Below are 72,089 nucleotides of genomic sequence, written 5' to 3'. Positions count from 1 at the left end.
TTTAATCTATAGATTGCTTTGGGTAATATGGACATTTTAATGATGCTAATTCTTCCAATTCATGGTATATATTTCCACTTGTTTGTATCTCTCTCTATTTCTTTTTTCAATGTCCTACAGTTTTCAAAATACAGCTCTTTTACTTCCTTGGTTAAGTTTATTTCAAGGTATTTTGTTGTTGTTGCATTGGTAAATGGGATTTTTTTTAGTTTCTCTTTCTGAAAGTTCATTATTGGTATATAAATATGCCATTGATTTTGGGGTGTTAATTTAATATCCTTCTACTTCACCAAATTTAAATAAATCCAGCAGTTTTTTTGGTGAAGTCTTTAGGGTTTTCTATGTACAGTATCATGTCATCTGCAAATAATGACAGTTTTACTCCCTCCATTCCAATTTATAGATATTTATTTCTTCTTCATGTTTTATTGCTTTGGTTTTCCATACTATGTTGAATAAGAATGGTGAAAGCAGACATCCCTGTTCTGTTCCTGATCTTAAGTGAAATGCTTTCAGTTTTTGCCTGTTGAGTATAAAGTTGGCTATATGTTTGTTATATATGGCTTTTATTATGTTGAGGTCTGATCCCTCTATTCCCACTTTGCTGAGAGTTTTATCATAAATCAGTGGCCAAATTTGTCAAATACTTATTCTACATCTATTGATATGACCATATAATTTTTATCCTAAATTTTGTTTATGTGGTGTATCCCTTTTACTGATTTTCAAATATTAAACCATCCTTGCATCCTTGGAATAAATCTTAATTTGTCATGGTGTGTGATCTTTTTAATATATTGCTTGATTGGATTTGTTATGATTTGTTGAGGATTTTAGCATTTATGTTCATCGGTGATATTGGCCTATAATTTTCTTTCTTTGTATTGTCTTTATCTGTTTTTATTTTTATTTATTTATTTATTTTTTATTCTCACCTGAGGACATTTTTGCATTTATCTTCAGATAGAGCAACAAGAAGAGAGGGGGTAAGAGAGAGAAAGAGAAACATCAATGTAAGAGAGACACATCAACTGGCTGCCACCCACATGACCCCAATCAGGGCCAGAGACAAACTGCAACCGAGGTACATGCCCTTAGTGGGAACCAAACCCAGGATTCTCTGGTGTGTGGGCTGATGCTCTAATTGCTAAGCCAAACTGGCCAGGGCTCTTGATCTGTTTTTAAAATAAAGATAATGATAGCCTCATAAAAAAAGAGCTTGGTAGTCTTCCCTCATCATGAATATTTTGGAATAGTTTGAAAAGAATTTGTATTAATTCTTCTTTGGGTGTTTGGTAAAACTCACCAGTGAAGCCCTTCAGTCCAGGGATTTGGTTTACTGTTAGCTTGTTTTTATTATTGCTTCCATTTATTAGTGATTATTGGCCATTCAGGTTTCCTGATTCTTCCTGATTGATTTTGGCAGATTGTATGTTTCTAAGAATTTGTCCATTTTGACCTGTTTATTCAGTTTGTTGGCATATTCAAGTTCAAAGTACTTTTTAAAAACTTTTTGTATTTCTATGATGTCATATCTTACTTTGGCTCTTTTATTTCTGCTTTCATTTATTTGAGCTCTCTCTCTCTCTTGGTTTCTTAATAAGTCTGGCTAGAGATTCATCAATCTTGTTTATATTTTCAGAGAGCCAACTCTTGGTTTCATTGATCTTTTGTATTGTTCTTTTCAGTCTCTATGTCATTTATTTCTGCTCTGATCTTCATTTTTCTTTCCTTCTATTTACTCTAGGTTTTTCTTGTTGTTCTATTTCTAATTCTTTTTGTTGTAAGGTTAGATCATTTATTTGAGTTTTTTCTTGTTTCTTGAGGTAGGCCTGTAATGTTATAACCTTCTCTCTCAGGACTGCTTTAGCTGTGTCCCATAGATTTGGGGTTATTGTGTGTTCATTTTTATTATTTTTTCAGGAGTTGTTTTATATCTGCCTTGATCTCAGTGGTAATACATTTACTTTTTAATAACAAACTATTTAGTATCCATATATTTGATGCTTTTGAGTTTTTATTGTAGTTGATTTCTAGTTTTATGCCACTGTGATCTTAGAAGATGCTTGATATGATTTTCAGTCTTTGTGAATTGATTGGTTTATTTTGTGTCCTGACATGAAGTCTATCTTTAAGAATTAGCAATGTGCACTTGAGGAAAATGTGTATTCTGCCACTATGGGATAAATGTTCTCTAAATTTAATTAAATTCATCTGATCTAGGGTGTCATTTAAGGCCTCTGTTTCCTTGTTAATTTTTTGTCTGGAATATCTATCCACTGATGTCAGTGGAGTGTTAGAGTCCCCTAATATGACTATAGCTATAAGTCACTCCTTCAAAGACTTCCAAAAGTTTTCTTTTTTCTTTTTTTTTAAATATATGTAGGTGCTTCAATATTGGGAGCATATATGTTTACCATAGTTATATACTCTTATTGGAACAATCCTATAAGTGTTATGTAGTGTCCTTTTCTGTCTCTTATCATGGCCTTTCTTTTGAAGTCTATTTTCTCTGATATCAGTATTGCCACCCCTACTTTATCAGTTATATTTGCATGGAATATTTTTTCCATCCCTTCACTTTCAGTCTCTGTGAATTTTTTGTTCTAAGGTAGGTCTCTTGTAGACAGAATATATATGGGTCATGTTTTCTGATCCATTCAGCTACCCTATGTCTTTTTATTAAAGAATTTATTCAATTTACATTTAAATTATTATAGAGAAGTACTAATATATTGACATTTTTTTCTTTATACCTATGTTCATCTTCCTCTGCATTTCTTCTTCTTTTTGAATACTCCCCTTAACATTTGTGCAATACTGGCTTGGTGAGCATGTGCTCCTTCCATTTTAAATGATATCATTGCTGGATAGAGTAGTCTTGGCTTCAGGTCCTTGCTTTTCATTGACTTTCATTGAATACTTCATGTCATGACAATCCTTTCTGTCTTGAAGTGTTTCTGTTGAGAAATCAGCTGACATTCTAATAGGAACTCCCTTGTAGGTAACTTTCTGTCTCTCTCTCTCTCTTGCTGCCTTTAATATTCTTTCTTTGAGATAAAAAAAAAAAAAAAAAAAAAAAATGGTGGTGGAGTGAATGGAAACTAAACAGACAGTCTCCCAGGACCAAACTGGAACTACAACGAAAATAAAGACAAATCATCAGGAAAAAACAACTGAAAAGAAAGTGGAGAGAAACCTTATGACCAGGACTGAAAGAGAACTCCAAATCAAGCCTGGTAGAAAGTAAAGAGCCATGAGAGGATGGACTGGGAACCCATGGACAGCAACTGAGGACTGTTTTAGCTGTGAGCAACTAGTTCCCTCTGAGAAGTCGAAGGGGTTAAAACCCCAATCTGACTACACAGCACAAAGTGGCAGGATATGGAAAGGCACCCACATAGCACCTAGGTGAGATACCAGAGCTCAGGCTTTCTCTGGCAAGGAGAGGTGCAGGGAAAAGGGGCTCTAAATGGCCATAACACTAAATCAGCTACAGCCACTCACCTTGGGCTTCCACAGAGGGAGGGCAGACTGGACTGTAACTGTGTGAAGAAAGTCAGGGGTTCACAGCTCAGGAGAGAGAGCTGTGATGGAGAACACAGGGAGTTTTATGCTGAATCACTCCCTCATAAGACAATAGGCATCTTACTCAAAGAGCCCATTTTATAGACCCTGGGAGAAGCAATGGCCCCTCCCTCAGAAATTTCACACCAGGCCAGAGAAATGCAAATTGAGGCTGATTAACGGCTAGAAGCTATCAGCAAGCAATTACCCCACCCATTAATAATCCTCTTACCCTGTATACCTGAGAGATTTTTCATTCAGCTAAGGGCGACAACCCAAGGCTCAAGAAGTAACTGAGACTAATAGTCTGCAGGCAAAAGTGACAGGATAACTGAACCTTTGCTTGGCCTGCAAATCTATCCAGGAAAGTAGGACTTGACAGTGGTGTTTAACGTGGGTCCTCCCATACTCATCCAAACCCACTAGGTGGTTCTCAACCTTCCTAATGCCACAACCCTTTAATACAGTTCCTCATGTTGTGGTGACCCCCAACCATAAAATTATTTTTGTTGCTACTTTATAACTGTAATTTTGCTACTGTTATGTCTTAGGTGAGCCCTGTGAAAGGGTCATTCAACCCCAAAGGGGTCACAACCCACAGGTTGAGAACTGCTGCACTAGAGGGAGGCACAATCAGTGGAACATCAAAACTCATAGGAAAATTTGGCAGGCTCCAAAACCCACTGAGATAGCCAAAATGGTAAAACAAAGAAACAAATCCTAAATGAAAGAAAAAGAGAATTCTACAAAAGAAGAGATAAATGAAATGTAATTAAAGAAGCTATCAAAAACAGAGTTCAGAGTAATGATTATGAGGGAGCTCAACAGGATGACTAAAGATATAAAAACATTGAAAACCAACCAATTGGAAATAAAAACCACCAAGCGGAAATGAAGAATGACATAGCACAATAAAGAACACATTGGAAGGAATAACAAGCAGAGTAGAGGAAGCCAAGGATTGGATCACTGAATTAGAACACAGAATAGAAAAAAAAAATCACTAATCAGGGATTCGAAAAGAAAAAAGAATTATAAAACAGGAGGACAACTTAAGAGAACTGTGGGACAATATGAAATGTAACAACATCCACCTCATAGGAGTTCCAGAAGAAGAAGAAAATGAACAAGAGTTAGAGGATATATTTGAAGAAATAGTGACAAAAAACTTCCTTAACCTGGTGAAAGAAAAAGGCATAAAAGTTCAAGAAGTATAGAGAGCCCCAAGTAAGAAGAAGACAAAGAGGTCGACACCAAGAAACATCATAATTAAAATGCCAAAAGTTGAAGACAAAGAGAGAATCCTAAAGGCAGCAAAAGATAAGCAACAGGTTACCTACAAAGGAACCACCATAAGGCCATCAGCTGACTTCTCAACAGAAACACTACAGGCCAGAAGAGAATGGCATGAAGAAATCAAAGTAATGAAAAACAAGGATCTGAATCCAAAACTACTCTCTCCAACAAGGCTATCATTCAAAATAGAAGATGAAATAAAGAGCTTCCCAGACCAAAAAAAAAAAAAGGCTAAGGGACTATATTAGAACCAAACCAGCACTAAAAGGACTGCTGTAATATGCAGAACAAATAGGAAGAAAACATAACCACAATAAACAAAAATGGCAATAACCCTGACCAGTTTGGCTCAGGGGTTGAGCATCAGCCTGCGGGCCAGAGAGTCCCGGTTTCGGTTCCTGCTAGGGGCACATACAAAAAAAAAAAAAAAAAAAAGGCAATAAATAAGTACATATCAATAATAACCTTAAATGTAAATGGAATAATGCTCTGATCAAAAAACAGAGTAGCTGAATAGATAAGAAAACATGACTCAGAAATGTGTTGTTTACAAGAGACCCACCTCATAACAAAAGACTCACATAGGTTGAAAGTGAAGGGATGGAAAAAACTTTTCCAAGCAAATAGAAAGGGAATAAAAGCTGGGGTAGCAATACTCATGTCTAATAAAATAGACTTCAAAATGAAGGCCATAACTAGAGACAAAGAAAGCCACTACATACTAGTTAGAGGATCTATCCAACAGGAGGATATAACATTGGTAAACATAAATGTACCCAATGTAGGAGCACCAAAATACATTACAAAATGTCTGTAGTACTTCAAAGAAGAAATCAACAATAAAATTGTATCAGGGGACTTCAACACTCCACTGACATCACTGGATAGATCCTATAGACAAAAAATTAATAAAAAAACAGAAACTTAAATGATGCACTAGATCAAGTGGATTTAATAAATAGCTACAGAGAATTACACCCTAAAACTGCAGAATTCACATTCTACTCAAGTGCACATGAGACATTCTCAAAGATAGACAGTATTTTAGGACACGAACTAAGTCTCTACAAGTTGAGGAAGCTTGAAATCATATCATGCATCTTCTCAGAACACAATGGAATGAAACTAGAAATCAATTACAACAAAAACATTTAAACATTTGGAGGCTAAATAGCATGTTATTAAACAATGAATGCGTTACCAAAGACATCAAGTAAAAAATTAAAAACTTCCTGGAAACCAAGGAAAATGAATACACAACTACACAAAATCTATGGGACACAATGAAAGCAGTTCTGAGAGGGAAGTTCATAACACTACAGGCCTACTTCAAGAAACAAGAAAAATTCCTAATTGACTATCTAGCCTCACGATTTAAAGAACTAGAAGTAAACAAAAAGAAAAGACCAGAGCAAGTAGAAGGAAAGACATAGTAAAGGTCATAGCATAAATAAATGACATAGAGACTAAAAGAACAATTCAAAAGATCAATGAATCAAAGAGCTGGTTCTTTGAAAAGATAACCAAGATTGATGGACCCTTAGCCAGACTCACCAAGAAACAAAAAGAGAGGATCTAAATAAAATAAAAAATAACAGAAACAAAAGAGAAGTAACAACTAACAGCCCAGAAATACAAAGGATCATTAAATAATACTATGAATAATTATACACCAACTAATTGGGCAATCTGGGCAAATTGGACAAATTTCTATAACCACACAGTCTCCCAAAACTGAACTGGGAGAGATAGAAAACTTGAACAGACCAATAACAACTAAGGAAATTAAGGATGTAATCTAGAACTCCCAGCAAACAAAAGCCAGACTCAGACGTCTTCGCGGGGGAGTTTACTGAACATTCAAAGAAGAACTAACACCAATTTTCCTCAAACTATCCCAAAAAATTCAAAAAAAGAAAAAAAAGAGAGAAGATTTCCAAACTCATTGCATGAGGCCAGCATACCTCTAATTTCAAAACCAGATAAACATACTACAAAGAAAGAAAATTACCGGTCAATATCCTGATGAATACAGATGCCAAAATCCTTAACAAAATGCTAGCAAATCAGCCCTGGTCGGTTTGGCTCAGCAGTTAGAGCATCGAGGGACCCAGGTTTGGTTCCCGCTAAGGGTGTGTACCTCCGTTGCGGTTTTTCCCTGGACCTGGTTGGTCATGCCGGTGGCAGCCACTCGATGTGTCCCTTTCACATCAATGTTTCTCTCTCTCTCTCTCTCTCTCTCTCTCTCTCTCTCTCTCTCTCTCTCTCTCCGCCCCCCCCCCTCACTCCCTCCCTCCCACTCTATCTGAACACAAAATGGAAAAATGTCCTCGAATGAGGATAAAAAATATATATATTAACAAATCAGATCCAGCAATACATTAAAAAAATTATTCACCATGACCAAGTGGGATTCATCTCAGGGATGCAAGGCTCGGACAATATTCACAAATCAATAAATGTGATACACCACATAAACAAAATGAAAGATAAAAACTATATTATCATATCAATAGATGCTGAAAAAGTATTTGACAAAATCCAGCACCCATTTCTGATAAAAGCACTTAGCAGTGAGAAAATAGAAGGATCATATCTCAACATAATAAAGTTCATATATGAAAAACCTACAGCCAACATCATACTCAATGGGCAAAAACTAAACATTTTTCTTAAGAACAAAAACAAGACAGAGATGCCCACATTTGCCACTCTTATTTAACATAGTACTGGAAGTCTTAGCCACAGCAATCAGACATGAAGGAGAAATGAAAGGGATGCAAATTGGAAAGCAGTAAATGAAAGTGTCATTATTTGCTGATGACATGACATTGTACATAGAAAACCCTAAAGACTCCTTCAAAATTCTACTGGATTTAATAAATTAATTTGAAAAAGTATCAGGATACTAAATTAACATCAAGAAATTGACAGCATTTTTATACACCAATAATAAACTCACAGAAAGAGAAACTAAAAAAAAAAAAAAATCATTTACCAATGCAGCAAAAAAATTAAGATACCTAGAAATAAAAATAACCAAAGAAGTAAAGGACCTGTTTGCAGAAAACTACAGGACATCAATAAAAGGAAATAGATGAAGATATAAAAAAGTGGAAGCATATACCTTGTTCATGGATTGGAATAATTAACATCATTAAAATGTCCATACTACCCAAAGCAATCTATAAATGCAATGCAATCTCCATTAAAATAGAAACAACATATTTCACAGAACTAGAACAAATACTTCCAAAGTTTATATGGAACCAAAAAGCTCACGAATAGCCACAGCAATCTTTAAAATGAAGAACAAAGTAGAAGGAATCATAATACTGGATATCAGGTTATACTTTAAAGCCACTATAATCAAAACAACCTGGTACTTGAATAAGAACAGACACATAGATCAATGGAACAGAACAGAGAACCCAGAAATTGACCCAAGACATTATGCTCAATTAATATTTGACAAAGGTGGCAAGAGCATACAATGAAGTAAAGACAGCCTCTTCAATAAATGGTGCTAGAAAAATTGGACAGCTATATGCAGATAATTGAAGCTAGACCACCAACTTACACCATACACAAGAATAAACTCAAAATGAATAAAAGACTTAAATGTGACCAATGAATTCATAAAAATCCTAGAAGAAAATGCAGACAACAAAATTTCAGACATCACACACAGCAGATTTTCTCTGATACAATGCCTGAGGCAACAGAAACAAAGGAAAAAATGAATGCATGGGACTACATCAAACTAAAAAGCTTCTACACAGCAACAGAAACAACCATCAAAAAAGAAAGGGATCCCACTATATGGGAGATCATAATCGCCAATGATGCATCAGATAAAGGGTTAATTTCCAAAATATACAGAGTGCTCATACAACTCAACAAAAGAAGACAAGGAACCCAATTAAAAAATAGGCAGGGGACCTAAATAGACACCTCTCCAAACAGAATATACAAATGGCCAAGAGACTTATGAAGAAATGCTCAACATCACTAATCCTTAGAGAGATGCAAATTAAAACAACTATGAGGTTATCACCTCACACCTGTCAGAATGGCCGCCATCAACAAATCATCAAACAACAAGTGTTGGCGAGGGTGTGGAGAAAAGGGAACTCTAGTACACTGCTGGTGGGAATACAGACTGGTGTAGCCACTATGGAAAACAATATGGTGTTTCCTCAAAAAATTAAAATTGAACTGCCATTTGACCCAGTGATCTCACTTCTAGGAATATACCCTAAGAAGCCTGAAACACCAATCAGAAAGAATATATGTACCCCTATGTTCATAGAAGCACTATTTACAATAGCTAGGATCTGGAAACAACCCAAGTGTCTATCAGTAGATGAGTGGATTAAAAAGTTGTGGTACATATACACAATGGAGTACTATGCAGCGGTAAGAAAGAAAGATCTCTTATCCTTCGAGATGACATGGAAGGACCTGGAAAGTATTATGCTAAGTGAAACAAGCCAAGCAGAGAAAGACAAATATTACATGATCTGACTTATTTGTGGAATATAATGAACTAAACAGACTGCTGAATAAAATTAACCCAGAGACATAGAGTTGGGGTACAGACTGACAAGCCTCAGAGGAAGGGGCAGTTTGTGGGGAAAGAGATAAACCACAGAACTTATATGCATGTATGCATGACCAAGGGACATAGGCTCCAATGCCATGGGGGGGAGGATCAGGAGGAGGAAGGGTGTCAATGGGGGAAAAAGGACTAACATCTGTAAAACTATTAAGTAGTCAATTAATTAATTCATTAATTAAACATCAAAAATGATTATTTCTTTGTCTTAAATGTTTGCCATTTTCATTATGATGTCTTTTGGAGTAGGTCTCTTTGGGTTCATCTTGATTGGAACAATCTGTGCTTCTTAAATTTGTGTGACTTTTTACCTCCCCAGGTTAGGAAAGTTTTCAGTCATTATTTAAACAGTTTCTCTATTCCTTGCTCACTTTCTTCTTCTCCTTCTGTCCTGACATTCCGTTAAACTATCCTCCTGCTTTTTTATTCTTTTTTCTTTTTGCTGCTCTGTTGGGTGCTGTCTGCTACCTTGTCTTCCAAATTGCTGATTTGAGCCTCTGATTCATCTAATCTACTGTTTGTTCCTTCTAGTGTATTCTTCATTTCAGATATTGTTATGTTTTTTTATCCTCACCAGAGGACATTTTTGCATTTATCTTCAGATAGAGTGGGAGGGAATGAGGGAGGAAGAGAAAGAGAGAAACATCGATGTGAGAAAGACACATCGACTGGCTGCCACCCACACAACCCCAACCAGGGCCGGGGACAAACTGCAACCGAGGTGCGTGCCCTTAGCGGGAACCAAACCTGGGACCCTCTGGTCTGCAGGCCAGCGCTCTAACCGTTGAGCCAAACAGGCCAGGGCTCATTTCAGATATAGTATTATTCACTGTTGGCTGTTTCTTTTTAATGGTTCATATATCCTTTTTTGTGTTTACTATTTTTTTGTTGATGTTCTCATTGAGTTCATCTACTCTTTGCCGAAGTTCCTTGAGCATTCTCATCACCAGTGTTTTAAACTCTGTATCTATTAGATTGCTTGCCTTCATTTTATTCAGTATTTTTCCTGAGGACTTCTTTTCATTCATTTGGGACATGTGTCTGTTTCCCATTTTGACTGCTTCTGTGTGTTTTGATATTTTAGGTAAATCTGCTATGTCTCCGAGCCTTGCAGGCCGCCTTAAGTAGCAGTGATTGGTGGGGCCCAGTGGTGCGGTCTCCCTGACTCCCAAGTGCTCCGTGTGGGCCCCGGTGTGCCCTCTGGTGGTAGATGTGCTTTGATTGCTGCTGGCACGCCCATTGGTGGGATTGCCATCAGGCTGACTGACTGAGAACTGGCTACAACCATAGCATATGAGCTGCTGTGTGGGGGCTGACCCCATGTGGTGGGATTTACCCGAGCAGGCTCTGATACCTACTGAGGCCTCTCTTTGGGTGTGCCACTTGTGGAGTTCATTGTGTGGTGCTCTGTTATGGTCTGAAGCTGACCATCAGGTGTGTCGGTTTGGGGGCCTCTTGGAAAGAACTTCAGTAAAGGCCGATGTCAGAAGCCCAGGGCTGCCTGTTAGGAGCTACGAAGTGGTCTGTGGTTGGTAGCTGCCTCTGCTGGGCCTGGATGCACATAGGAGGGACCACGCTTCAAACTGAGGCTGGCTGCCACTAGTACCATGCCTGGGGCAGGTCAGTAACAGGCTCCAAGCACCCAAAGACTCGACACGGCCTGCTGGCTGACCACAAGGCTCAACCCCTGAAAGAGCCTCGGTCAGTATGTAAGTTGGGTTAGGCAGGGTCTCAGGCAGTCACCAGGGTGGAACTAGAGCGTTTGCCAGGCTAATGCAACAAGGGCCCAGGCTGGTTGCCACCAGAAGAGCCTTGGGCCATGAATGAGTTGGGTATGGCAGGGTCTCAGGAAGCCGTCAGGGTGGAGCTGGTGGAGTTCACCAGGCTAATGCAGAATCGCATTTCGCCGTGTAGTGAGAGGGCTCAACACAGGGACAATGGTGACCCTCCCTTCAGCTCTCACCCTGAAGCCACACAACTCAGTTTCTCCCTGTATGTCTCCAGCACCCCAAGCTTCTGTCCTTTCAATAGAACCCCAGCATGTTTTTTTATTTATTCATGTCAACTTAAATTTCTTTCTACAATGTTTCAGTGTACGTCTTTAACTTCTTGGTTAAGTCTACTCCTTAATATTTATTCTTTCTGATCCTATTATAAATGCAATTGTGTTGGTGTTTCCCTTTCTGGATTGCTCGTTACGAGTGTATAGAAACACAACTGGATTCTGTATGCTGGTTTCTAGCTGCAACTTTGCTGAATGTATTATTTCTCCCAAGGCGATTCAATGTTCTCTCTCATCAATGTTCCAGTCTTCCTCGCCCTCTCCTTTCCTCTCTCTAAAAAAAACCAAAATCAATAAAAAGAAAAAATATTTTTAAAAATAAATAAATAAAGCAACACGGATGTAGAGACTCCAAATATCTGACTTCTTCCTTCCAGGAGACTGCACGGCACAAAGAATCCAAGTACTTGTCTAAACTTACTGTTTATTTCCACATGTACAAATTATGCATTTCTGTAATCTGTGGGATTTAAGGATTTGCTAAAAAGCATTAGGAGCAAATGCATTAATATGCCAACAAGTATTTCTCCCAGAACAATGGATCTCCAGGAGTTACTGCTTTCCTCTTCCGAGCTGTCAGTAGTGTCTGGGCTTTTCACAATGATTCCATTCAACCCTTTTAATCAGAAAAAAATCTTGAAGAGCTTTGAGTATTTTAGATTGAATGTGTACCTAAATTCCTTTCATTAGAATGAAGGACATGATACTAAAATATCCACCACCTGTCATCCTCCTTTTGAGAAATGAAACCCCTGGCCATAAAAATAGCCTTTGCAAGCAGTTAGAAGGAAGAGAGTTTTAAAAGAAAAGGAAAAAGCAGAAGGAAACTGTCAGCAAAGTCTAAACTCAGACAAGCGTCCGAGGGACTGAGAGAGGAGACAGCCAGGCCCGGCTCCCCCAGTTTCCAAATGCTCTGCGGGGTTGGGAGAGGCTGGGGACTTTATGCAAGTTGCTGCTTTGGGGTGGCTGCAGATTAATTTTAGAAGGCCCTGACATTTCAACTGGGTCATCCTGAGGTGGCCTGATTGGAACAAACTGGGCTGTCTTCTCAAGTGTCCAGGCCTCTGGGCCTCTGCCAGCGGCTGGAATTGGGAGGCCTTGTCCCCATAAGCAAGGGCCATCTCACCACCAGGAAGGACCTGGATCACCAGCCAAAAATGTCAGGACCACCTCAAAACACACAGAGTCCGAGCAGCTCTATTTTATGGGTAATTCAAAGACAGCTAGTGTGCTTATACAGAAAACTGACGCCAGCCTTCCTGCTACGCCAGCAACTGTGCAGCACCTGCTGCACACAAACATGCTGTGGACAATGGCTCCCAAACCTGGTCGTCCACATTCACCAGGAAGCCTATTAAAAATGTAGCTGTCCAGGGCCAGCCCCAAGTGTTCAGGTTCAGAACACCTGAGGAGGGGCCCCTAGGTCACTCACCTCTGGGGACCACTGCTATGGGGGGTCCAGAACTGAGTGGCCCATAGGCCCTGCCCTCAAGGCACTCCCAAGAACCTTGAGAGTGACCCCAGGGAATGGACCAGGCTAACTGGTGAGTTTGGGGCATTGTCTCCCTCCTGAGAGGAGTAGGATGGTTCCCCCAAGGAAATCGAGGTGGTGGTTATAGAAAAGAGGGGTGAGTGATAGCAGACAAAAATAGCTAATGTCACCCTCAGACTGCTCTCTCAGGACATTTCATCCCGAGCAGTTTCAGCATCAAAGAATCCAGTGAGCATCATGTCATACACATCATTTGTTTCTCTAGTCAGTGCTGCTTCCATTCCTCTAAAAAACGGTACCTCCTTGCCCGGCCGGTGCGGCTCAGTGGTTGAGCACCGACCCTGCACCAGGAGGTCACTGGTTCAATTCCTGGTCAGGGCACATGCCCAGATTGTGAGCCCAGTCCCCAGTCAGGGGCATGCAGGAGGCAGCCAATCGATGTTCTGTCTCATCAGTGTTTCTATTTCTTCTCTCTCTCTCTCTCGTCAATAAAAAGAAATAAATAAGGTACCTCCTTGCTTGGAAGACTTTACCTTCCTTTCAGCCACACAGCCTGACCCACGTTGAGCACCTGACTCAGGTGCTCTTCAGAGCCCTTCCCAGAAGTTTTCTGAACCAGGCACAGGAGGAAGGCCCGTTCCTCATAGGCAGCAAATACAAGGAGGTCGTCCTGGAAGTTTCTAGGGCCGTGCTCGTCACTGTGAAGAAAGCTGGTTTGCCATGGAAGAGAATAAAGGCAACATCCAAACAAAAGCAGAAATCACAAAAGAGGGGGCACCCTGGCAATGCTGGGTCCCTAGTACCCAGTGCAGCTACTACTCAAGTGTTCGGGTTGGATTTCTGTCACTTGCCACCAAAGAGCTCTAACTAATATTCATGTTATACAGTACATCTGTTTACCCAAAAGGAAGATAAATAGGCAGAAAAGGAAATACTGGGGCTAGAGGCACCCCTCACAGCCCAGCAGACCTACTTCTCAAACAGACTCATCTATTTGTCAGCCTAATTCAGGTTTTGTCATTACAGAAATGCAGCCAGAGACGTTTAGTAAAATCAAGATCCCCCCAGGGAGGGGAGCTGAAGGCTGGGTTTGGGGGAGAAGCCACAGGCATGTCCGAGCAGCACTGCAGGCTGAGGCTCTATTCCAGGAAGGGCCGTCAGACGCGTGACTCCGCGGGAAGGTCTTTGGAGGCTCACATACTGTGCTCTCACTATTCTTAGCAGCACGCCGTGGTCAGGAAGGGCTCAGGCTCCACGGCTACCCGTCCTGGGGGAAAGATGAGCTGTCCCCTCACCTGTGCTGCCCTTCTTAGCTAGTGAGCTTAGCAGTATGAACTTGACTGTCATTGCAGCCAGGGATCAAAGCGAAGGAGCTCCAAGAGGCTCCCTGGAGCGTGCTGAGTTGGAAGTGTGTCCAACTGACAGGTTCCTTAAAACCCAACAGATGGAGCTGATGCGTCCTGAGAATTTGAAAGAACCTTTGTCTCCATGGGCTGGACAACATTAGCAAGTAAGTCTTTTTTTCCTTCAATTTTTTTTATTTATTTATTTATTTATTTATTTATTTATTTATTTATTTATTTTAATCTTTTTTTTATCCTCACCTAAGGACATTTTTGCATTTATCTTCAGATAGAGTGGGAGGAAGAGACAGAGGAAGAGAGAGAGAAACATCAATGTGAGAGAGACACATCAACTGGCCACCACCCACACGACCCCAACCAGGGCCGGGGACAAACTGCAACTGAGGTACATGCCCTTAGCGGGAACCGAACCCCGGACTCTCTAGTCCGCAGGCCGGTGCTGTAACTGCTGAGCCAAACCGTCCAGGGCTAATTTATTTTTGTAACAGATGTTTCTCCTTTTCCCCCCTAGAACCCCTCCTTCCCATCCCTCCCACCCCCCTAGCATTGGTGTCTATGTCCATTGGTTACACATACATGCATATAAGTTCTTTGGTTCAATTCATCCATCCCCCTGAGGTTTGTCAGTCTGAACCGTACTTTATATGTCTCTGGGTCTATTTCATTCATCATCCCACCTTGTTCATTATATTCCACAAATAAATGAGATCATGTGGTATTTGTCTTTCACTGACTGGCTCATTTCACTTAGCATAATACTGTCCAGGTCCCTCCATGTTGACTCAAAGGATAAGCGAACTCTCTTTCTACAGCTGCATAGTACTCCATTGTGTAAATGTACCACAGCTTTTTTATCCACTCATCTACTGATGGGCACTTGGGTTGTTTCCAGATCTTAGCTATTGTAAATAGTGCTGCTATGAACATAGGGGTGCATATATTCTTTCTGATTGGTGTTTCAGGCTTCTTAGGATATATTTCTAGAAGTGGGATCACTGGGTCAAATGGCAATTCAATTTTTAATTTTTTGAGGAAACACCATATTGTTTTCCATAGTGGCTGCACCAGTCTGCATTCCCACCAGCAGTGTATTAGAGTCCCCTTTTCTCCACACCCTCGCCAACACTTGTTGTTTGATGATTTGTTGATGGCGGCCATTCTGACAGGTGGGAGGTGATACCTCATTGTTGTTTTAATTTGCATCTCTCTGATGATTAGTGATGTTGAGCATTTCTTCATATGTTTCTTGGCCATTTGTATGTCCTGTTTGGAGAGGTGTCTTTTTAGCTCCTCTGCAAGTAAGTCTTCATCACAGTAACTTTTCCTGGGAATCCCAGCCTCACCTCTCTTCCAGCATGGGTTAGAAGACCTGCAGATTCTCAAAAGTCTCTTTCAAAGATCCAGGTAATAGATTGACAGGACTCTCCACAGGGGCACGGATTCCCAGAAATCAATACACACCTATATAGTCAAGTAATATTTGACAAAGGAGGCAAGAGCATATATTGGAGGCAAGACCCAAATAAACAGTTTATCTTCAATAAACAGTGTTGGGAAAATTGTACAGATACATGAAAAAAATAAATAAAACTAGACAATCAATTTACATCATACACAGGAATAAACTCAAAAGGAATAAAGGAGTAGTTAAATGTAAGTCACAAAACCATAAAAATTCTTGAAGAAAACAAAGGCAGTAAAATCTCAGACTTCTCTTGTAGCAATATTTTTGTCAATATACCTTCTAGGGCAAGGAAATCAAAAGAAATATAAACAGCCCTGGCCAGTTTGGCTCAGCGGTTAGAGCGTCAGCCTGCGGTCCGGAGAGACCCGGGTTCAGTTCCCGCTAAGGGCACGTACTTCGGTTGCAGTTTGTCCCCGGCCCTGGTTGGTCGTGCGGGTGGCAGCCACTCAATGTGTCCCTTCACATTGATGTTTCTCTCTCTCTCTCCCTTCCTCTCTCTCCCTCCCACTCTATCTGTACAAAAAATGGAAAAATATCCTCGGGTTAGGATAAAAAAAAAAAAAAAGAAATATAAACAAATGTGATTACATCAAACTAAAAACCTTTAGCACAGCAAAAGAAACCATAAACAGCCCTGGCCAGTTTGGCTCAGCAATTAGAGCATTGGCCTGCAGACCAATGAGTCACAAGTTCAATTCCAGTCAAGGGGATGTACCTTGGTTACAGTTTGTCCCCGGTCCTAGTTGGGTCATGTGACATGGAGGCAACCAGGAGAGGTGGCTCTATCACATCAATGTTTCTCTCTGTCTCTCTCTCTCCCTCCCTCCCTCCCTCCCACTCTATCTGATGATAAATAGAAAAATATCCTTGGGTGAGGAATAAAAAAGAAGAAAGAAACCATAAACAAACAAAAAAAAAGGAAACCCACTGTATGGGGGAACATATTTATCAACAATACATATGATCATGGGTTAATTACCAAAATACATAAAGAACTTACATAACTCAACACCAAGAAAATGAACAAGCCAATTTAAAAAATGGGCAAAGGGCCCTAGCCCACTGGGTCAGTTGGTTGGAGAATGTGGGTTTGATTTCTGGTCAAGGCACATACCTAGGTTGTGGGTTCAATCCCCATTTGGGGCACCTGCAGGAGGCAACCAATCAATGTTTCTTTCATATTGATATCTCTATCTATCTATCTATCTATCTATCTATCTATCTATGTGTCTTCCTTCCTCTCTCTCTAAAATCAATGAAAACATATCCTCAGGTGAGGATTACAAAAAAAGAAAAAATGGGCAAAGGACCTGAATAGAAACTTTAGAAAACAGTAATAATAACATACGGATGACCAACAGACATGAAAAAATACTCAAAGTCACTAGTCATTTGAGACATACAAATTAAAATCACAATGTCATATCACCTCACACCTGCCAGAATGACTACCAACAATGAATCAACAAACTACAAGTGCTGGCAAGGGGGTGGAGAATAGGAAACCCTAGTACATTGTATGAATGCAGACTGGTGTAACCACTGTGGAAAACAGTATGGAGTTTTCTCAAAAAAATTAAAATGTAACTTTCTTTTGACCCACCAAATCCACTTCTGGGAATACATCCTGAGAATTTGAAACAAAAATTCCAAGAAATATATGCACCCCAATGTTAATAGCAATATTATTTACAATAGCCAATATCTGGAAACAGCCCAGGTGCCCATCAGTAGATGAGTAGATAAAAAAGTTGTGGTACATTTACACAATGGAATGTTACACAACCATAAAAAGAAAGGAAATCTTACCTTTTGCAGCAGCATGGATGGACCTAGAGATTATTATGCTAAGTAAAATAAGCCAGTCAGAGAAAGAAAAATACTGTATGATCTCACTTATATGTACAATCTAGTTTTAAAAATAAACTGATGAACAAAATAGAAACAGAGAAATGGACACATGGAACAGACTGATGGCTGTCATAGAGGATGGGGGAAGAGGATGATAGAAGGTGAAGAGATTATCCAGGGAACATATATGCATAACTAATAGACATAGACAATAGGCTGGTGATGACCTGAGGGAGAGAGGGTGGAAGTTGGGTGGAGGTGGGCAAAGGGGGAGGGTAAATATGGTGATACTGTATCTGAAATAGTGTCAAAAATAAAAATAAAGTTTAAAAAATATATGCTTACAAGAAGTGGTGAAAAGACACAGCACCTGGAGGCCACAGATAGGTGCACCCAGCCCCACTGCCTCTCCCCCAGCAGCAGAGGGTGACTTGCCCCCCCCAGGACCCACCAGCAGCAGTGGGCCACCACTCCCTTGGGACCTGCCACAGTATAGAGCTGACAGCTTCATTACAGCAGGAAGCTGCCAGCACCTCAGATCCCACCACAGAAGAGAGCCAACATCCCACTGGCCCTACAACAGCAGAGACCTTCCAGGCCCCCACCATGGGCGGCAAAGAGCCACTGGACCTGCTGCCATTGCCACTATCAACAAGAGCCTCCAGACCTGCCACACCAGCCACCAGCCCTGCCGCTGCCACTGCCAAGAGCCTCTAGTGCTCCTGGATTACTAAACAAGATCCAAGATCTGTCTCACATGACCTGATGCCCCTGGATACATCAATCTGCTTCTGTGACCCAGCTCACCTCACCTGGCTCCGAACCACCAGACCAATAAAACGGTGAGACAAAGACACAGCCCCCAAATAAAAGAAAAGGAGGAATCGTCAGAAAAGGAACTAAATGAAATGAAGTCATGCAATTTATTAGATAAATAATTCAAAGTAATGGTTATAATGGTGCTGAAACAACTTAGTGAGAATTACAAGCAACTCAATGATAATTATAAAGAACTAAGAGAGAACTACATCAGCATAAAAAAAGAGGTAGACACTAAGAACAAAATCAAGTGGAAAGGAAGAATGACATAACTGAAATAAAGAAAACCCTGGAATGATCAAATATTAGATTAGAAGCTGAAGACCAAATCAGCGAGTTACAAGACAAGGTAGAAAAAAACACCCAAATAGTGCAGCAAATGGGGGAAAAAATTAAAAAGCAGGAGGAGAGTTTAAGGGAACTTTGGGACAACACAAAACATAACAACATTCACATCACAGGGGTACCAGAAGGAGAAGACCCAAAGGAATAGATAACCTGTTTGAAGAAATAATGACAGAAAACTTTCCAAAATTGGTGAAGGAAAAATTTACACAAGCCCAGGAAACACAGAGAGTCCCAAGCAAGATGAACCTAAAAAGACCCACAGCTAGACACATCATAATTAAAATGGCAAACATTAAAGACAAAGAATCTTAAAGGAAGCAAGAGAGAGACAGAAAGTTACCTACAAGGGAGCTCCCATTAGACTGTCAGCTTATTTCTCAATAGAAACACTGCAGGGCAAAAGGGAGTGGCATGAAGTATACAAAGTAATGAAAAGCAAGATTCTGAATTCAAGACTATTCTATCCAGCAAGGCTATCATTTAAAATTGAAGGAGAAATAAAAAGCTTCACACACATCCCTGGCCTGTTTGGCTCAGCGGTTAGAGCGTCGGCCTGCGGTCCAGAGAGACCCAGGTTCAGTTCCCGCTAAGGGCACGTACCTCAGCTGCAGATTGTCCCCAGCCCTGGTTGGTCATGCGGGTGGCAGCCACTCAATGTGTCCCTTTCACATCGATGTTTCTCTCTCTCTCTCTCTCTCTCTCTCTCTCTCTCTCTCTCTCTCTCTCTCTCCCCCCCCCCCTCCCTCCAACTCTATCTGAATAAAAAATATCCTCAGGTGAGGATAAAAAAAAAAAAAGCTTCACACACAAAAAGAAAGCTAAAGGAATTTACCACCCCAAAAGCAGCACTACAAGAAATGCTGAAGGGACTGTTGGAAGAATAAGAAGAAACAGAGAGAGAGAAAGAAGAAAACAGGCATAAAATAAAAATGGCAACTAATAAGTATCTGTCAATAATAACCTTAAAGGTAAATGGCTTGAATGCTCCAATCAAAAGACATAGGGTAACTAATTGGATAAGAAAACATGACCCATATATATGCTGTCCACAAGAGACCCACCTCACAACAAAAGAGTCACACAAGATGAAAGTGAAGGGATGGAAAAAATTTTCCAAATGAATGGAAACAAACAAACAAAAAAAGCTGGTGTAGCAATACTCATGTCTAATAAGATAGACTTCAAAATGAGGGCCATAATAAGAGACATATAAGCTCACTACATAATATTAAAAGATCAATTCAACAAGAGGATATAACCCTGGTAAACATATACATACCAAATACCAAAGTATATTTGGGAGAGATCAATAGCAATACAAGCATAGTGGGTTACTTTAACACCCCACTGACACCACTGGATAGATCTTCTAGACAAAAAATTAACAAGGACACAGAGGCTTTAAATGACAAACTAGATCAGTTGGACTTAATTGATATTTACAGAACATTTCACCCCAAAGCTGCAGAATATACATTTTTCTCAAGTGCACACAAGACATTCTCAAAGATAGATGCCTTTGTTAGGACACAAAGAAAGTCTCTACAAATTCAAGAATATTGAAATCATATCAAGCATCTTCTCAGATCATGATGGCATGAAACTAGAAATCAATTACAATAAAAACATTCAAACACTTGGAGGCTAAATAGCATGTTATTAAACAATGAATGGGTTACCAAGGAGATCAAGGAAGAAATAACAAAACTCCCTGGAAACCAATGAAAATGAACACACAAAAACACAAAATATATGGGATGTGGTGAAAGCAATCCTGAGAGGGAAATTCATAGCACTACAGGTCTACCTCAAGAAATAAGAAATATTCCTAATTGACTTGCTAGCCCTACAACTTAAAGAACTAGAAAGTAAACAAACAACAACAACAACAACAACAACAAAAACCCAGAGCAAGTAGAAGAAATAGTAAAGGTCAGAACAGAAATAAATGACATAGAGACTAAAAAACTAACTTAAAAGATCAATGAAACAAAGAACTGGTTCTTTGAAAAGATAAACAAGATTGATGGGTCTTCAGCCAGACTTACCAAGAAAGAAAAAGAGAGAACCCAAATTTAAAAAATCAGAAACGAAAGAGAGGTAACAACTGACACCACAGAAATACAAAACATCATCAAATCATACTATGAACAAGTATACGCCAACAAATTGGACAATCAAGGTGAAATGGACAAATTTCTATAAACACACAGTCTTCCAAAACTGAACTGGAAAGAGAAAGAAAACTTGAACAGACCAATAACAACTAAGGAAATTGAAGGTGTAATTAAGAAACTTCCAGCAAACAAAAGCCCAGGCCCAGACGGCTTCACGATGAAGTTTTACTGAACATTCAAAGAAGAGGTGCCCTGGCCGGTTTGGCTCAGCGGTTAGAGCGTCGGCCTGCGGTCCAGAGAAAGAAGAGGTAATACCCATTCTCCTCAAACTATTCCAAAAAATCGAAAATGATGGGAGACTTCCAAACTCATTTTATGAGGCCAGCGTAATCCGAATTCCAAAACTGGATAAAGACACAACAAAGAAAGAAAACTACAGGCGAATATCCCTGATGAACACAGATGACAAAATCCTTAACAAAATATTAGCAAATCAGATCCAGTAATACATCAAAAAAATTATTCATCATGACCAAGTGGGATGCATCCCAGGTATGCAAGACTGGGACAATATTCTCAAATCAGTAAATGTGATACACCACATAAACAAAATGAAAGATAAAAATGATAGGATCATATCAATAGACGCTGAAAAAGCGTTTGACAAAATCCAGCACCCATTTCTGATAAAAACATGCAGCAATGTGGGAATAGAGAGATCATATCTCGACATAATAAAGGCCATATATAAAAACCTACAGGCAATATCATACTCAATGGACAAAAACTAAAAGCATTTCCCTTAAGAACAGGAACAAGACAGGGGTGCCCACTTTTTTTTTTTAATCCTCACCCAAGGACTTTTTTTTTTTTTGCATTTACCTTCAGATAGAGCGAGACGGGGAGAGAGAAAGAAACATCCACATGAGAGAGACACATGGAGTGGTTGCCACTCACACGACCCCAACCAGGGCCAGGGACAAACCAAGATACATGCCCTTAGTGGGAACTGAACCCGGGACTCTCTGGTTCACAGGCCGACACTCCAACTGCTGAGCCAAACTGGCCAGGGCAGGATGCCCACCTTCACCACTCTTATTTAACATTGTACTGGAAGTCTTAGCCACAGCAATCAGACATGAGGAAAAAATAAAAGGGGTCTAAACTGAAAATGACAGTGAAACTGTCATTATTCGCAGATGACATGATATTGTACATAGAAAACTCCAAAGACTCCATCAAAAATCTACTAGACTTAATACCTAAATTTGGCAAAGTAGAAGGATACAAAATTAACATCAAGAAATAGATAGCATTCTTATACACCAATGACGAACTCACAGAAAGAGAAACTAAAAAAAAAAAATCTCATTTCCCATTGTGGCAAAAAAAATTAAGATGCCTAGGAATAAACTTAACTAAAGAAGTAAAGGACCTCTTCACAGAAAACCAGAGGTCATTTAAAAAAGAAATAAACCACAGGTCATTAAAAAAAGAAATAGAGGAAGATATTAAAAAGTTGAAGCACATACCTTGTTCATGGACTGGAAAAATTAACATCATTAAAATATCCATACTACCCAAAGCAATCTATAGATTCAATGCAATCCCCACTAAAATACCAATGACATACTTCACAGAACTCGAACAAATACTCCAAAAGTTTATATGGAACCAAAAAAGACCCCGAATAGCCACAGTAATCTTGAGAAAAAATAACAAAGTAGGAGGGATCATATTACCAGATATCAGGTTAGACTACAAAGCCACTGTAATCAAAACGGCCTGGTACTGGCACAAGAACAGGCAGATAGATCAATGGAACAGAATAGAGAACCCAGAAGTTGACCCAAGACAATATGCTCAATTAATATTTGACAAAGGTGGCAACAGCATACAGTGGAGTCAAGACAGCCTCTTCAATAAATGATGTTGGAAAATTGGACAGCTACATGCAATAAAATGAAGCAAAACCAGCAACTTACATCATACACAAGAATAAACTCAAAATGGATAAAAGACTTAAATGTGACTCATGAATCCATAAAAATTCTAGAAGAAAATGTAGGCAACAAAATTTCAGACATCACATGCAGCAGAATTTTCACTGATACATCACCTAAAACGAGAAACAAAGGAAAAAAATGTGCACACAGAACTATATCAAACTAAAAACCTTCTGCCCAGCAAAAGAAACAACCATCAAAATGGAAAGGGAACCCATTATATGGGAGAGCATAATAGCCAATGATACCTTAGATAAGGGATTAATTTCCAAAATATAGAGAGTGTTCATACAACTCAACAAAAGGGAGACAACCCAATTAAGAAATGGGCAGAGGGCCCTGGCCGGTTTTGATCAGTGGTTAGAGCATTGGCCCACAGACCAGAGAGTCCCAGGTTGCAGTTTGTCCCCAGCCCTGGTTGGAGTCATGTGAGTGGCAACTACTCAATGGGTCTCTCTCACATCAATATTTCTCTTTCTCTCTTTCTCCCTCTTTCCCTCCCACTCTATCTGAAGATAAATGCAAAAATGTCCTCGGATAAGGATTTAAAAATAAAAATGGGCAGAGGACCTAAAGAGACACCTCTCCAAACAGGACGTACAACTGGCCAAGAGACATATGAAAAAAATGCTCAACATCACTAATCATCAGAGTGATGCAAATTAAAACAACAATAAGGTATCACCTCACACCTGTCAGATAGCTGCCATCAACAAATCATCAAACAACAAGTGCTGGTGAGGGTGCGGAGAAAAGGGGACTCTAGTACACTGCTGGTGGGAATGCAGACTGGTGCAGCCACTATGGAAAACAATATGGTGTTACCTTAAAATATTAAAAATTGAACTGCCATTTGACCCAGTGATTCCACTTCTAGGAATATACCCTAAGAAACCTGACACCAATCAGAAAGAATATATGTACCCCCATGTTCATAGCAGCACTATTTACAATAGCTAAGATCTGGAAACAGCCCAAATGTCCATCAGTAGATGAATGGATAAAAAAGCAGTGGTACATGCCCTGGCCGGTTTGGCTCAGCGGTTAGAGCGTCGGCCTGCGGTCCTGAGAGACCCGGGTTCGGTTCCCGCTAAGGGCGTGTACCTGGGCTGCAGTTTGTCCCCAGCCCTGGTCGGTTGTGCGGGTGGCAGCCACTCGATGTGTCCCTTTCACATCGATGTTTCTCTCTCTCCTTCTGTTCCTCTCTCTCCCTCCCACTCTACCTGAACAAAAAATGGAAAAATGTCCTCGGGTGAGGATAAAAAAAAAAAAAAGCGGTGGTACATATACACAATGGAGTACTATGTAACTGTAAAAAAGAAAGATCTCTTATCCTTTGAGACAATATGAAGGGACCTGGAGAGTATTATCCTAAGCTAAACAAGCCAATCAGAAAAAGACAAATATCACATGATCTCACTTATTTGTGGAATATAATGAACAAAACAAACTGATAAACAAAATAGACCCAGAGACATAGAAGTAGGGTACAGACTGACAAACCTCAGAAGAGAAGGCAGGGGAAGGGAAGAGATAAACCAAAAAAAACTTTTATGCATGTACACATCACCAATGGACATGGACAACAAAGCTGGGGATATGGCGGGGGGGGGGGGGGGGGCGGGGTTTGGGAGGATGGTGTCAATGGGGGGGAAAAAAGAAACATCTGTAACAAAAATAATTTTAAAATGTTTCCGTTAAAGATCATTTGACAACAACAAAAAAAGAAGAGTTACTTTAGTAGGAGCAAAGTTAGCATGTAAAACCCAATGGGCATCGAGTTTACCACCCGCTTAGCATACAGTGGGAGGGAATCCGGAAGGCACCTCTCTGCTCACAGTAGTAACATGACTCAGAGCAGTCACCATTTCTTGGATACAACTGATGGTCTAGATAACAAAGAATGAGACCTTGCAGTGCATGGTCAGAGAGAGGCTGCATGGACAGAGGCTGTGTTCAGATGCCTTCGTAGTACATGAGTTCTGTTTGCTCACACTCCCCTTCTTTGGAAAGTCACTCCCCCTCCCCATTTCAAAGCTGCCACCCTGCCTAATCCTAGTGGTTGGAGTAGGGCTAGCTAACCACAGTCCTTCACCCAGGGTACCGGAGTGCCAAGGGCCTTTGCACAGACACTCTCTTGTTTGGGAATTGCAATCTGTAAGCCCCTGTGTCATCTGTCGCGTGTGGGAGTGGGCTTCTACAATATCCCAAGAAGAAGAATTTTTTGAGACTCACAAGGAAGCCCTGGCCGGTTTGGCTCAGCGGTTAGAGCGTCGGCCTGCGGTCCTGAGACTCACAAGGAAGGTTGACAAATTGTAGAAAGCTTTATATCTGTGGAATCAAACGCCTGAGTTTCCATGGCCCTGTTTCCCTTGGTCCCTCCAAAGAAAAAGTGTGGCTGGGGCTTCAGCAGGGCTCAAATCAGAGCCAGTGTTGTTTCCAGTCCATGTCAGGGCACAGTCCAGTCTAGCATCAGGCCAGTTTAGCTTGTGTTTCTAGCTGCAGTCCATCAGCCCATGCAATGGAGTCGACAGGGCCACATGGCTATGCAAGAAACATGGGTGAAGGTGAGAAAACTAAGACCAAGCCATGAGACAAGTCACAAGAGAGCAAACTCCTTTGTTTAGGGGAGGATGTATTCCTAAATTTTTATGGATTCGCAATGGCTCTACCCATTCTGGCCAATTCATGGTTCCCCAGGCTTGAGTGACAGGCAAGTACCTTCCCTACTCCCCCCACTTCATTGCACCTGCATCTATCTCCCCTTTGTTGGACCCATTTCCCCATTGATTCTGCAGGGAATGGGCCAGTGGTTCCCTGCAGAGTGTGAAATCGCAGCTTCCTGGTGAAGCTGCCCAAATGACTTGCCTACAATGTCTTGCCTCCCCCTTTGCTCCTTTCCTATTATTAATAACTAGCTTGTTACAGTGGTATCAGCTATAAACTGTTCATCCCATCACACAGAGAGAACACCCTCTGAGGGCTATGCAAATGAAGAAGAAAGCCCTGATGTCTTCATTTAAGAGACTGGCTTCAGCTGTGCCCACAAGAGATGTGTCAACCCTCCCTGACTTCTCGGTGAGGTGAGTCAGCACATTCCTTTCTTTCCCCCTCTGAAAAGTTGCATTTCCCTGGTGACTTTATCAGGTCTCAGGGTGAGGTCTTCAATTTTGTAGATTATGAGATTCGGTTCTGGCCGAGCCTCTTTAATATGAATACCTGACCGATGAGAATGAGCACTTTCTATGTGATTAACTCTCAGTAACTGAAATAATTCATTTACAATCATAGAAAGGACTCTCAAAATATCAAACACTAAAATTGACCCAACAGCCTATTTGCTCCACAGGAAACAAGAGGATCAGAAAGTTGCCTGGTGAGCACAGCCTGGTGCTGCTGTCTTAGATCTGTGATTCTTTAACCCTGAACTGTTTTTGCTTGTTTACTTAAGTTTCCCAGCCTACTTCTAAAACTAGAAACATCTTGAGGGATGGGCTTGTGTCTACTTGTGGTTAGACTTCCCCAAGCCTAATACAGAGCACAGAGTAACGCCTAAAATTGTCCAAACAAATTTCTGCTTCAGTGATCAAAATAAAGAAATCCTGTCCCTGCTACTAAAAGACATAAACCATAAATCACCTACTTGCTCAGTGGAAACTTTTTCTGCGGTAATAAAACAGGGCTTTGACATTAGCCAAATTACTTCCCTGTAGTCAAAGGAATGTGTGGCCCCACTGCCCACTGAACAGGACTGTGGTGTAGACACCAAGGACTCGGCCTCCCTTTTACCCTCCAGGACAACAGCAGTCTTGCCTCCTCCCTGAGAAGCTCTTAGAATTATTTCCTGCCTGTTTCATATGGGCCCTGGTGCTTTGCACAAGCCATGGTACACAAGACACGTGTACTTCACATATTAACATACAAGAAGCCCAAAACAATGTACACAATTGGAATGATTATAAAGTCAGTGTTTATTAACATCCAATTCATTTTCAAAATTTAAAAGAATCTACAGAAATGAATAACTTTTCTGTTAACAACTATGCTCGAACTGTTGAGCGCTCTGGTCTGGCCCTGCTGACCACGGGAAGCCATGAACCCACAGACATCAAGGCTCATTCCGTTCTTATTTGTGTACATTCTCAATCAAAAGCTGCCCTCGAGCCCTGGCCAGTTTGGCTCAGCGGTTAGACCATCGGCCTGCGGTACAGAGAGACCCGGGTTCGGTTCCCGCTAAGGGCACGTACTTCGGTTGCAGTTTGTCCCCGGCCCTGGTTGGTCGTGCGGTGGCAGCCACTCGATGTGTCCCGTCACGTCGATGTTTCTCTCTCTCTCCCTTCCTCTCTCTCCCTCCCACTCTATCTGTACAAAAATGGAAAAATATCCTCGGGTGAGGATAAAAAAAAAAAAAGCTGCCCTCGATTTGTTGACTGTTGCTGGTTTTGTACCATAAGATTTATCTTGTATGTATCCCCATAGAAAGTCTAGTGGCTACATTTTCTCTGTCCGAAGCTTAATCTGGCGTCACCCATTGTTTTAAAATTGGTTAAACCTGAAAAGGGGTGAGAATTAGGTGTGTTATCAGCCGTTAAAGTGTGTTTACATACATTTCGGGGGGACACCCTGAATTTTTGCCAAACCAATTCCCCTGTAACTGTTGACCCCTAGAAGAATATACCTTCCAAAAAAGGCGGATTCGGCTCGAATTCATAACCAGAGTGTAGCAGCCATTGTTCACAGAGGCCTCTCTAGCTGTGTTTTCATGAAAAGCCAGGCTGGGCTCACGCCTCCTACAGTGTCCTCCGGTGGCCGAGTCCACCCTTATACACAACACCTAGAATCACAGTCCAAACCACAGGCCCGGCCAGTTGGCTCAGTGGTTGAGCGTCGACCCTGCACCATGAGGTCACCAGTTTGATTCCCGGTCAGGGCACATGCCCAGGTTGTGAGCCTGATCCCCAGTGGGGGGCATGCAGGAGGCGGCCAATCGATGTTCTCTCTCATTGATGTTTCTATCTCTCTCTCTCTCCCTCTCCCTCCTCTCTCTCTAAAATCAATAAAGAATACAAAATTTTTTTAAAGATTCGAATCTGTCCTCAGGCTGCAAGCCCACACACTGAGCCAGCATTGTGTGCTCACAGCTGCGTCCGTCCCACAGCTCAGCAGAGAGCAGGAGCAAAGGGTCTCAGAAACGCCCTAGCGTCTGTGAAGCCACATCCTGTGTCTGGGGAACCAGCACTGTGAACATCTCCCGGTGCCCGGACCTTAGACCCGGTGACGGTGTCCAGGCCTGTGCTTTACTCTTTGACCTTGGGAAATTTGCCCAAACCTCTTTTACCTCCATTTCATGCCTGCCTGCCTATCTTATTTATTAGGTGAGAACACAGAAACGTCTAAAGAACATACATCAATTCTAAACTGAGATCTAAATATGTCTTTGAGGAAACCATCCCTAAAATGGGAAGTATGTCAGGCACCAGTACTTACCATTAGTGAAGAGCCACTGTAGAGATTTTTTAAAATATATTTTTATTGATTTTTTTTTAGGAAGAGAGAAACATCGATGTGAGAGAGAAACATGGATCGGCCTCCTCCTGCACGCCCCCCACCGGGCATCAGGCCAGCAACTCAGGCACATGCCCTGACCGGGAATCAAACCAGGACCTCTCAGTCCATGGGATGATTCTCAATCCACTGAGCCACACTGCCGGGCTGTTGTCATTTTGTTGTTGTTACTGTTAATCCTCACCCAAGGATATCATCCCATTGATTTTTAGATAGACTGAAAGGGAGGGAGGGAGAGAGAGAAACATTAATGTGAGAGAGACACATCAATTGGTTGCCTCCCAGGACACTGACCAGGGCCAGGGATCGAGCCTGCAACCCGGGCATGTGCCCTGACCAGAATCAAGCCAGGACTTCTCAGTCCATGGGACAATGCAATCCACAGAGCCAAACCAGCTGGGCTACAAGGCTTTTTTCACAACTTCATCCATTTGTAACTGTGAATTGATGCATCTATTAAAATGTCTTTTTTTTTTTTTGTGGTACGTGCCCCTAGCAGGAACTGAACCCGGGACTCTCTGGTCCAAAGGCCGACGCTCAACTGCTGAGTCAAACTGGCCAGGCTGTAATTTTTTTTTTTAAATCAATTTCATCAGGTAAATTTTATAAACATCCAAATTAGCACCGATTGAAGTGATTTAGGCTAGTGTGTCTTTCCCAAACCCACTGTAGATATTTAATAAGATAAAAAAAATTCCAGATATAAAACTAGAAGGAAAGCAAAGCAAAAAGTGAAAAAGTATTAGCTTGCATCCAACATATTATTCTTCTAGCAAGCACTTTCACCCTGGAACGTCTTCACCCTCTGGAGAAGAGACAAAGACAGTGGACAGGCCCTCCTGGTGCCGAATGCCACCAGTCCTCAGCTGCTGCTGCAGACCAAGGAGCAAAGAGGCCACACAGCATTTATTTGCCACTGTCTCCTGTAGGCGGGCTGGTGGAAGGTGGGCAAGTTTGTGGAAGATGATTTCCAAGGTCACTTGTAGCATAAAGAAAATCCACTCTTTCACCCAACTGAGCCCTCAATGCTTCCCTTCTCTTCCTGGTTCTCCCCTTGCCCAGGTGAAAAGGGAAAGTATCAAGAGTCTGTGGAGGACTCTAGTACACTGCTGGTGGGAATGCAGACTGGTACAGTTGCTATGGAAAACACTTGGAAAAAAATTGAACTGCCATTTGATCCAGTGATCCCACTTCAAGGAATATATCCTAAGAAGCCTGAAACACCAATCAGAAAGAATATATGCACCCCTATGTTCATAGCAGCACTATTTACAATAGCTAAGATCTGGAAACAGCCCAAATGTCCATCAGTAGATGAGTGGATAAAAAAGTTGTGGTACATGTACACAATGGAGTACTATGTACTGTAAGAAAGAAAGATCTTTTACCTTTTGAGACGACATGGAGGGACCTGGAGAGTATTATGCTAAGTGAAACAAGCCAATCAGAGAAAGACAAATATCACACGATCTCACTTATTTGTGGAATATAATGAAAAAAACAAGCTGATGAACAAAATAGACCCAGAGATATAGAAGTAGGGTTCAAACTGACAAACCTCAGAAGAGGGGACCGGGAGGGAAGAGATAAATCACAGAACGTATATGCATGTATGCATAACCAATGGACATAGACAACAAAGCTGGGGACAGGGTGGGAGGGAGGGTTGGGAGGAGGGTGTCAGTGGGGGGAAAAGGAGAAACATCTGTAACAAAAATAAATTCTAAAATATTTTTAAAATTTTTTAAAGAATACTGGCAACTCATCAATAAAATGTCAAATAATCTAATTTTAAAGTAAAAAGGGATTTCTATATTGTTCAAAGAAGAGACACAAACTGTCAAAAAGCCAGTGAAGACATGTTCAAAATTATTAGTCACTGGAAAAATGCAAATGAAGCCCACAGTGAGACGCCAGTCCACGCCCACCAGGATGGACACACATCTTCGAGAGGAGACAAGTGTTGGCTGTGATGTAGTAACTGAACCTTCACACATAGCTGGTGCAAGTATAAAAAAGGACATTGTTTGGCAGCACTTTACAGAGTTAAACAGAATAACCATAGGGCCCAGAAATTCCTCTCCTAGGTATATGACAAGGAGAAATTTTTAAAAAAACTTAAGTGCACACGAAAACTTTCACATAGTGTTTTAGTGGCCTATTCACAATAGCCCAAAAGAGGATGCAGCCAACTATTAAAAAAAAAAAAAAAGAAAGTCTCTCTGGAGACCACTGAACAGGTTCAAATCCTGTGTTTTCCAGTTACCAACTATGTGGTCTGGCAACTCAGTCAACCTCTCTGAGCCCGCATTTCCTCATCAGGAAACTGGAGATTAGTAATAATAATTGGGCACCTGGTTAGAGGCATCCATAAAAAACATAATTTCATATTAAATGAATAAAGACTAAAACGTTCTCCCTGAATCAAAAACAAGACAAGGATAGCTGCTCTCACTTCAATGTTTCTCTCTCCCTCTCTCTCCCTCCCTCCCTTCCACTCTAACTAAAATAAATGGAAAAATACCCTCTGGTGAGGATTAACAAAAAAGGAAAAGGAAAAGGAAAGATTTTTAACTTCGTTCATAAGAGAAAGGCAAATTAAAACTACACTAAAACACATTTCCAACTGGCATCCCATAAGCGACAGTTTTAACATTACGGCACAGGCTGATGGTGAGCAAGTGCAGGAACAAGCATCTCCTACAATGCTGAAGAGAATGTGAATCAGCACAACCTTGTCAAAGGTTATTTGGCAGCATCTAGCAAAACTGTACATGTATATACCTTTTATTTATTGATTGATTTTAAAGAGAGAAGAAGGGAGGGGGAGAGAGAGATAGGAACATCACTGAGAGAGAACATCGATTGTGCACCTCCTGCACGCCCCCCACTGGGGATCAGGCCCACAACCTGGGCATGTGTCCTGACTGGGAATTAAATCGGCGACCTCTTGGTCGACGCTCAACCACTGAGCCACACCGGCCGGGCTGTTTATACCTTTTAAATTCTCAATCCTATTGTTAGGCATTTACTCTGAAAATATATTTCTAATAATAAGAAACTACATTGCACAGAGTTTATGGTGGGAGGCCTGCTTGAAATCGCAGGACAGCTTAACAATCTACGTGCGTGTGTGAGAGAGCTGTCTCAGTCTGCTCTAGCTGCCGTGCAAAAGGCAAGAGAAAGGCAGCTAGTTACCTACAAGGGAGTTCCCATAAGGCTGTCAGCTGATTTCTCAAAAGAAACTTTGCAGGCCAGAAGGGAGTGGCAAGAAATATTCAGAGTGATGAAAAGCAAGACCCTACAACCAAGGTTACTCTATCCTGCAAAGCTGTCATTTAGAATCGATGGACATATAAAAACTTTCCCAGACAAGAAAAAGTTAAAGGAGTTCATCACTACCAAACCGTTATTGTATGAAATGTTGAAGGGTCTTTTTGAAGAAAAAGATAAAATATATGAACAAACAAAATGGCAATGAATACATATCTATCGACAATGGAATCTATAAACAAAATGAACAAGCAAAACGAAACATTCTCATAGATACAGAGAACATTTTGTTGATTGTCAGATGGGAGGGGGGTTGGGGGAATGGGTGAAAAAGGTGAAGGTATAAGAACAAATGGTTGCTAGACTGACAAACCTCAAAGAGAAGGGGGATTGGGGGGTGGGAAGAAATAAACCAAAGAACTTATATGCATAACCAATGGACACAGACAATAGTGTGGGAAAAGGTGGGGGGGTGGGGGCGGGAGTGGGGAGGAGGGGGTCAATGGGGGGAAAAATGAGGAACATCTGTAATACATTCAACAATAAAGATTTTAGATAGATAGACAGACAGACAGACAGATAGATAGATAGATAGATCGATCGATCGATCAGTCATGGACCCAGCAGATGTGAGTCTAGTGAGGCCCACGCCCCGGCTTGCAGAGGCCTCCCTCTCTCTACTCACATGGCGTTTCCTCCACACACGCCTGTGGAGCAAGAGCTCTGGGCATCTCTCTCTTCCTGTAGGAACACTAATTCCATTCTGGGTTCCAACCTCATCTAAATCCAGTCACCCCCCACCAAAGGCCCCACCTCTAAATACCAGCACAGTGGGAGTTAGGACTTTGGCACAGGGATTTTGCGAGGACACAAACGTAACTGTGGTTAAATGAACTGTGGTGCGTTTACAGAATGAACTGCTATGAAGTTGTACAACAGAGATGGGGGTGGGGGCGGGATCGGGAGGAGGGTGTCTGGGGGGAGGAAAAATATCTGTAACAAAAATTAATTAAAACACACACACAGAAGAAGGTCTCTGTGAATGGATATGATTTCCAGAATTTACTTTTAAGTTTTGAAAAAGCAAAGTTCAAAAGACTATTTAGAGTATACTATCTATTGTAGAAGGAGGAAGAATATACATGTATCTGTAAGAAAATGTACAGTATCTACTCATTTGGGCAATAATAAACAAGCTCGATAAACTTCCAGCTGAGACTGGACACCTGTAGGCATGTCAGGAAATGAGTGGCGAAGACAGAGGAAGTCCGTGTGGATGAAAAATACTTTTCTAAACATAATTTTTGGTCGAGTCCCGACTTTTGGAACCATGCCAGTGTCTCACACACCCAAAAGGAAAGTGAGCAAAATCATCAAGGATGGAGACATTTTAATACAATGTAAAATTTAAAAACAAATGAATCAAACCACATGTCAAATAAATAACATAACCAACCACACTGAGGGGGATTGGGGAAAGAACCCAAGGAATGTCTGAGCACAGTGTTAGAACTAAATGTCATCAAACTAAAAGTCCCAAACATCACAAAACAAACACCGAACTCTAATTAGTAGGGTTCTTTTTCACAGAGGCAAAAATTAACACTTTTGAAACTACTTTGTGTATATTCTAGGGCAGAGCAAATACAAAAACATATTATGTGAACGGGAGCCAGTTTCCCTGGCGGAGAAGGGGTTGTAAATGTGAAAGAAGGATCAAATAAGCTGTGTGGTGATTGCAATTACAGGTATGATTGGGAACGCATAGGGTATAGATTATATATGGCAGATAGATCGATGATTGCTAGATGATAGATAGATAGATAGATAGATAGATAGATAGATAGATGATAGATGATAGATAGATAGATAGATAGATAGATAGATAGATAGATAGATAGATAGATGGATGTAGGGAGGGAGGAAGAGAGGGGGAAAGGAGGAGAAACATGTATTAGATCATATTAAAATGGACATACATATATGTAAGAGGTTGTGTACAGACACTCATACCACACTGCTTTCATCACAGATCACATCCTCAGCCACGAGTCTTTTTCCTAGGCTTTCTATTCCATCCCATTTGTGAATTTTTCTGTTCCTATGCCTACAAGTCCTCCTGTAAATTATCTTTCATCGTTTTGGTTTTTTTATCCTTTGATAAAAAACTAGCTTATAAATTTCCATGAAAAACCTGGTTAATAGTTTGATTTAAATTTTTTTAATGTATATGTTAATGTAAGCAAAATTGACATCTTTTGGCATATTATCCCTACGCATTTCATATTTTTTTTACTATTGTAAATAGTACTTTTGTTTCTATTTTCAATTGCTAGTCTGCAAAAATGTAATTATTATATGTTGTTATTATATCCTAAAACCATGCTAAATTCACTCATTAGTCCTAGGAGCTTTTTCTGTAGATCCCATGAGATTTTTTACATAATCAATTCATCTACAAAGATAGTTTTTTCCTTTCTCTCCAATCTGTATGACTTGTACTTTTCTTCTTACCTTGTTGCTCTGGCTAGAGGCTCCAGCACTATGTCAAATGAAAGCAGTGAATGGACACACTTGCCTTGTACCTAATCTGAGCAGGAAAGCCTTCAGTCTTTTCAACACGACGTGCAATGTTAGCTGTAGGCTATTTTGTAGATCCCCTACATGGATTTGAGAAAGTTTTCATCTGTTCCGGGTTTCAGATTCCCTATTCAATTCTCTGCTTCAATTAATCTACTGTTGATTCCCTTTAATGCATTCTTCATTTATGGCTGGTTTTTCTATGTGTCTCTAACCTTGTTGTATGCTGACTTTGTTGAAGTTCTGACTGTGCTGACCTCCTCTACCCTAAATTCCTCAGGCATTCCTTATAACCAATGCTTTTCATTCTGCATCTCATAGAAGGCTTGTCTCCCTTTTTTTCAGTTCTTTTTCTGGAGTTTTGTCTTGTTCTTATCTTTGGGACAAGTTTCGTTGTCTCCTCATTCTGGCAGCCACGCGTGTGTCTCTGTGTACCAGGCAGAGCAGCTGCGCTCCATGTGGGCAGGGTGGTCTTATGTAGTGTCCTGTGTGGTCAGTGGTGCCGACGCCCTGGCCACCTGAGCCCAGTGCTCCAGGGTTGCCCTGTGTGTAGGTTGTGTGCACCGATTGCCGTTAGCGTGTCCGTGGCTGGGACGGACACTCGGACTGACTGGCTGAGGGCTGGCCATGACCACGTGGGCTGGCCCCCAGAGCAGGACTCTTTGGTGGTGTGCTGGTGCCAGCAGAGCCCACCCTGTGTGTCATTTGCAGAGCCGGTGGGTGGTGCTCTGTTGTGGTCTGAAGCCACCCACTGTGTGTGTTGGTTCAGTAGCCTCTTGGGAGGGGTTTGGGGCAGGTCAAGGTTAACATGCTTATGCCTGGCTTGGGGCCATCTGGCAGGAGCTACAAAGTGATCTGCAGCTGGTTGCCACCTACGCTGGGCGTGGAGGTGCTCAGGAGACCCGTTCTGCAAACCAAGGCTGGCTACCACTCGTGCCGGGCTAGGACGCGTTAGCTGAGGCTAGCTGCCGTTTGTGAGAGGGTTATGACCACTTACCTGAGGCCATGTTCCAAGCCAAGTCTGGCCAGTACTTATGCCAGGCTTGGGGTTACCTGGTGCAAATTACAATGCCAGCTGATATTGATCACTGCCTGTGCGGGTCTTGGGGTAACCTAGCAAGAGGTGTGAGGAACACAGAGGCCAGCCACTGCTCGTTTAGTCTGTGGACCTTGGAGAGATTTCAGGGAAGCCCACAGCACGAGCTGAGACAGGCTGCTTGTGTGGAAAAGCTCCAGGAGCAGCCACGCCAGGCAGTGAACCGGTGGCACAGGGTCCCGGGGAGCCGCAGTAATGCAGAGCTGTCGGTACTCGCCCCGCTGGTCCACTGGGTAGGGGGAGGGCTCAACCAATGGTGCCTTCCGGCTCCTCTGTCCGAGAGCTGTCCTGATACTAGTCATTTTAGTTTCTTTCTCAGGTCCCTGGTGGCGCTCAGTGTGTTTGGGAAGAGTGTGCACGAGCCCTGAGACCTGCAGCGGGCAGGTCTGCGGCGCCCCCCCTCTCAGACGCAGTCGCCCCGCTCACCAGGTTATGGAGACTCCCCAGCACGAGTGCTCTGGGCCGGGATGCCTCATTCCTCAGTGCAGACATGCCTCCCCTTCCCAACCCCACACCGTGGGCCTGGGGCCTGCCTGCTCCACGGGAAGAGTCCAGGCCCTGGGTGAGCTCCCTCACGGCCCTGTGGCCCCTTCCCAGTCTCGGCAGCCCCCCCCCCCCAGGAGCATGTGCTCACCAGGACCCTGTGGGGGACTCGGGGTCCTGAGCGACCTCTGCAGCTCTGAGCAGCTCTCCTGTCTCGGTGCTTCCTCCTTGCAAACCCACCTGCCAGGTGTCAGGGCTGATCCGGGGGAAGGCAGGAGGGAGGGCTGGCGGGGTGGACTGTTCCCAGCACCCTTCCTCGGGCACGACAGGGCAGGCAGCGTGTTCCTCTCCGTCCGTAAGCTTCGCAGTGTCCGATTCGGTGGCCCTATGACCTGCCAGGTCCTGGGCCACAGGCAACTCCGAGGCAGGATACGTGTGAGAACCAGACCGTGCACAAAGGCCACAGCACAGCAGAGGCCGCTGCTGGGCCGGAGCAGGAGTCAGGCTCCTGGACATGGTCTCTCAACTCACTTCCAGGGAATAAATAGGAATTTGCTACATGTCAAATAGAAAACAAACCCAGACTTGGCGAGGAGAGCCCTTACTGGAGGAATTGCTTCAGGGGGTCGGGGTAGCTCCTGCAGAAGGGAGAACGCGCCGACGGTAGACTGTCTCCGGGGCCGGCAGGAACGTTCTGTGGGAGAGGGCACACTGCCCCAGGGGTGCTGGGCCCGCGAGTCTCCTCCCAACGAGCTATTCTCCGTGACCCGTGCTGTGTGCCCATCTTCTAGGGCGCAGTCCTGCCATGTCTTCTCAACACCTCCCCTTTCATACCAGGAACAAAAGAAAACAGCCCAGACACTTTTTCAGAATAAAAGAACCAGCCACCAGACTCAGGGCATTGAGCTCTATAAGAAGAGGACCCCAGCCTCCCAGAAACACCAGAGCGATAAGAGGTCACTCAGAGAAGCAGGGGCTCAGTGCACTGTGGCTTCCTCTGGGCGACGCCCTCAGGGGCCCCAGGGACCTGCATCAGAGCTCAGCAGCCCTGTCCACCCCTGTCCACCCCTGGAGCTCCCCCCCCCCCAGGGCCTGCCCGCTGCACCTCACACCATGCAGCAAGTCTCCTGGTCACCCCAGCGGTCCCTGGGAATGGGCTCCACCTCACCCCTCTGCCTGCTACAGGGGTGTACTTGATGCAGGGGGGTCATCCAGACGGGACCCAAGCCTGCGACAAGAAGCAAGGACATCGATAATGGAGTGGTTAAGAGGTCCATTTGTTTATTCAAGAGAACAGTGAGAGAAACACACCTTAAATATTACAGGTTTTTACAAACAGGTGCAACCGCTCCCCAACAAGTTTAAAGAGTGGTCTGAAAAGACCAAAAAGACAGAGTCACCCTACTGTTCTAAGGCCTGAATGAACCCACGAGGGCAGAACCAAGCTCCCCACAGGGCTACAGCCCCCGGCCCACGTGGGAGGGCGCGCTCCCGGCCGACCCTCACTTCCGGAAGCGCTTGAAGAGCGGGTGCACGTGCTTGGCGGCCGCCCTGCTCCGCGCCGAGTGGTACTCCATGTACACCGTGTCGTCCGCCCCTGACATGGAGCTCATGGTGCCCAGGCGCCGCGACACCTGTGGGGCAGCACACGGTCAGTTTCTCGGGGAAGGACGCTTTCACAGCAGTGATCACCTTTCATAGTTTTTAATCTGACAAATGTTATTATTTTTAAAATAACGTATCGACCACTTCCTATGTCTCAGGCATGCTCTAACACTCATGACCACGACAATCCCAGGTCCCAGAAGGGACACTAAAGCTGGAGAGGTCTAGCGGCTTGTCCAGGGCCATCCAGCCTGGAGAGACAGCTGGAGCGCGGGCAGCTGGGCTGCCGGTCCCGGGCCCACCGGTGCGCCCTGCCTTCTCTCCTGACAGTTTCTGAGAGTGTTTCACCAGTGAGGACGGAACCCTCAGAATCTCCTCCGGCTCCACTGAAGGCTTTGAATTAAGGGAGAGCCGGCAATCCGGGCTGGAATCCTGGCTCTACCTCTCAGGGGTGTCCTTGGCCAGACATGAATGCCTGTGCCTCAGTGAAGCCATCTGTTAAGTGGGACAACCAAGTCTGGCTGGATACACGTGCTGTGACAAAAACCACTCGAGGCCAGGGTTTGTCCCGAGTCCGGCACACCCCACGGACCAGATCACAGCGAAGCACAGACCACCACCGAGGCAGTGCCTGTAACAGCCTGAGGCAGGGACCCAGAGGAAGAAGAGCTGACAGGTCAGAGCAGGAGGCTTCCCTGGCTCCCTGCAGAGTCCAGCCCCCCACCCAGGTCTGAGGGAGAGAGGCCCGGGCCAGGGAGGCAGCACCCTGGTGAGGCACTCCCCTCTCTCCTCGGTGCAGCTCTAACTTCGTTTCCAAAGCAACAAACTGCACTGCTCTCCTGCGCAGCCTGACAGAACTCCCCACCATGGCCCGGCCGGTGCGGCTCAGGGACTGAGCGTCGTCCTGTGGACGCGGAGGTCCTGGTCGAGTCACGGAAGGGGCAAGTGACCCGGTTGCAGGCTCCATCCCTGGGGGGGCGGGGTCAATATTTCTCTCTCACATCTATGTTCCTATCTCTCTCTCTAAAAATTCAATAAAAACATATTTTTAAAAATCCCCATAATGATACTTTCATTAATTCTGCTGTATTATACCTGCGTGACACATAGCAGGCATTCAGTAAGTATTTGCAGAAAAAAAAAGTGAGAATTTTCAGAAAATTAAAATTTTTTTTCAAAATAAGCACTGAAACTACAATACAAGCCGGCCCTCATACCTGCCTTATGGGCTGGAAGGCTCAGCTCAGTGACCGAGGAGGGAACCAGATGAGGGACTTGCCCCAGCCTGTCACACGCCTTCCCCCGGCCACCCCAGTAAGAGCCTGGGGTCCTGTGCATCCCGGGTCCGCATAAGACCACTGACGAGCCCTCGCACCAGACTGGCCGTGAACGGAGCAGGGGACCAAGCACAGCCCGTGCTCAGCATGGAAACAGTCGGTGTGGCCTGGCTGGTCTGGCTCAGAGCTTAGAGCGTCGGTACGTGGACCAAAGGGCACAGGTCTGATTCCCAGGCAAGGGCACATGTCTGGGATGCGGGTTCGATCCCCGGCCCTGGCCAGAGACAGGTAAGAGGCAAACAATGTGTCTCTCTGTCTTCCACTCTCTCTAAAAATCAATGGAAACAATATCCTCGGGTGAGGATTAACAAACACAGACACCGGTGTGTACAGAAGGAACGACAAACCGACAGTTAACATGCTGTTACTGTTCTCTTCTCTGTTTTTCAAAAAGCACACAGGCACACCTCGGGAGGTGCCCGGAGCCTCGCCCACTCACCTGGCTGGATCTGGAGCCAAATTCTCCTGTCACCACCTCCTCCTCGGCGTCCAGGTCAGTGGCTGCCAGGACTTTCTGTAAGAGCTGCTGCTGGTCTTCCTTCGTGGAAAAGGCCAGGTCCTCCTCCTCCATCCCAGCCAGCTTCGTGATCACCTGCAAGGCCAACCCCAGCGATGGCGCGTTCCATGGTTCCTCGCCCTTGGTCCCACCCCACCGCGTTCTCCTGGGCTCACTGGATGGTCACCTCCCTCCCTCGGGCCCAGCGTGCAGGTGGCTGGGAGTGAAACACCTCTGGGCGGTCCAGAGACCACTCCAGGAGTCACTTCCACGGGGAGTATAATCAACGACTGCGAGACAGGAGCGGTTACGAAGCGTCCAGAGGAACTTGCTCCACAGCAGCTAACTGAGCACGCGCAGACCAGCAGGGGCTGCGCAGAGCTGAACCTACTCTGGCCGTCTGCCCATCTTGCAGCAGGCGAGGAAAGGGACCACAAACCAGAAGGCACAGCCTGCTGCCCCTTGCGCCCCAAGAAGGGCCTTCAGCTTCCTGGCTGGGATCCAGGCTTGGGCAGGAGGGAGCAACTACAATAACAGAATGCTGAGAACAGATTCACAAGATTGTTTTTCTAAAAGAGCAAGATGACAGCCTGGTGGAGATGTGGTCTTTTTCCTTTGCAGGTAACTTACTACACGGCCTGCCTACCTATCCCTGCAGAAAGACTGGATGGATCATGTACAGGGAACTGCTTTTCCTCTAACTCTTCTCCTAGTTTTAATGAAAAGAAAATGTCTGGAAGCAAGGATGTGGCCAAGCCTCCTGGTGGCCACAGATCTGGAGCATGGACATGGGACCCCTCTGCCCGAGCCTGCTGCCCCTCCAGTCATGACTCTGGGACCTCACACCCAGCTGCTCTCAGCGGCAGCATTACATGGAGGAAGACAAAGGCGCTGCAGCCAACACAGACCCTGAATGTCCGGGCCCGCCATCAGGTCCCCCTTCACCCCGAGCAGTGCTGCTCCCGCCCCAGGTCTCTCCCGCGGCCTGAGCGCTGCCACAGTGCACACGTCAGCTACACAGCAAGGGCACCTCCAGGGCTGTCCCGAGTCCTGTCCTCCAGCCCAGCATGAGCTGCCTGGAAGGGCCCCGCCTCTGGCTGGGCGAGGAGTGTCGCACGGCCTACCCGCAGGTCTGAGGCCAACAGCAGGCACTCTGCCGACTCAGGCTCGGTGCAGTGCCTGTGTGAGCCTGCGGTCTCTCCAGTCGAGAACTGGGAACTGCCTGCTCCCAGCACCTTCCATTCAACCCCCTCTGGGACACTAACTCTGGATATAACTTACTGTCTGTACGAAAGAAAGGAAATGCCTCAGCAAATGAAAGCCAAAGCTTTAGAATTTCCCGAGCCGTTCCAATCCCTCACTTGTAGCATCCAGAAGGCTCGTGTCTGTGAGGCCAGAGGCCCAGACCCACCAGCCGACATGGGAAGAGCCATCTGGAGGGGTGCCCCTTAAGAAAGGAGCTCTGGGGACTCAAACTAACACACTGAGGGCCAATTTCCTGACACCTCAAGTCCTGTCAGCCTTGTACATCTTCCCACCGACATCTAACGTCCTTTGCACACGACAACTGCAGAATGTCGACAAGCAAAGACTCCAGCCTCCTGCTGCAGGGCTCTCTACTCTGACCGTTGCTGTGGGAAGCTGGGGGCAGCATTGCCCCTCAGCCCCTGCAATCCCTGAGACACAGGGAGTCTGCCCGAGCCCCAGCTCCCAGAGCTCTGTGCCTGCCTGAGCTTGTCCCTTGCTGGTACTGAGCATGGCCCCACTTCTCCCGGAGGCCCGAGGACAAGTGAAGCTGTGGCCCCACTTTGGCCAGAGACCAGATGGAAACGTACCTTGAAGCTATAACCCTGATCTACCAGGAACCTCTGCCGCTTGGTGGAATACGCCATTTCCTGCGTGTCCTGGGAGACGAGCGAGTAGAAGAAGGCGTTGTACTCCTCTGCAGCCATGCCTGGGGAGGCGGGCAGAGCCGTGAGTGCAGGGGCAGAGGCTCAGGCCCGGCAGCAAACGTGGCAGTGGCAGGGCTTTGCGGTCGGGGTGGCCGCCCTGATTTTGCTGGGACATCATTAACATTAAAAACTTCAAAGAACACCATCAAAAAATTGAAAAAACCCACAGAATGGGAGAAAATATTTACAAACCATGTATCTGATAAAGGAGTCGGATCTAGTAAAGAACTGTTACAGCTCAATAATGAAAAGACAACCCAATTGCAAAAACAGTCAAAGATCGGTACAGACATTTCTCTAAAAGGATATATGAATAGCCAACACGTATTTTTTTTTTTCCTTTATTGACTTTAGAGAGAGAGGGAGTGACAGGGGGAGAGAGATAGAAACATCGATAAGAACATCAACTAGCTGCTTCCTGCATGCCCCCCACGGGGGGTCAGGCCCACAACCTGGGCATGTGCCCTGACTGGGAATCGAACCAGTGACCTCTTGGTGCAGGGTCAACGCTCAACCACTGAGCCACACCAGCCAGACCCAACACGCATTTAAAAAGATGCTCAACATCATTAATCAGGGAAATGCAAATCAAAACCATAAGGATACACTATCTGGCACACGACTAGTACAACTAAAATTTTAAAAAGATAATTAGAGTGGTTGTCAAGGATGTTGAAGCTATGAACCTCATTCACTGCTAGTAAGAACAGGTACCACCGCCGTCTGGCAGTTTATTAAACTGTTAAACATAAGCAGCCCAGTGTCCATCAGTAGATGAGTGGATAAAAAAGCGGTGGTACATATACACAATGGAGCACTATGCAGCTGTAAGAAAGAAAGATCTCCTATCCTTTGAGACAACATGGAGGAACCTGGAGAGTATTATTCTAAGCGAAACAGGCCAATTGGAGAAAGACAAATACCACATGATCTCACTTATTTGTGGAATATAATGAACTAAACAAACTGATGAACAAAATTGACCCAGAGTCATAGAAGTAGGGTACAGATTGACAATCCTTGGGGGATGGGGAGGGATAAAGCACAGAACTTACATGCATGTATGCATGACCAATGGACATACACAACAAAGCTGAGGATGGAGTGTGCGGGAGATGGGGAGGAGGGTGTCAATGGGGGAAAAAAGAGAAACATCTCTAACAAAAACATTTAATAAAAATATTTTTTTTTTAAATTTCATAGTAGCATATTCTAAGAGCCAAAAAGTAGAAACAATCCAAAGTTCTATTTATCAGATTTAGCAAATGAATGGATAAATAAAATGTGGTATGTCAAAAAAGTAGTATGTCCATACAACGGAATATTATTCAGCAATACACAATGAAGTTTGAAAAACATTATGCTGAATGAGAGAAGGCAGTCACAGAAGGCCCAGATTACATGACCCACATGTAAGAAAGGTCCAGAACAGACACATGTATAGACAAAGGAGACCAGAGGGGCCTGGAGTAGCGGGGAAGTAGGGGAAATGAGGAATCACTGCTAACAAGTAAGGATTTCTTCTGGGGGTGATAAGAATATTCTAAATATAGACTGTAGCAATAATCATTCAACTTTGTGAATATACGAAAACCACTGAACTGTACCCTTGAAACAAACCAACCACGTGTATGTGAAACAGACCCCGACAAAGCTGCTAGAAACAGCTCAGCGAGAAAACCCAGAGCAGGAGAACAGCACAGCCACGAACACTAACAACACTGTCTGTGAGCCTGGCCTTTCAGGAACTGAACTGCATGCTTCCCAGTGCAAAGGTCAGGAGCTAGGTGTCTGTGCCCTGCTCTGAATTCAACTATAGGGGGCAAATTTCTGTATCAAATAGCTTTTTCCCTCTCAGTTTCACTAAGACAAAATGGACATGCAGACTGTGTAGGTTCAAGGAACACAGCGTGATCTGACTGACAGATATTGTGAAATAATTACCAAAATAAATTTAGTTAACACCCATCACTTTATACTGATGAAAAGATGTTTTCTCGGGATAACTTTTAGGATTCACCCTTATCAGTGCTCAAATATACCGTACAGCAGTGTTACCTATGTCAAACTGAAAACAAAAGGCCAGCCAGCGCGTGTGGCTCAGTCAGCTGGAGCACTGCATTGCTGTTTAGTTTTGTTTTGTTTTGTTTTACAACTAAACACTATATATACATAAAATCACATTCTTGTATTCTCTCTCTCTCTTTTTTTTTTTTTTTGTTAATCCTCACTAGAGGATATTTTTCCATTGATTTTTAGATAGAGTGGAAGGGAGGGAGGGAGGAGGGAAGGGGAGAGAGAGAAAAACATTGGTGTGAGAGATACGCATTAACTGGTTGCCTCCTACACAACCCTGATTGGGCAACCTGCAAGCCAGGTACGTGTCCTTGACTGGGAATCAATCCTGAGACCCTTCATTCCAAGAGCCAATGCTTTAACCGCTGAGCCAAACCAGCCAGAGCTATATCACATTCTCTCTTTTATTAAAAATATGTCTTTATGGATTTAAGAGTGACAGGAAGGGAGAGAGAAAGAAACAGAAGAGAGAGAACATCAACTGGCTGCCACCTGCATGCCCCCAACTGGGGACTGGGCCCAAAACCTGGGCATGTGCCCTGACTGGGAACTGAACTGGTACCTCTTGGTGCATGAGACGATGCTCAACCACTGAGCCACAGAGGCCAGGCATCACATTCTCTTTACACATTTACCTGTCAGGGCATTTAGACTATTACCATGTCTTGGCTATCACAACTAATGCTGCAGTTAACATGGGGTACAGCTTTCTTACCTACTGATACCATCTGTCAGACACACACCCAGAAGTGCAGCTGCTGGATGACATGGTAGTCCTACCTTTAATTTTCTGAGGAATCTTCATACTGTCTTGCATAGTGGCTGCACTAATTTACAATCCCACCAACAGCAGGCACAAGGGCTATCCTTCTGCTCTGGTTACCTCCTGTTTTCTATGACAGCCATTCTGACAGGCATTGTGGTTTAGATCTGCACTGCTCTGCTGATTAGTCTTGCTGAGCGTCCTTTCATGCACCTGTTGGCCATCTGTGTATCTTCTTTGGGAAGATGTCTACTGAAGTCGGCCCATTCTCTAATGGCATCTGGAATTTTTTTCTATTGAGTTGTATAAGGTCTTCATATTAACCTTTATGAGATACACGATTTGCAAATATTTTCTCTAATACCACAAATTGCCTTTTCATTTTGCTGATCATTTCTTTTATTGTGCAGACGCTTTTTTTGTTTGACGTTAATTCCAACTTGTTTATATTGTGTTTGTTGCATTAGGTGTCATATCCAAAAATCATGCCAGGACCCATGTCAAAGAGCTTTTTCCCTCTAGGAGTTTTATGTTATCTGATCTTACATTTAAGCTTTTAATCCATTACAAATTTTTTGTTTTTTGAATTCCTCACCTGAGGATATTTTTCTACTTATTATCAGATAGAGTGGGAGAGAGGGAGAGAGAGACAGAGAGAAACATTGATGTGATAAAGCCACATTGACTGATTGCCTCCCATACGACCCGACCAAGACCAGGGATGAACCGTAACTGAGGTACGTACCCTTGACCAGAATCGAACCCACGACTCATTGATCTGCAGGTTGATGCTCTAACCACTGATCAAACCAGCCAGGGCTTTTTTACTTTATTGATTTTAGAAAGACAGAAAGGGAGAGGGAGAGAGAGAAACATCGATGAGAGAGAACATCGACTGGCTGCCTCCTGCATGCCCCCCATTGGGGATTGGGCCCACAACCTGGGCATGTGCCCTGAATAGGAATCGAACCCGGTGACCTCTTGGTGCATGGACTGACACTCAGCCACGAAGCCACAGCAGCTGGGCTCAAGTTAATTTTACAAGTGGTATAAGAATGGGGTCTAGTTTCATTCTTTTCCATATGAATATGCAATTTTCCCAGCACCATTTATTGAAGAAACTATCTTCTGTCTATGGGGTACTCTTGGCTCCCCTGTCAAATATCAGTTGACCGTATATGCTTGGGTTTCCTTCAGGCTCTTGATTCTGTAACATTGGTCTGTGTGTCTGTTTTTATGCCAGTACCACACTCTTTTGATTACTATAGCTTTATAATGTAATTTGAAATCACAAAGTGTGATGCCTCCCACTTTGTTCTTTCTCAGGATTGTTCTGGCTATTTGTGGTCTTTTGTGGTTCCAAGTAAATTATAAGATTATTTTTTCTACTTTTGTAAAAAATAACATTAGAGTCTTCATAAATACTGCCTTGAATCTATAGATGGCTTTGGGTAGTATGGACATTTTAACAACATTAAGTCTTCTAATCCATGTACATAGGATAGCTTTCCATTTACTTGTGTTCCAGTTCTTTCGTTGGTGTCTTGTAGTTTTTAGTGAAGAGATCTTTTCACCTCCTTGGTTAAATTTATTCCCAAGTATTTTATTATTTCTGATGCTACTGTAAATGGGATAATTTTCTTTATTTCTCTTTCAGATAATTGATTGTTAGTGTATAGAAACACTACTCACTTTTGTATATTAACATTTTAATAAACTGTAACTTTATTGAATTCATTGATCGGATCTAACAGTTTTTTTGGTGGAGTCTTTATGATTTTCTATATTTAAAATCATGTTATCTGTAAATACAGTTTTACTTCTTCCTTTCCAATTATGATGCCTTTTATTTATTTTTTTCTTGCCTGATTGCTTTGGATAGGACTTCCAGTACTATGCTGAATAAAAGTGACACAAGTGGGCATCCCTGAATCATTTCTTATCTTAGAGGAAAAGCTTTCAACCTTTCACCATCACTAGTTTGCTAACATTCAGTTTGCTAGCATTTTAATGAGAATTTTTATACCTAGGCTCATCAAGGATATTGGTCTGTAATTTTCTTTTCTGTAGTGTCCTTTTCTGGCTTTGGTATCAGGGTAATACTGGCCTTGGAAAATAAGTCAAATGATATTTTATAAAAACAAAATTCTAAATCAAATTCAAAGGGGTTTTCAAATTACAATTGTTTCTTTTTTGTGGTGAAGAGTAAGGAATATAATGAATTACTTTCACATACGCTAGTCAGATTATATGCTTATCAGTTTATAAAAGCTACAATTTATCTAGCAGCCTACGTTACTGTTGTATAAGTCTCGTTCCTCATAACAGTCCTGCAAGACAGAAGACAGAACTGTCACTCCTACTTTAGATGGGAAATCAAGGTTCAGAGGGCCAAATTACTTGCCCAAGGTCACACAGTTAGGTGCCCAAGTCCATACTCGCTATTTCTAACTTGCCCTGTTTTCCGCTTTAAACACAGTATTTAGTTGCTTCTCAAACACATTCAAATACAGCACAATCCCAATATGTGCCCACTAATTTTGTCATTTTCAAACATCCTACCAGTCCAGATGCCTCCTAAATAAGTGAATTCCTTGAGCACAGGGCCTGTGTCCTTGTCTTAGGACCTGCCTGGCCCCAGGAGGATGCCATCTCTGAGCAGCAATGTTAGTCCCTGCTATGCCTGCAGTTGAAGTCTAAGCCCTTCTGCCAGTTCATAAGCAGGGAACCCAGCCTGTTGCTGCCTCATTCACTGTCTTCCGCCACCCTTGGTGCAAGCTGCCAGTCACAGATGAGGGGGGTGTCCACCTGTGCTGCTCCCAGGCCCTCCCCTGACTCCCAACTTGAGATTCAAGAGACAACTTCCAGCTCTTACATTTCCACTGGTGGCCCCGTTCTACTTTCTCCCTTCTACGTCTACATCATTAAGCACTGCTATCCGGCTCCTCTTCCTATCTACCAATGTGAGAGCTCAATTTGGAGGGTATCTGTATGAGTTCCAGGCAGGTGTCACAGACGACACCCACGTACTCACCCCCAACACATGACAAATGACAAGAACCAAGGAAACCATGGTCCTCGCTTCAGGACTCCTGTCCTCAGAGCACGCCCATCCCAGGAGCACAAGCTCAGCATCAGACACACAGACAGCTTGCTCCACCCTTCTCCTATTCAAGATGGTAGAGGAGAGCCCTCCCAGAGCAGAAGGGGAAGATCACCTTTACCTTTCTTGGCCCGGAGCACGCGCCCCAGTCTCTGGGCCTCCTGCCGCCGGGAGCCACCATGAGATGAGATCTGAATGAGAACATTTGCTTCTGGCAGATCAAACGATGTGTCACCCACCTACAGAAATGAAGCAGCCGTGTGTCTGGGAAGGTTGTTATGAATGAGACAAAAAGAGAAAAAAATCAACTGGTCTTAAATTCAAATAAGCTCTGCAGATAATTTAGAAAAACAATCACTGCCCTGGCCGGTTTGGCTCAGCAGTCAAGAGTGTCGGCCTGCGGTCCAGAGAGACCCGGGTTTGGTTCCCGCTAAGGGCATGTACCTCAGTTGCAGTTTGTCCCCGGCCCTGGTTGGGTCATGCGGGGGGAAGCCACTCGATGTGTCCCTTTCACGTAGATGTTTCTCTCTCTCTCTTTCTCTCTCTCCTTCCCACTCTATCTGAACAAAAAATGGAAAAATGTCCTCGGGTGAGGATTTAAAAAAAAAAATCACTATATTCTTCTCTCTGCACCAAGGTCCTTCGGGTGCAGGCAGCCTCCAGATCCTAGTGTGAGTTCTCCATGGGACCCGCAGTCACCACCATCTGCCTCAGCCAGATACCCAGTGGGGCTGCTGGGGGCCCAAAGACAAGAGGGCCCTAGCAACAGGGACTTTCTGTGAGTGATTCTTCTTATTTTTGCTAAAGAAGTAGGTCTGCATAAAACTACCCACTCCTAGAGGGAGGCCACTGAGACCAGCAGCACATGCCTGACACGTGTCCTGGTGGGTGCCACTGCCCTCATGTGGCTGGATTCTGACTCAGGGTAGCTGCCTCGGTTTGGGGCTCCAACCACCTAGATTCCCCCCCAGCCATCAAAGATTGGTACTTACAGCCCAGCCATGACCACTTTTTAGGTAAACCTCATTTCTTTTGGGCTCTGGGTCTATTCCAGTCTGAGTGACTGTTCTAACAGTGGGGCCACAGCTTCAACGGCAACTGGAACAGCCCCAAGCCAGGCCTATACAAGCCTGCTCTGAGCTTACATCCACCACCCACCACCCAGGCACACCAGGAGCCAGGGTGCAGGCTGCTCATGCCCGCAGGGACCTCCAACAACAGAGAGAATCTCATTCAAATGCCCACTGTCTGACAAAGGAGATGATGTACAATTTAAAACCCCTGCATCCCAAAAAGAGGTGGCAACAACTACAGTCAAGCAGAAGGACCTCGCAGATTGTGCACATACAGGGAGCCTACATCTGCACTCTCACTCCCCAGACGCTGAGAATGAAAAATGACACCCGATGTCCCATCAACAAACACCAACCCACCGCCCAAAGACCATCAGTGTCCCCCAGGCCTGGGGGCTGCTGGGACCTCACCACCATCCTGCACGTCACACCGACCTTGGAGATGAAGATGGTGTTGATTTTGGGGTTGTGCTTGAAATTCTGCAGAATCTGCATTCTTTCTCCTTGGGATGTCGGGCCATAGATGTAGGGTCTAGAGAAGAATAAGGCTGTATCAGGAAGCCCACAGACCCACTCAGCACCCTGAAGCACACTGCGAGGGGCCGGAGCTCCTGCACAGCACTCTCTCCCAGGAAGCCCCGATGCAAGAACATCAGGAGGAAACCCATAAGCATGAGTGGTGACATACCCTCCCCGCCTTCCAACACACACCCTCGTCCCTGCACCAGGAGCTGACGTGTAAGGTCACCATTCTCCTTGAGATTCCCTCCTTTACTTTCTTCTTTGTTAGGGTCTCCTGCTCTAAGCTTGGTGTCTACACAAAGAGAATCCGCTGGGCTTCATGAAACTCAATGCGGGTGGCAAAGGAAACGCTGCCATTTGCAAACCAAAGTTTGGAAATAACTCTTTCCCGATGACAGACATTCTCCAAGAAATGGGTAGAAAGGAGCAAATAGCCCCTTCCAAACTTCCCCTGCTGACCTCCTACACCACTAAGTTCAGAGCCTTTGTTTTTCATTCCCAGCTCTCAGCCAAAGGGCACAACTCTGTCTGATGGCCTCGCAGGTCCATCACCTTCAGCACCTGGCAACGCCATCTCTTTGCCATCCATGGAATGGCCCAGTTTCTGTAGCTTTCCAGAGGTCAGTGATAAACTGTGATGACAATGATGATGATGACAAGACAACTACCAGATACATGTGTCCCACCCACACCAAACACCAAGCTGGACACCATGTTGACAACACCCACCACCCCTGCCAAGTCCTCAGAACTGTCAGACAGGTTTACACACGAGGAACTGACCTGTGGGATCTGGGAGGCTGAGCCCAGGTGTAAACATCCTGCCACCCAGGCTGTCAGCCATCCTGGGCAGTGCCCTGAAGGGCTCAGGCCGCGCCATTCTGGATCCTCCACATACTCCCCAGCCCTGTGCGCACACTGGCGATGGGTGACCTGGGACAGCAGACCCTTGCCATGGGGGGCCAGGCGGGGCCTGGGACAGCAGACCTTTGTCATGGGGAACCGGGCGGGGCCTGGGACAGCAGACCCTTGCTGTGGGGGGCCGGGTGGGGCCTGGGACAGCAGACCTTTGCTGTGGGGGGCTGGGCGGGGCCTGGGACAGGCGGACACCTAGATCAATGGCCTCCGGTCACCCAAACCCAGCAAGCCTGTCATACAAGTGTTCAGGGCACCGCACACATCTCATTTTCCTGGGTGTGTCATGCTGTGAAAAAGCCAGGAGACTCCACTCTTCAGAACAGCCTGTGTCTCGATCCCCAGGTTCAATGTGGTTCCTTCCCCCACCACAGGAGACGACTGCACGCTGGTGAGCCTCAGGGTCTGGAGATCTCCACACACAGGGAAGAGACCGAAAGTCACCTTTAGGAGAGCCTAGTGTTTGTTGAGCACCTACTAGATGCCAGGCGCGGGGTTCTCTGGGGCGGATGGTGACAAGCCCACACGGCAGAGCAAGAGGAGGCTGAGAAGTGACCACACTTCCGAAGGCACACAGCCAGCCAGACAGGTTGCGGGGAGTCAGAGATCAGACCCAGAGCTGACGTCTTTCCCAGGACCTCACATAACCCAGCAGTCTCTCCTGTCAAGTCCCTCGGTGACCCCTGTTCATTCCTTTCCAACTGAGGCTGGGATGAACAGAAGTTCAGAGACCCCAGCCCCCCACCAGTCCTAAGCTGCGGAATCAAGCACATGCCCAGGATTCACAGGATCATTTTACAGCAAGAAAACAAGACAAAGAAAAGCACGTTATACGTGTAAAGGCCAGAGGTACACAAGGAAATATAACTAAACATTGTAATCATCTTTCCAGTACCCATTAGAGAGCCGTGATCTGCTGCCCTCCACAGTGCCAGGCAGGCTCGGATTGGACAGTGCCAGGCAGGCTCGGATTGGACAGTGCCAGGCAGGCTCGGATTGGACAGTGCCAGGCATACCCTCAAGAGGCTACAGCCATGGACCAGCCTCAGTGTATTCGAAGGCAGGTGTGGGGCAGGATACCTGAAGGCTCCAGGAAGAACCCAGGCGGAGCACTGAACTGGGGGGGAAGCAGATAGCTGCTCCACATGACACAGTGGACATCTGCCCTGTCCCGCTGCCACTCCCGGGACCGCAAAGGACGAAAGACAGACGCTGCCAAGGCAGAGACCAGGAGAAGGAGAGATGGCAGAGCAGAGTGTGAACAGCATCGTGGAAGTGGACATACAGACAGAGCAGGTGTGGTCCTGAGACACTAACAGGAAGCAGGTGTGCAGCCAGCAGGAGGAAAAGCAGTACAAACAAGCCCCTCTTCTACGCAGACACAGCAACATCCAGAACTGGTCGCCAGCTGCCTCGGAAGGAGGGTAGTGGGGCAGGATGGCCAACAGAAGGACTGGCATTGCGTCTGTACGAAGAGCAGTATGAGGCCCCAGTCCCAGCAGCTAGGTGCCTCCTCCCACCTGACAGAAAACCTGGAGGCTTACCAGGAGGCTCTGCGTTTGGGGGCCTCCAGCAGGGCAAAGGCGAGATGAGAGCAAAGGTGAAGGGAATCCTCCCTCTCTCCCAAACCACGCTGGTGGCCAGGAGGCCAGGAGACTTCTCTCTGGATAGACTGCCCCTAGAGATACTGGCATTCTGCAATCTCTTGACAATCACCAGGTTCCTACCCGTTCAAGCCTCAGTGAGGTCCACAGGTTGGCAAACCCACTAAGCCATACAGAAAGGCTTTCTAGTGACTGATTCTTAAACAGGAAAACACAACCAAAGATTACCAACAATCAGAAGGGCTCTGGAGACAGAGGTGAAACAATCAAAACATTAAAATGTGAAGGAAAGAGAGAAGTGCAGGGACAGAAGAAAACGTAGCAGCTGTAACAGCCCCAGCGAAGGTACTGTACACGTGAAACAAGACACCGAACTTGTGAAACAAGACACTATACGCGTGAAACAAGACACTGTACACATAAAACAAGAACAGCTAGCAATAAAGAACTCTTACAAATGAACAAACTTTTTAAAAAAGAATTGGCAGATAAAGGAAGAAAAAATAGGAAATAAAAGGTAAGAAAACTGAAGCAGTTGTTAAAAAACTCTAACATCTTACCAGCAGGGATTAAAGAAAAGACAAAATAGAAAAAATAGAGAAGATGAATTAACAAAGAAAATCCAGAAATACTCAAAACTGAAACATGAGTTTCCATGCTAAGAGGGTCCGACGAGTGCCCACACAGTGAAAGAAAATGACCACAGCAGACCCACAAGCTCCCCCGAGGAGGACACAGGTGACAACAGGTCTCATACAGAGAGGAACAGAAGGGCACCAGACCTCCCAGCAGCCGCACTGGGAGCCCCAACAAAACAGAGCCCTACCATCAACACTCTGAGGCCCCATCTAACTACTCATCAAGTGTAAAGCTGAAAAACTACATTTGCAAGAAAATGTCCTTCCCACATACTGTCTCTCAGGATCCACTGGAGGATGTGCTCCTTCAAAGGAGTGAGCAAGAGGAGACCTGAGATACAGAAGCAGGGGCTCCACACACGGAGACAGAAACCGACAGGATGATGTTGAGGGAAGCCCACCAATGACAGCCGAGTAGCCTCTCTCGTCCTACAGATGACGAGCTGGGAGGAACCCCACCAGGGAAAGAAATCTAAACAAGAAACAATGTGTCTGACTCTCCTGAGAAGGAGTTTATGGTTGCAGGAAGGGTTTGACGAGGAGTAATAAAATGTATTAAAAAAAAAAAATCAAAAGCAATGACAAAGCAATTACTAACTTCAGAAAAAAAAAATGTAATCATACCACACTATATGCCTGGCTTGAACAACACATATACAGCCAAAACAATGTAATACGGAATGCTGACTTAAGCCCAAAAATACTGGGAGGATGGGGGGTGGGAGGGCCATGTATGCAAGAGAGTTCAATCCTCAACTCCCACAGCAGGAAGTTAACAGGCAACTGCTGTAGTGAATACTCCAGAAATCGCCATATAAATCAGAACTGTGAAGGTAAATAGAGAAAACAGTTCAAAGTGGCCACCTTTGGGGAACAGGAATTGTGGGTGGGAAGACAGATATAGGAACTGTATTTTCTCATAACAATCTGTTACTCTGATAAAAAAAAAGAAAATATTTTCTAAATTTAAAAAAGGCACTTTTAGAAATTTTAGAAGCAATCTTTCTGCGCCTCAGCTTGGCCACCTGCAATCTGAACAATGCAAGGCCATGCGTTCTGCGGTGAGGACTCCATCGCAGCTGCTGAGGAGCCGCTCTGCACGCTCTGCACGCTCCCCACCCTCCCCACCCTCCCCACCCTCACAGAAGAATGAAGCCCAGTCTGCAGGAAGGGCTTCCCTTCTCCACCGCCAAGCCCCTGAAGGCCTGCGTCACTACAGAAGGGCAGTCCTCTTCCTCCTTATTCGGCAGGGAATTTACAATAGCCAGGCTTAAACACAGGCATCTGGGTGGGGCGGTGGGCTGGTGAGGACTCTGGTGTTTCCCAAGAAGCTCTTTCTTGGTGGCAGGCCATACCTGAGATGCTGGCCCAGTCCGCTTTGCTCTCCTGGTCCCTGGTTCACGGTCTGACCTCATCATCACCCAGAGAACAGCCTGAAACTCCTGATGCCACTGATGCCCACCTCTGGAGCCCAGGACCAAGGCAGCAGGCGGCTAACCCCTGCTCCCTGGCTCAGGTTCGCCACGCTGCCTTTCTATGCACATTAACATCTGACTCTAACCACCTGCTCCTCTGTCTTGCCTGGTTCCTGGGGCCACCAAACCAGACTTTTGGATCCAATTAGTTCCTGAAATTTCAAAGAAAAGCAGGCACCTCTGCACTCAGAAAGGGTCAATAAACTGGCTTAAGAGGCAATTTCAACTCTTCAATTCTTACTTGTTCAGCCGAACGGCATATTCCTTCAGGGCAAACACATTGTCAGCAAAGACAATGATTTTGTCATTCCTCCTCTCGTGAAACTTGATGAGAAACTGGCAAGCTCTGAATTTGTTGGGGTTCATGGTGTACAGCAAGATCCGCTTCTTGGTTCTGATGGCCACATACTCCCTGTAAAACTCAGGGGACATCGGGCACCAAACCTGTAGTACAATAAGAATCGGGGTCAGTGTGCAAGTTCAACCATCACAACCGGAAACGTCTGAGGGTCATTCACATAGAAGAATTAACTTTAAAACAAAACCAACATGTATGTGGATTATATCTCAATGTAACTGTAAACACACACACACAGACACACATCATGTTGAACCAGGACACTATCACACGTTCACCACTTCACAGAGGTTTCTGAACACACTGACATCCAGGGACCTACTTTCACGCCAGCTCCAAGCGAAGGCCAGCCAACTGCCCAGCAGTGGCAGAGGCGAGCGACCCCTCCCACCTGGACCACGCCTGCACACGTCCACAGCGCTGCGGGGCTGCACACCCCAGCTGCCTGCAGGGTAAGCCAGCATGATGCCCAGTGGCAATGAGCACACCTGGCACTCGGAACTTGTCTGTGCAGCCTCTGCTGGAAGGCCCTGGGAATGGCTGACTCCAGGGGAGGGCGGGGCGAGTGCCAGCTGAGGCAGGTCATGTGCTGAGCCAGCAGGCAAGGAAATGCTTGAACAAGGACAGGAATGTCACCACCACAGAAGCAAGCTGGAAGGTGGTCCCACTGGTCACATCCAAGACAATCTGAACACCCAAAGGAGAATGACAGCAACACCAGGGATAACATCCTCTGTGTCAGGCCCTGTGCCTGGGCTGCCGACAGGCGAAAGGAAGTGCAGGCTCACACGCAACGTGCCAAAGTGTCACAGGTGTCGAGGCTGCACACGCATGAGTCGACCCCTGGGAGCTTGCACTGGAACAGGCTGCACAGGCTGCACCCACAGGCTGACGTCCTGGTGCCACCAGCACACTCTGCGTGGGCGTTGCCAGCCACTTCTCCTTCTTTTTAAAATAAATTATTTATTTATTTTTAATCCTCACCCAAGGATATTTTTCCATTTATCTTCAGACAAAGTGGGAAGGGGAGGGGGAGAGAGAGAGACATCGACTGGTCAGGGACCGAGGCACGTGCCCTTGATGGGAATCAAACCTGAGACCCTCTGGTCCGCGGGCGGATGCTCTGACCGCTGAGCCACCTGGCCCAGGCTCAGTGCCACTTCATGCCGCCACCACTGAAGAATCAGCTGCCACCTCCACACGCCAAGCCCCGTACCCAGCTCAGAGCCCTAAGTGCTGCATCACTGTTTCTGGCCCCTCTGAGTCACACCCTGTCACGATTCCATTGGTTTCCAGCTCTTTACAGCCACACAATTCTTTCTGCACAGTAAAATATTTAAAACCCTGCATTTCACAGAATACGAAACACAAGTGGCCAATGAATACGTGAAAAGACGCTCAATGTCATTATAAATGCAGAAAACACCAATTAAAACCAGCTTGCACCAGCGGGGCCACAGGACTGAGAGGAACAGGTGAGGCGGAACCCTGAAGGGGGCGGAGCCCCGAAGGGGGTGTGGACAGCCCCCTCCCCCCAGGGTGCTCTCTGACCAGTCTGCGTCCCAGGACCGGACGGCCCCCCAGAGCCTCCGCCCAGTGCTCCCTCCAGGCGAATGTCCAGAGCGTGGCCCCCAGTTCAGTCCACAGCACAAGCCAACGTCCACACACATGAGGAAATAACACACATCCTAAGACACAGTGTGGCCCCAGCTAGTTCGGCTCAACAGTTAGATCAGGTTAGATCAAGGCCACAGGTGCCTTCTGGGGGGATGGAGGTGGCCTGGATGACTGACCATACAGGGCCACCCCAGAAAGGAGGAGGAGAGTGGACTCCAGAATGGAGCCAGCCTGGACCAGCCTCACTCACCACGAACCGTGCGCCCCAGGACAGTGGCTTCGTTCCACACAGCGTGAAATGGCAGAACAGCGCCACCTCACAGGGGACTGGGACCGCAGGAGGTGGGAGCACTTCTGCTCAGGCCCCGCTCTGTGTGCCTGCCTGCGAGGACCGACCTGCTCCATCACCCTTGAACCATGGGGACTGCACGAGGGGCGCCTACCTCAGCACACTGGACTTTGGCGATGTAGCCATTGTTCTGCAGCTCCATCCAGTTGGCTTCATAGAGCTTGGGCCCGATCAGAAAATTCAAGTCGACAATTTTGTCGTCTTCCCGGACGAGGGTGGCGGTCAGCCCCAGCTTGCAGTGGGCCTGCACGATGGTGAGCACCCGTCGGAACATCCTGGCTGGGAACAATCGGAGATTCACACACACTGGCGACTTCACACTGGCCTGCGACACTATGTGGGCTGACCCTGGGTTTCCACATCATAGGAACCTGGCCCTGGACAAGAGTGACCACGCGGGGCCCTTCACCGTCACTGCCAGCGCTTCGAAAGAAGTCTGAGCAGGAGCACGAGGGAGAAGCCCCTGTGGGAAGGTCCCTGTGAGCAAGTCCAGCACCCTCCACGCAGCTGGGGGAGCGCCAGCAGGATGTGAGACAGGAGCTGCGGCACCTACACACCATGAGCTCTGAGCTATCCAAACGGCTGCCACCCTGACATGTGCACTGAGGGCACCAGGAAGACCCTGGGCACCTGGGAGTCAGAGGAATGACAGGAGCCAGTCTGCTGGGCTCCCTCATCTTCCCAGAAACCAGGAGCAAATGGGGAAGATGGACTCCGGGACCCCAACCAGCCTCAGGAAACTCCCCTCTCCTCACCCCTCCAATGAGCTGGTGACACAGCCACTTGTTGACTTCCTTTCTTTTGAAAGTTGTCATTTTTTCTGATTTACCAAATTAAATAAAATATACACATAAAAAAGCATGAGGTATTTATTTTTAGAGACGCAGTTTATGGGTTTCTACTAGTTGATCCCTGAACAACACAAGTCTCATTGAGTGGGTCCAGAGCGTCAGCTGTGCCTTCTGTCTCTGGTGGGGATCCCACGCATGCAGGACACAGTGAAGCTGGACACAGTTTGAATTCACAGGGACTGACACCTCTAGCCCTGGAGTTGTTCAAGGGCACTCTGAAGGAAAGTTAAAATGCTCAAGTTACAACAATTAGAGGTAAAGTTGTTTAACAATCTGAGGAACGAGAGATCAGACCACACTAAAACAAAAACTGAACCCTAACAGAAACAACAGAGGGCTGTGCAACCCCGTCAGGCCTTACAGGGTCACACACACATGGAGGGTTACCTCCCCAGACCAGGTCACCCCCATCAGGACGTGGCTGCTAAGGCAATGGAGACACCAACCTAACGTGGGCCCCAGCGGGCAGCACAAGGGCTGGCCCAGGGATTACCAACTCCAGGGAACAGGGAGTTGGACCCTGAGGCCAAACCTAAGCCCCCTGGGGCACTGGATGCAAACCACGGCCAGCACGCTGACAGCCCGACAGCTGTCCCAGGAAGAGCTCACACAAGGAAGCACATGGCCTGATCAGTCAGTACTCAGGTACACACTGCAGCACCACCTCGGTCAAGATCCGAGTGCCCTCTGCACCCAGAGCCTCTCTTCTGACCAGCCCTGCCAACTCCAGCCTTCCCTCAAGGGCATGACCCTGGCTCCTGTCTCAAGGGCGGACGCCTGCCTCCTTCCCAAGTCCTTTGGATGGAGTCAGAGTATGGACTCTGCGTGGCCTGTGTCACGCACATCGTGTCGCAGTTGTCACCTGACATTTATCTGTGACACTGACTGCTGGTCCCTCCTGGCGCCAAGCACAGTGCCCGCTCCCTAAAAGGCTCTTGATCAACACTGTGAGCATGAAGCGGACACAGGGCCTCCACGCAGCGAGCACTGTGCACAAGTACTGGGACGAGGGTTCCCACCAATACAGTCGCCTCAGGACTGCTTGGGGAAGAGCTGTGACAGAACACAGCGAGCTTTGCTTTTTGAGAAAAATCGCAAAGATTTATCATCTTAGTAATCCCACGTGGCAAACATTTAATATTCAAGAAGTGCACTCTGATCTGCTAGAATCCCCTTATGTAACATTTGCTTTCCGCTCCGGGGAGGGCCTGGCCTCACGGGCCTGCAGAGCTGGCTGGTTTCTCTCTTCTAGCCAACCAGACAGAGATGCAGGGACCACAGGAGACAGACACACGGCAGAGACAGTGATTCAGGGACCACAGGAGACAGACACACGGCAGAGACAGAGATGCAGGGACCACAGGAGACAGACACACGGCAGAGACAGAGATGCAGGGACCACAGGAGACAGACACACGGCAGAGACAGAGATGCAGGGACCACAGGAGACAGACACACGGCAGAGACAGAGATGCAGGGACCACAGGAGACAGACACATGGCAGAGACAGTGATGCAGGGACCACAGGAGACAGACACACGGCAGAGACAGTGATTCAGGGACCACAGGAGACAGACACAAGGCAGAGAAAGAGATGCAGGGACCACAGGAGACAGACACACGGCAGAGACAGGGACACAGTGACCACAGGAGACAGACACACGGCAGAGACAGGGACACAGTGATCACAGGAGACAGACACACGGCAGAGACAGTGATTCAGGGACCACAGGAGACAGACACATGGCAGAGACAGGGACACAGTGACCACAGGAGACAGACACATGGCAGAGACAGTGATACAGTGAACCGCTGGAGACAGACACATGGCAACACGACCTGTGTGGGGCACACTGAAACAGCCTCATCACCAGACATCCAACCTCAAGCCTGGCTGCCGCCCTCTGGGACCTGGGATTCCCCATTAAAGAGAAACATCAACATCCTAAATATACAGTCGGGCAGAAAGCCTCAAGCCTTCCTAACCTTCAAACGCAGATGATGTGATTATATCAATGTCCAGTCCAATCAGACCAAATACCCACCCTCTTCCAAATTTTTCTTTTAGTTTAGTTTGTTTTTTTCTTCATTGGTTTTTAGAGAGAGAGTGAGGGAGAGGGAGAGGGAGAGAGAGAGAAACATCGATGAGAGAGAACATCGACTGGCTGCCTCCTGCATGCCCCCCACTAGGGATCAGACCCATAACCTGGCCATGTTCCCTCACCGGAAATCGAACCAGCGACCTCTTGGTGAATGGGTCGACGCTCAACCACTGAGCCACAGTGGCCGGGCTAGTTTAGTTTTTGTAACTATCACACAGTAAAACAAACCGGTCTCGGGGCAGGGAAGGGGAATCAGTTCTAAAAATTTTGCCCTGGCCAGTCTGGCTCAGCAGTTGGGGCATCGGCCAGCAGACCGGAGAGTCCTGGGCTTGGTTCCTGGTGGGGGCACGTGTCTCAGTTGCAGTTTGTTCCCAGCCCTGGTTGGGGTTGTGTGGGTGGCAGCCAATCGATGTGTCTCTCTCTCTCCCCCTCACTCTCGCTCTCTTGCTCTATCTGAAGATAAAAGCAAAAAAAAAATGTTTAATAATAGAAATTTTAACACATGTAGGTTTGTGTGACACCACCATAATCATGATCCAGACCAACTCATCACTCCAAATAGCTCCCTTTGTAGTCACACCCTCCCCCACCCCAGCCTGGCACACTGACCTGGTCCCACCACCAGTCTTGTTTCGAGAATTCTGCGTCCACACTGTGTGACCGCCCGGCAGGCTGTCACAGGCAGCAGGTGCGGCCCTCTGCACCTCTGAGCAGCACCTCAGTGGACAGATGCCCGTCTGTCTCTCGCCACCCACTGCCGAGCATGGTGGCTGTTGGTACGTGTGGGACACCATGAATAGGGCTGGAATAAACCTTCACATACAGGCTTTCGTGCAAACCTACATTTTTGCTTCTCTGGGACGAACACCCACGCACGGTTGGGACTGCTGAGTCACACGGTGACTTTCTGATAACCTGATGACCCTGCCCCAGGCACTGCATCTTCCGTGTCCTCTGGCACTGCACGCGGTCACAGCTGCCCTGCATGGTCACTATGGGTGCCGTGAGTTTTCCTTCAGCCACTTCAGCAGGCCTGTCGTGGCATCTCACTGGCTTTTAACATGCATTTCCCTGGCAGCTAAGGTGCTGAACTTCTCTCCAGTGCACGTGGACATCTGCACATCCCCTTTAGTGGAATGTCTGCACATGTCTTCCGCCCACCTTCTAATGTTTCTGCCGTCACCCAAAGGTCGACCAGGCCAGCAAATAAACACACCTGAAGCCTGAGTCCTGATCAGCACTCTCCACACCTGCTCCTTCTACAGCTTTCCCCATCTCCAGTCAGGTGCCTCTACCTGTCCACGTGCTCCCGTCAAACCTGACAGTCACCCTTGACTTCTCTCTCAGCTCCCACATCCAACCTGTCAGCCTACGCTTCACCACACATCCAGAACTATGTGACCTTGGCTCTCCCTGGGCCAAGCCTCCCACTGGGACCCCGCAGCCTCACCCTTAGCTGCCTCTGTCCTTGCTTCCTTCAGACCACTGTCAGCACAGGAGCCCGTGCAACGCTTTTCCAGCCTAAATCACATCACATCGCCTCTGCTCACAGCCCTCAGATGGCTTCCCACCCTCTCAGGAACACAAGCTTCATTGTGCCCCCACGGGGCCCCACCCTGCCCCCTCTCTTCTGCCCCTCGTCACAGGGCCGCCCTGCTGTCAGGCCACACCAAGTGCTTTCCCAACCTCAGGACTGGCACCTGGTTCCTGCTCCCTGAGAGACCCCCGACCTGTACCTGGCTGTGAACACTGAGGTGTAGTCAGACACCCAGAGCTGCTGGAGGAGTTCAGCACACCAAGAAACAGCAGACGCTAGAGTCATTTGACAGCATTTTGAATACTCCATGTAAAATGCCTCAAGCCCTGGCTGGTTTGGCTCAGTGGTTAGAGCATCAGTCCGCGGACCAGGGAGTCCCAGGTCTGGTTCCTGCTAAGGGCACGTACCTCGGTTGCAGTTTGTCCCCAGCCCCAGTTGGGGTCATGTGGGTGGCAGCCAGTCAATGTGTTTCTCTCACATCAAAGTTTCTCTCTCTTTCCCTCCCACTCTATCTGAAGATAAATGCAAATGTCCTCGGATGAGAATAAAAATAAAAAATAAAAAATAAAATGCCTCTCATTTCATTCATCATATTCTTAACAAAATTTATCAAATTCCTCTTAATTCGTTTTATCAAGAAAAGTTTGCCTGGAACACTACTCAGCAATAAAAGAACACACTGTCGCTACATGTTACAATGTGGATGAACCACTGAGCTGAGTGACAGGAGCCAGACACAGGAAAACAAGCATGGTTCTGTTCACGTGTCCAAAAAAGGCAAGGTCACAGGACAGACGGCAAGGCAGGCTCCTGGCTGGAGGCGGAGACACTGACGACGAGTGCGCCTGAAAAAGAGCTTGTAGAACTGGGTCACCGTGACGCTGCACAGCTCCATACATTTACTACAAATCTTGACTTGTATACTTATTTTAATGTTTTCATTATTTTTTTTAGAGAGAGAGGAAGGAAGAGGGAGAGAGAGAGACATTGATGAGAGAGAGAAGCTTCAACATCGAATGGCCGCCTCCTACATGCCCTCCACTGGGGATCGGGCCCACAACCTGGGCATGTGCCCTGACCAGGAATCGAACCAGCAACCTTGTGGCGCAGGGTCGACACTCAACCACTGAGCCACAATGGTCGGGCTTGAAGTGTTTAGCCCTCAAATAAAACAATGTCACTACAAAGATTTTCAGTGCTCTTAGTCATTTTCGCAAGACCATAAAAATATGGGTGGAGCCCTGGCCGGTTTGGCTCAGCAGTTGGAGTGTCGGCCTGCGGTACAGAGACCTGGGTTCGGTTCCCGCTAAGGGCACGTACCTCGGTTGCAGTTTGTCCCCGGCCCTGGTTGGTCGTGCGGGTGGCAGCCACTCAATGTGTCCCTTCACATCGATGTCTCTCTCTCTCTCTCTTCCTCTCTCTCCCTCCCGCTCTATCTGAACAAAAAATGGAAAAATGTCCTTGGGTGAGGATAAAAAAAAATATATATATATATATATATATATATATATATATATATGTATATGGGTGGAAAGTAAGTTGAACTGCAACAGTGAGAAGGAAAAAGCAAGAAAATGCCCTTCTAAAGGACTCCTCTGGGCCCGTAATGCAGCAAGCTGTGAACGTGTTCCGTCTAGCCCGCCCTCACCCCGGTGCTTACGGCTGATCCAGAGCTCACCCAGTACGTCTTTCTAGCAAGACGGTGTTTCTACAGCAGTCCTCCCTCAACCCCACAGCTGGCAATCAATTTCCATCCGCACCGCAAGGGGGCAGCCTGGCCCTCACCCTGCTTACCGGGTATGGTGTGCACCTCATCCAGGATCATGAGGCCCCACTCCTGAGTTTTGAGCCACTCCATCACACGTTCAGCCTCCCACGACCTTTTGGTGGTGTGGCCCAGCATAGAGTAGGTGCTGATGGCCACGGAGCAACCTATGGGCTTGTCCTTGGCATCAGAGGTGAAGCGGCAGATCTGGCTGTCATCGATGGTGGACCACATCTTGAACTGCGCTTTCCACTGCTCCACAGACACGGCCGAGTTGCCCAGCACCAGACAGCGCTTTCTGACCGTGCACGCAGCTGTCACGCCAACCAGGGACTTCCCAGCACCTACGAGAAACCAGAGTAATGCTACCCAAGGCCAGGCTGAAATGGAAGGACGAGACAAGCAGACTCAGAATCACACAGCTCTTCACAGCTGACCTCGTGCGGCATTCTCTGCTCTGGAGCCTGTCTTCCCTCTAGAAGGAGACACGCCCACGCCAGGCACCGACGTAAAAAGTAAGATAAGCGCCAGCCCTCTTGCTGCATGTAACGTGCATCTTGCTTAAATGCTGAAATCTCCAAAAAAAACAGAGACGAGACACTGTTGCCACTTCACACACGTGGAAACAAAGCCCTGGGAAGCAGTGGCTCAGGGGGTGTGCCCAGCAGACTCGCTAAGGGCACAGTGAAAGCCGCTGCTGCAGTCACACGACCTGGGCGGCAAGTCGGGAATGCGGTGAGTGGGACACAGCAAGGACAGAGAAGGTGGAATCCAGAAGCTTCCACAGCACGACCATCCACCATTTGAAGATCAATATAAAAACAAGCTGCTCCTTCACACAGCAGTTCCCCTTTACCACAAATGTGTCAGGATAACACGCTGAGCTTTACGAAAAGCACCATCACCTGAGGCCCCGCTTTTTTCCCTGGAACTCCCGTCTCATCCGTAGGGACAGGGCCGTGGGGTCTGCTGTGACTGCCAGCCTTGAAGGCAGGCCCGCAGCTGGCATGGCTCAGGACGGAAGATACCAGACGGAGTCCGTGGACGTGCAGTGACAAGCTGTCTGGAACAGCCCGGTTTCTGTGCTGGGGAGCCTGCGCACAGACCTCACAGACTGCGAAGAACAAGAGCCCGCCCCCAGCATGTAGGGTAACATGCTCCCATCCCTGCCTTGGCCCTCACAAAGCTGCTTTTCTTCACAGCCCCAGACTTCACACACTGCTCTGGCAATCGGCCTGTCACCTGCCTCCGCCCTAGCAGGCCAAGCCTGAGACCAGGAGCGCTGCTCTCTGCACCAGGGACGCCGTGTGAAGGCCAGCGCCCCAGCAAGCAGCGCGCACTCCTCAGGTCTTGAATCGGGGAGTCACGTGACCATGGCTGCACCGGACCAGAGGAACTCAGAGAAAGGTACGAACACCTTCCTCCGGCGCCACTCACCACAAGGAAGCACTATGACCCCAGAGCGCGCGCGCCCGTTCCCGAACATCTTCCGCAGGCTCTTCTCCTGGTAAGGCCTGAGGACGGCGGTGGGCTTCAGGTCGATGTTGATATTGGGATTCACGGAATCGTTCCGGAAGTCATACTCTGCCAACAGAGGGTACTCCAGGTGGATGCAACGTTTCTGAAGCTCCTCGATCATCTCCTGGGAGTGAGCACAAAGGGTTTCACAGCCCTCTCAACTCCAAAGAACACTTGTGAACATGTTCTCAGGGGCCTTGTGGTCAAGAGAACAGCAGTTTACCTAGATTTTTGCAACTTCGGATCTTGCTTGACAACAGGCGGGCTAAAACATGGAAAAGCAACCCACACTCAAGACACAACCAAAAAGAAATCCAACCAGCCACCAAAAATGCGCCTCTGGCACCATTTCTCACACCTGCCAAGGAATTTGTAGGGGCTGGCCCAGCAGCCTGAGGAATGGTACGTGCAGACCTCACTCCACTGGGAAGAAAGGGGCTACAGCCCAGACACGGGGAGGGGGACATTCCTTCCTCCTAGGCTACAGACGAGTCTGCAGGGCTGGACCAACTTCCAGCCGAACTTATAGAAGAAACCAACCTGCTTGACTTCAAAAGATACAGTCTGTGTCTCTTCTTCTTCCTCCTCATCCTTGTCCATCTGCTCATAGAAGTCAATCAGGTCTGTGGGGATGTCAGCTTTGCCCTGCGGATCTGTCCCCCGAGAAGTGGAGGGCCCGCCACTGCCTTCAGCAGTCTTTGCGATCTGTTAGAAAGACGGATCTACATTCACATGCAGTGTTCCAACCTGCTGTCACCGAGCAAGACCTCAAGTGACCAGAACACTGCGCAGCCACCAGGTTGCAAACACTGACCTCGTAGCACCTGAGAGGACTGCAACGCTAAACGCCCCACCCCAGGCACCCAGAGCTCACGCACAGCAGATTTGCTGGTGAAGGTCTCCGTGAGGAGCTCCATCGCCTCCCCCTCAGAGCTCCGCAGGCGGCACTCCCGAATCACTGGATCCTGGAGAAGATGCTGAATCACATCAGGGTGGGAGCTCTCAACGAAGTACCTACAAGAGGATGGATGTGCCTTGCTGACCAGCACACCATTTTCAGAAGGTTCTACTGCTCAATTACATGGCCCAGAAACAGTGGCCTCGTGCCTCTCTCTACCTTCTCACTTTCCCGTGACCCTTGGCTTATAACTCTGAGCTATGAGCTACTGGCCACAATATAACATGACGGTTGTGGGCAAAGCCATACTTTGAAGATAACTAAGCTGGGAACTGAGCCCACCTCCACTGCCAGGGGAAGGTGGTGGCAGTGACCGTCCCTTACCTGTTGTGCTTCAGGACCAGCTTGACTTTCCCATAACTGACAGTACACAGCTGCAAAGAGCAACAAATCAAACAGGAAATGAGCACCACGCAGCCACCGGGAACACATTCGTCACTGGGCACATCCTACCACCCACCAGCCAAGTGAAGTTTGTTGGTACAAGAAAACTCAATGCACGATCCTAACGGGGTCAGAGCTGCCTAACTGAGCTTCTCCTATCAGCCTATTCTTTTCGAGAGCAAACCTTCCTCTTGCCTGGCTAATTCCGATGCACAGCCCTCAGTTAATAAAACAAGGCGTAAAAAAAAAAAAAACACATGGCATAAAATCTTTAGTTTCCCTTTCTTCTGCACTCGCACAGGCCCTGACCTGGTCCCCAGGTCCCTCCCGCCACATCATCACTGCAGCGCCCAGCACAAAGCTGGCCAGTGAGTGTGCTCAGTAAGTGCATGCTGTGTAAGTTGGTGCCAAGCCTCCCAGCCTCCTCACAATGTCCACATTTCTCCAACCAGCTCACGAGCTTCTTCACGCAGAGAAGACAACGCACACCCTCCCAGGCTGCCCCGTCTTCAGGTGGACTGTAGCAGAGGCTGTGTGGTGTCCATGAAAAGCCACCCCTCAGACCCAAGGCTGCTGCCTGTCTCACTGCTGCCCTTCTCCTCACCACTGCGCTGTGCCAACACCCGCATTCCTCCAGGCAGCGCCCAGCCTCGCCTAGTGCAGCAGGGTGCTGATGTGGGTCCTTCCAGCAAGGTGCAGGCCCTTCTCCCTGGGCAGCCTTCCACATCACAAAAGCAGAGAACTCGCTCCAGGGCCCTGCCAGCTTCTCAGAACCAGATGCACCACTGTACTGGAGGCCTGTGGCCCATCTTCTGCCACTCAGACTCAGGGGTCTGAATCCAGCTCCCGTCAGATCGGCAGAGGGCAACCAAACCCACTATCTATCTCTTCTGAAAGGCATCCACATCTCTCAGAATAAACCCAAGCATGTCCAACTGCTCTTCACAAGGAACCCAACCACTTTGCAGTCCTTTTTGACTTTTCCTAATGAAAACTGCTATTGTCTGATGCAGAGATTCACCCTCAGGTGGAGTTTATCATCTGTATTAGTCCACTTGGGCTGTTAAGCAGAACAACACGGACTGGGTGGTTCAACAACAGAAACTGATTTCTAGAAGTCCATAGTGAAGGTGCCAGTGACTCCGTTCCAGTGCAGATTCCCCGGCTCTCAAGGGCTGCCTTCTCAAGGGCTGCCTTCTCGCTGTGTGCTCACGTGACCTCTTCCCTGCGCACAGGCAGAGAAAGAGCACACTAGCCTGTGGACGGCACTTCCTACGAGAACCCTAACCCTTGGATCAGGGGCCCACTCTTACAACCGCATTTAACTTACTTTCTTACTCCAAATACAGCACATTAGTGGATAGGGCTCCAAGATACTAATTTTGAAGGGTACACAATTCAGTCGATAACACCATTAACTTTGGGCTGCATTCTTCAACAACACTGGCCAGAGTGGGCTTGAATTACTGTCCCCACTGTGTGAGTACCCACTGGCTGAGAGCAGCCACCGGGAGTGTGGCCTCAGCAAGAACTCAATGCTGGGTCCACAGGAGCAGCAGCTGGAGTAAACAGTTACTATGCTCCTCCCACTAGATCTAAATGGCATTTTTTCTTTTTTTTAAATTCTCACCCAAGGATATGTTTTTATTAATTTGAGAGAGAGAGAGAAACATCGATGTGAGATAGAAACATTGATTAGTTACCTCCCCGACCAGAGATCAAACCCACAACCTAGGTATGTGCCCTGACCAGGAATCAAACCTGCAGCCTTTGGGTGCACAGGGCAATGCTCCAACCAACTAAGCCACCCAGCCAGGGCTGAATAGCATTTTCTTGACTACTACTATGTTAACAACTTTGCCCCCACGTGCCTTGATAAACTGAAGGATTCCATCAGGGACTCCTGTCTTGCTGAGCTTGCTGAGGTATTCGGTGATGTCACTGGTTTGCAGCCCAACACTGACAGCTGCATACAGGGAGTAGGCAGTCAGTTTGTATTCGTGCACATGGGTTGGTCGGCACACTGGCTCTGCAATAGCCACCAGGAAGTCTTGCGCATATTTGTAAACTGGAGAGAAGGCTTCTAAGAAAATGTGTCCATCAGGAGCCTGAGAAACACCAAACGGACACAGACAAGGAAACTCATGAGTTGCAAAGACTATTAGACTCTTTTCCATGGCATTCCCTATAAAAGATATGCTGCCCAAAAAGTCATCTTTAACCTATCCAACACCAGGGACGTTTTGGTAAGAACCCCTTCAGCCAACTGTGGGGCCTGTTCCTTTGATGAGATACTAGGAGTTTGCAACATCAGTAGCTGCGTCCCACTCTTCTTCGCAGGGAGACTCACCTTACTATAGCTATCCTCAAGTTACCTTTTGGCTAGATTTCAAATGAACGTACAATATTCATTACTTCAAGTCAAACAAAAATACTGCCTAGCAAACATGTCTTCCATTGATTTTTTTTCAAGTGGGGAATTACAATGCTACCTAGTAAATGCCATTTATTCAGTAGATAAAAGTATGCGCAAATCTGGTCTAGCCAGAGAGAAAAGAGTAAGAAGAGGGATCAGAACTGAAGCTGAGCCCGCCACACAGGTGTGCACACCTGCGCAGCTTTCTCTGCGGCAGCTCGCAGCGCCTCCACACTCCCCTGTGCTCTGACAGGTGTGCACGCCTGTGCAACCTTATGTGCGGCAGCTCGCAGCGCCTGCGTGATGCTCAGCCCCCGTTCTGCCAGGTGTGCACACCTGCGCAGCCTTATCCGGGGCAGCTCGCAGCGCGCAGCGCCTACTTGAAGCTCGCCCCGCGCTCCGCCAGGTGTGCACCCCAGGGTCCGCGCTGGCGCCACAGGCTCCCGCCAGGCCGGACTGTGCTCACCACCCAGAGCGGCCGGGAGACGTGATCTCCCTTCAGCGGCATCTGCAGCCTGTAGTCCTTGGCTCCATACTCGTCCAGCTTGGTGCTGGACTCGTCCACCTGCTTCCCGGCGGCCGAAGGCACCGCCTCCGGAGGCTCGTTGCCAGGGGCGTCGTCCTCCTCCTCTTCCTCATCCTCGTGGTGCCGCTTCTTGGACTTCTTCCTGTCTGCGGGGAGAGCACGGGCGTGAGCGGCGCGGCCCAGGCTCACCGCCTGCCCCGCGGCCCCTCGGGAGCCCACGCTCACCGCGGTCCGCCCGGTCCCTCTTGCCCATGACGCGGCCGTGCTGCCTCCTGCTTGGCGGCGCTCCCCGGAAACTTCCGGTTCACGCCGGAAACTCTCGGCGACCTCACCGGAAGTCCCGCCTCCGGGATCCCGTCGCCCGCCGTCCTTTCCGGCCTCTGAGGAACTGCACGAGCGCCTTGCCCGGTCGTCGGGCGCCGCTCCGCTCCCCCTGTCGGACGGGAACAGGGCGGACCAGGCCTCCCCAGCTCGTCCCAGCGGACGATGGCCGTGAACACGCTGGTGTCAAGTGCCAAGGCCAAGTGACCGGGCCCCGCGGGGCGGCCAGGGCGCCCGGAATCTCCCCCACGTGGTGCTGTTGGAGCCAAAGAGCGAAGGAAGAGAGCGGAGGGGGAGGGGGAGGGGGGGAGGGGGAGGGGGAGGGGGGCCCGGCTGCGGCGGCACCCACGGGCGGCACCCGCGTCAACGGGGTCCCTGGGGCCGGTTCGGTGCCGGCGCCCTGAACCGGGAAACATGCCCGGTGCGATCCCGCAGGCCATGCGATGCCGCCGGCAGCGCCAGGCTGTCCAGCTGCTGGCTCCGCTTGCTTTCCGGGCGCTAGGCCCAGAGGCCAGTCTGGTGCTCCTGCTCCCAAAACCCAGTCTCCAGCCTTCTGTGCAAAGGGAGTGTGTGCCCCCTGAGCCAGAGGATAGCTGCCGTACAAACAGGTTTTCATCCCTGGGCCCTATGAGGCCGTCCTCAGTGAGAACTCCAAAGCCTAGTTTCAGTCCAGAAGCACTGTTCTGGCTGGACCAAAGGCTCGGTCCTTCTGGTTGAAATAGGATTCCAGGAACTCTTTTTTTTTTTTTTTTTAATCCTCACCCGAGGACATTTTTTCATTTTTTGTTCAGATAGAGTGGGAGGGGGAGAGAGGAAGAGAGAGAAACATCGACGTGAAAGGGACACATCCAGTGGCTGCCACCCGCCCGACCCAACCAGGGCAGGACAAACTGCAAAGTGCCCTCAGTGGTCTCCCTGGACCGCAGGCCATGCTCTAACCGCTGAGCCAAACCGGACAGGGCTCCAGCAACTCCTCTATAAGCGCTAGCGCGGGAGGCACTGAGTTCAGGGCAGGCTCTCAAAGTGCGTTTGCATGAGCGATTCCTTCTAGGCTCTGGGGTTTTTTTTTGTTTTGGTTTCAGTTTTGGTTTTTAATGTGAGCCCAGTTAACCACTAGGAGACCTTTTAGTAGGTGACTTCTTTCTCAGGGTCTATAACAGGTTTGGCAGTTAAGTGTAGCAAGCAAAATGGGGATCTATAATAAATCGACAAGCCCAGTTAGGAAAAGTAACCTCACAGGCTGCTCTGATTACAAAGTCCTATTGGGGCCCAGTGGTTGGGCTCAACCAAGGCACCAAGAGGGCACCTGTTTGATTCCCACTCAGGGCACATACCCAAGTTGTGGGCCAAATCCCCAGTGGAGGGCATGCAGGAGGCAGAGGATAGATGTTTCTCTCTCACATAAATGTTTCTCTCTCCCCCTTTCTCACTAAAAAAAAAATTAATAAAAAAACGTTTTTGTTTTCTTTTAAATAAAGCAGTTGGATGTAAGTATGAAGTTTTGGGCCTTAGAAATATGATTTGGGGAACTGTCAATATAGCTGTGTTAGTGAAGCTATAGAACGAATTGAGGTTGCCTAGGGAATTAATGTAGGTAGAGGACAGGTCTGAGAACACATTAGTGAAGAGCCTGGAAGGTGCGGGAGAATTGGGCAGCCCCAATTTCGGCATAGTCAGAGAGGAAAATCAGGAGTCCTGGAAGTGCTGCCTTCAGTTCCTTTTATTTCAAGGTGGAGTGACTATTTAATGTGTTAGATGCTGCTGGTCAGCTGAGCAAATAGACTGAGACTCAGCCACAGGACTTACCATGCAGAGATCAGTTTCCAGGGAAATGGCCTTCAGTGAATTGGTGTGCTGGTCCCTGCTCTGCATACGTTTCACTTACTCGAGAAACGGAGGAGCCAACCCTTTAAAACTGGCTTTTGCATTTTAATATTTTCTCCAATTCATGTCATGCAAAAGTCTTGGAAAACAAAGAAAAGAATAGCGCAGGCTATTTAAATCATATGTAACACCTCTAGCTATCTGCATTTTGGCTTATTTTCTTCCAGACTTTTTTTTCTGTAGATGTTTTTACACCATGAAGGTATTACTTGGATATATATAACTTTGTCACCCTAACATAAGCTTTGTTCACCCCTCATTAAAATGAATGCCTAATGACCAATTTTCTATTGTATGGCAAGATTGTAATGTATTTACCCAAGCCCTGATTTAAGGGCATTGGGATTGTAGATCCATGATGAATATCATGGGATGTAAACCTTTAAATGCATCTTGGGTTGTATTCCTTTTTCATTTTTTAATGTTTTTATTGATTTTTTTAGAGCAAGAGGGAGGGAGAGAGAGATAGAAACATCAAAATGAGAAACATCAATTGGCTGCCTCCTATGTGCCCCCTACTGGGGATTAAGCCTGCAACCTGGACATATGCCCTGACTGAGAATTGAACTGGACCTCTCAGTCCATGAGGCGACGCTAAAGCCACTGAACCACACTGGCCAGGCATTGGGTTGTTTTCTTAAAAGCAAATTCTGAGAAATAGAAATGTTTTGTTAAATGTATGTCCTTTTTTATTTATTTATTTTAAAAAGAAGGCTCCTTTTTTTTCTTTATTGTTTAGAGAGCGAGTAAGGGAGAGAGAGAGAGAGATGGAAACATAAATGAGAGAGACCACTGATTGGCTGCCTCCTGCATGCCCTCACTGGGGATTTGGCCCAAAATCTGAGCATGTGCCCTGACCAAGAATCGAACTGGTGACCTCTTGGCGCATGGATTTATGCTCAACCACTGAGCCACACCAGCCAGGCAAACATGTCCTTTTATTTATTTATTTTTTTTTAATCTTCAGATAGGGAGAAAGAGAGAAATATTGACATGAAAGACACATCGAGTGGTTGCCACCCACACAACCTCAACCAGAGCCAGGGACAAACTGCAACCACAGTACATACCTTTAGTGGGAACCGAACCTGGGACTCTCTGGTCCACGGGCCAACACTCTAACCACTGAGCCGAACTGGCCAGGGCAAACATATGTCCTTTTTTAAAAAAATTTTTTTAATCTTCACCCAAGGATATGTTTTTATTGATTTTTAGAGAGAGAGGAAGGTGGGGAGAAACCGATTCATTGCCTCCCGTACGCACCCCAACCCAGGATCTGGCTTGCAACTTCGGCATGTACCCTAACCAAGAATTGAACCCACAACCTTTTGGTGTATGGGACAACACTCCTACCAACTGAGACACCCTGCCAGGGCCAAACACAGGTCCTTTTGGAAGCTCTCAAGAGGGATATCTATGTTGTGGAGGTCTCCACTGAAGAGCAAGGGGTCCCAGTCCCAAACCAGGCCTCCCAGCTCAGGGTTCCAATGCCTTTATCACAGGAATGGCTGGCCTTGGCTCCTGCTTCAGATTTCCCTAAATTCTCTCAAGTAGCATCTAGCCTCAGCAAACTCCACACCTCTTGCTAAGTGGCCCCAGGCCCAGCACTAGCAGCAGCCAGCCTTGGTTTACAACTTGGCCTAGTCTGGGCACTGCCAACCCAGCATAAGAAGCAGCCATCTCAGATTGCTTTGTAGCTTATGGCCTGGTGGCTCCAGGTAGAACACAGGTAGTGGCTGACCTTGGCCTGCACCTTCCAGGAGGTCCCAGAGCCAGCACACCTAGTGGACAGCTTCAGACCACGTTGAAGCACCACCACCCAACCACCTCCACAAGTGACACACTCAAATGGTGGACTCAGTGGGTACCAGAGCCCTGCTGAAGTAAGTCTTGCTCTGTGTGATGAGCCCCTATACAGTTGATCCTCCAAGGTGGTCAGAAG

The 72,089-nt window shown here is 46.5% G+C and overlaps 1 protein-coding gene across 2 annotated transcripts; it reads right to left on the bottom strand.

The window, feature by feature from the left end:
* Window positions 1-37,279: 37,279 nt before the first annotated feature.
* On the bottom strand, window positions 37,280-68,223 carry ERCC3 (ERCC excision repair 3, TFIIH core complex helicase subunit). Of its 2 annotated transcripts, XM_036254657.1 has the most exons (15): window positions 68,168-68,223; window positions 67,883-68,088; window positions 66,872-67,108; window positions 64,941-64,990; window positions 64,537-64,672; window positions 64,199-64,363; window positions 63,578-63,782; window positions 62,170-62,484; window positions 55,980-56,164; window positions 53,803-54,005; window positions 48,843-48,939; window positions 47,456-47,573; window positions 41,276-41,394; window positions 39,384-39,536; window positions 37,280-37,636 (listed from the first exon to the last, which is right to left on the bottom strand). In XM_036254657.1, exons 1-15 carry the CDS (start codon window positions 68,193-68,195, stop codon window positions 37,505-37,507), a joined length of 2,349 nt encoding a protein of 782 aa, XP_036110550.1. In that variant the 5' UTR covers window positions 68,196-68,223; the 3' UTR covers window positions 37,280-37,504. The 2 variants fall into 2 exon arrangements, with proteins under 2 accessions (XP_036110550.1, XP_036110551.1); XM_036254658.1 differs by lacking the exons at window positions 37,280-37,636; window positions 39,384-39,536; window positions 41,276-41,394 and adding an exon at window positions 45,023-45,058.
* Window positions 68,224-72,089: the final 3,866 nt, after the last annotated feature.

Source organism: Molossus molossus, unplaced genomic scaffold, assembly GCF_014108415.1.
Source record: "Molossus molossus isolate mMolMol1 unplaced genomic scaffold, mMolMol1.p scaffold_m16_p_11, whole genome shotgun sequence".
In the NCBI taxonomy this organism is placed as follows: Eukaryota; Metazoa; Chordata; class Mammalia; order Chiroptera; family Molossidae; genus Molossus; species Molossus molossus.
This window is presented reverse-complemented; position numbering and strand designations above follow the sequence as displayed.

Bases quoted from the DNA above. Each gene is read 5' to 3' on its own strand.
- ERCC3 (XM_036254657.1), bottom strand. From the start codon at position 68,195: ATGGGCAAGAGGGACCGGGCGGACCGCG. The intron at 67,109-67,882 runs GTGAGCACAGTC...GGTGTTTCTCAG, and splicing joins TCTCCCGGCCGCTCTGGGTG to GCTCCTGATGGACACATTTT. The intron at 54,006-55,979 runs GTAGGCGCCCCT...ATTGTACTACAG, and splicing joins CCAAAGTCCAGTGTGCTGAG to GTTTGGTGCCCGATGTCCCC.